Source organism: Desmodus rotundus, chromosome 2 (genome assembly GCF_022682495.2).
Source record: "Desmodus rotundus isolate HL8 chromosome 2, HLdesRot8A.1, whole genome shotgun sequence".
NCBI lineage: Eukaryota > Metazoa > Chordata > Mammalia > Chiroptera > Phyllostomidae > Desmodus > Desmodus rotundus.
The window spans coordinates 207,225,000-207,285,492 of NC_071388.1; the positions used below are offsets into that span (position 1 = coordinate 207,225,000).

At 61.1% G+C, this 60,493-nt stretch overlaps 3 protein-coding genes across 10 annotated transcripts; 2 read left to right on the forward strand and 1 right to left on the reverse strand.

Annotated features, from left to right (window-relative positions):
• Positions 1–237: 237 nt before the first annotated feature.
• On the forward strand, positions 238–36,513 carry MLPH (melanophilin). Of its 8 annotated transcripts, XM_053919254.1 has the most exons (17): positions 4,182–4,304; positions 4,665–4,918; positions 8,696–8,829; positions 19,502–19,720; positions 19,879–19,991; positions 21,348–21,386; positions 22,504–22,607; positions 23,647–23,781; positions 24,492–24,678; positions 26,233–26,372; positions 30,445–30,627; positions 30,897–31,052; positions 32,396–32,488; positions 33,266–33,343; positions 33,698–33,755; positions 34,217–34,317; positions 35,905–36,513. In XM_053919254.1, the coding sequence occupies exons 2-17, from the start codon at positions 4,856–4,858 to the stop codon at positions 35,929–35,931; spliced, it is 1,830 nt and encodes a 609-aa protein (XP_053775229.1). In that variant the 5' UTR covers positions 4,182–4,304; positions 4,665–4,855; the 3' UTR covers positions 35,932–36,513. The 8 variants fall into 8 exon arrangements, with proteins under 8 accessions (XP_053775231.1, XP_053775230.1, XP_053775233.1 ...); XM_053919251.2 differs by lacking the exons at positions 4,182–4,304; positions 4,665–4,918 and adding an exon at positions 241–375; XM_053919257.1 differs by lacking the exon at positions 4,665–4,918 and having other exon boundaries at positions 4,178–4,304.
• Positions 36,514–37,048: 535 nt separating this feature from the next.
• On the forward strand, positions 37,049–39,393 carry PRLH (prolactin releasing hormone). Its single transcript, XM_024564044.2, has 3 exons — positions 37,049–37,061; positions 38,456–38,614; positions 39,209–39,393. The coding sequence occupies exons 1-3, from the start codon at positions 37,049–37,051 to the stop codon at positions 39,391–39,393; spliced, it is 357 nt and encodes a 118-aa protein (XP_024419812.2).
• Positions 39,394–43,192: 3,799 nt separating this feature from the next.
• On the reverse strand, positions 43,193–51,184 carry RAB17 (RAB17, member RAS oncogene family). Its single transcript, XM_045198540.3, has 6 exons — positions 50,997–51,184; positions 48,186–48,318; positions 46,038–46,189; positions 45,362–45,487; positions 44,286–44,379; positions 43,193–44,017 (listed from the first exon to the last, which is right to left on the reverse strand). Exons 2-6 carry the CDS (start codon positions 48,313–48,315, stop codon positions 43,905–43,907), a joined length of 615 nt encoding a protein of 204 aa, XP_045054475.2. The 5' UTR covers positions 48,316–48,318; positions 50,997–51,184; the 3' UTR covers positions 43,193–43,904.
• Between the last annotated feature and the right edge of the window lie 9,309 nt (positions 51,185–60,493).

Sequence of the window (60,493 nt, forward strand, 5' to 3'; positions counted from 1 at the left end):
GGCCCCACAAACCGCAAAAACGCAGGGAGAGAATGGGGCCCTGGAAGAGGCGGAGTCCACGGCAGCCCCCTCCCAGCCCATGGGCCACTTCCCGCCAGGCCTCTGGCCCCAGGTCCCCGGGAGGCACTGTGAGCTCCGCCCCCTGGTGGGTGGAGAGCAGAGCTCTGTTTGGAAAATGCCCATCAGTCAAAGTTAAAGTCAGAGGCATTACCTAAATGCATGACTGTGATGGTGAACAATATTTATCCACAGTCACAAAGGCCGGCTGTGGGTCAGGCCGGCGGCCCTCAGAGCCCACGTCACAGTCCCCCTGCCGCCGGAGCTCCGTATGGGGGCCCAGACGCTGACAGGCAGGCCACCAGACAAAGCTGCCAGGTGAGCTAGGAGAACGGCCCACAGGAACGAGCAGGGAGTAACTGGGCCCCCAAGGGCGTGGAGGGCGGGCTGCCCAGAAGGGATCTATTGAGGGCAGAGCCAGCAGGGCGTCCCACCAGGCCAGGTAGGGACGCTCGTCATTCAGAAAAGGGAGGGGGGCACCGAGCAAGGGGGGTGACGGCAGACGGGTGCTGGGACAGGGTTCTGACCCCCTCGAGGAATGCAGCTCACTCGGGGTCAGCGCGGGTCCTTCCAGGGGCGGAGTCACGAGGCCCTGTGCCCTGTGAAGCAAGGTCAGGCGCCACCTCCGCCAAGCCTGGCTGTGATTCCCCGCCCAGCTGATCTGGCTTTTCTTTTCTTTTCTTTTTTTTGAGAATGCTTCCCAATATAGGACTTTTCTCAATTTTCCAGATCCATGAAATTTTTTTAATTCATTGGGTCAGATGAAAACATATTTCCTTGCAATTTACAGATGGCTTGCAGGACATGGCTGGGACTGAGGGCGATATTTTTTGTGGGTTCACCTTCCTGGCTGTCTATCTCAAAGACGCAGGTGCCGCAGTGGGCCCAGCGCTCAGCTGGCCCCGATGATTTAGGCGGGGGCCTGCGGGGGAGGACGCTAGGGCGCCTGGACCACAGTGGGCAGGGGACAGCAGGCCTCTAGCACTGATACTGGACTCTGCCACCTCCGAGGAAGCTGGTGCTTGCCGACGCTGTAGGGCACCCCCTGGTGGGCAGGGACCTCCTCTCCCCCGGGAGGCCCCTCTCTGTGAGCAGCACTCAGTGGGACTCACAGGAGAGCTCCCCAGCTGGGAAACTGGAGGCCCCTGCCCTCAGGCCTGCCTTCCACCGTGAGCTTCCCTCCAGCAAAGCGACCCTTGCTGTGCCCCTACACGCAGCCAAGGCCAGGACTCCAGACCACCCCCCCAAGACTAAGAGGTGGGGAGGACCCTCCACCGCCCCTGGTGTCCACCCACCAACTGGACTTCCCCAGGGTCCCTGATGGCCCATGAGAGAGGCTCCTGCTGGGGGTGCCAGTCGCCTCTAACTCACTGTGTGACCTTGGGCAACCGTCAGCCCCTCTCTGGGCATCAGTTTCTTCATCTGTAAGACACCAGATGGGGCCACGCGGTCTTGAGAAAGAGAAAGCCAGCCCCAAGCCGGTGAACAACGCAGGGCAGTCACAGGGCAAGGGCAGAAAGTGTGGGGGCCATACCACTGGGGGCACACTGGGAGCCCTGAGAAACAGGGGGCGGGGCAGAGGCTCAATTGTGAGGCCAAGAATGTCAGGGTGAGGGGGTACAACCAAACCCCACAATGCTGGCCAGCGGCCACCCAGCTCCTGGCTCACCTCTCCCCTCCTCTCTCGCTGCCCCTCCCAGTCCCCCCTGAATAGCTAAGAAATCAGATGTTCTGAACTAATCCTCTGACATAAAGGACATTACTGAGACAACTGGCAAAGCAACATTGTATCGTTTCGCACTTGGACTCCGCCTGGCAGCAGATTGTCGGTGTTTGTGAAGCATGTACACATCCGTCAGCAGCTCACTCACGGGCCGGGGGGGGGGGGGGGGGGGGGGGGGGGGGGGGGGGGGGGGGGGGGGGGGGAGGGCAGGTCTTCACATCACACTTGCAAATCGCTGTGATTTTGAGATTGTTTCAACAGTTTAACATTTTTTAATTCTAGAATTTTCTCTTTAAAACTCACATACATCCTTCGATGCAGTGATTTCAATTTCAGGGTTTATTCTACAGATATGTTGGTGTAAGTATATATGCACAATAATACGTATCAATATAAAAATGCCTATGTCGATATTATTATCCACCATATACATTTCTGGCAGGCATTTAAAATAGCAAGAAATCAATGGTTAACTGTTCCTCAGATAATTACAGTAAATGCTTACAATGGATACTCTGTGACCGCTGCAAAGAAGAGCTTGGGTCCACACGGAGGGCCGTTCCTACCTTCCCTGCGATCCCCACTGGCACCCCCCCCCCCTCCCCGGGGCTTCTCCAGCTTTCACTCAGAGCAACGCCAGGGTGCAGGTCCTCCCACCCCTCCCACCCCTCCCACCGTGCGGAAGAGAGAGCTGGGCGGAGCAGGGGGAGGGGGTCCAATGACACGTCCAGGATAACACAGCCAGGGGCTGGACCCCCGGCCTGGCGTCCAATTCTTGCAGCCGCTTGGCGAGCCCACTGGCCGGACCCCATACACGGGTCGGGGAAGGGTGCACAGACACCATTAATGATGATGGTCCTTGAGGAGAAGGAATAAGCAAGTTTGACTTTTCATTCTATACTATTTATATTCCTTACCACATATCTTTATCACATATTTTTGTACATTTTAAAACCTACTAATTTAAATAAATAATTACCGAAATTTAAAACTTGCTTTTAAGTCTTCCTTCAAGGAATTTACAGTCCCAATACCAACTTGGGGCGGGGGTGGGGGGTGGGGAGTATTAATTTGACAAGCAATTGAGAGGACACTCCCATGGGTTGTGGAAATTCGTCAGAGTGTAAGTTGCACGCACCTCCAGGGTTCGTGCGCACCAGGTGATGGTGCTTGGTGAGAGCCCCCATCCTAAGGTTGCCCAGGGACCTGAAATACCCAAATCAACCTCCAGCGCTTCCAGAGGCACACCTGCAACCCAACGCTCTCGCTCCGAGTAGCATTTTGTGGCTTTTGAAAGCTCCTTACAAATTCTCACAAGGATCCTATAAGGTTTCGTTTCCTCTATCGTAAAATGGAGGTAATAATGACTGTTCACCTAAAAGCATTGCTTATTTATGTATCTATTTATATTCCTATCCACATTGTGCAGACATGGAACTGAGCTTCAAAATTAGCTCCGGGGAAAGAATGTAGCGATCCTTTATTTTTAAGTGATGAGTAGGAGGGAGGAGGGGAGAGCGCTCTTGCGCGCCCACTTGCGGAGGAGAGAGGGCAGATGGGGATCGCGCGAAGGACAGGCGAGCGTGCGGGCTGGAGGTGGTGGCTGCGCCTGAGCGCGTGTGGGTCGGAGGCGCCCGAGCGAGGGCGCAGCTGAGAGGAGGGCGTTCCCGGCGCCCGCCCCGCGTCCCCCCGCTCGCCCCGCCTCGTCTGCGCGCAGATCCTGACTCCGCCCAGAGCCAAGGCGGCGTGACTCACCTGCAGGACTTTTCTTGGTGGGCGTACATTAGGCGCCCTCCCCGCGGCGGGGCTCCTGGCGCTGTGGGCTTCCCCGTTCGGGGCGTCCAGATGCCAGGCAGGACGGAGGGTGGTGAGGGGCACGAGAACTGCACGAGATCTGCACGAGGAAACCAGGGCTCAAAGTCCCGCTGCCCAGTTGGTGTCCCCACTTAGTGCGTGGCTTTGGCTAACTAAGGCTCTTTTCCAAGCCTGTTTCCCCATCTGTAAAGCCGGAGGAAAGAGCGTCCTCCCTGCAAAGTTGAGGTACGAATTTAACCAGGTACTGCGCCGCGGGAGCGTTCAGGCAAGCCGGTCCCATCCACCAAGGGCAGGACCGTCCCGCAGCGTCACTAGGCAAAGTCGCGCAACTCGCCAAGTGAGGGCGCGACTCGCCAGGTGAGGGCGCGACTCGCCAGGTGAGGGCTCAACCCACCCCTCCCCGCTGACGCCTTTCTCCCTGAAGCTGGCTCGGGGCGAGGGGCAGGGAGCTCCCTCCTGCACGGGCACCGGGCGCGCGGCCCTCCTCTTGGCCCAGCACCCGGAGGTGCCCGCGCTCCCGGAGCTGGGCGGGGCACAACCCATGTGACCCGGGCGGGCAGCACCACTGCCTCGCCTGTTGCTCTCCAGGCCGAGGCAGTCAGGAGCTCCTGCCCTGCGGCCTGTGCCCTGCACCCTGCTGCCCCAGTGCGCCCTGACCAGACGCCCAGCCTCCTCCGAAGCAGGGCCTGCACACCGAGGAAGAGAGTCTGTGAGTGCCGGGAGCAGGGGAATGGGTGGGGCACCTGTGGTGCCCAGGACAGGAGACTCAGGATCAGGGAGGGTTCATGGAGATGTGACCCCCCCTGGCTTGGCTCCAGGCTTGTGAGGCAATCCTGTCCCAGCCCCCAGAACCCCAAACCTCAGAGGTCACCTGGCTACTCTGACCAGACTGGTCCAGGTCCTCAGGCAGCCCATTTTCCAGGAAACCATGCTTTTAATGAGGAGCCCTGTCATGGGTCTGCGTGCAGACTGAGCGGAGGCCGCTGACCCGGAGCGTTCTCACTGGGCTGGCCGCCCGGAGCCCAAGGCTGTCGGGGTAATACCTCCTCCTGGGCTTCCTGCCCTGCAGATCTTGGGGACGGAGCCAGAGGATGTCCTGGCCTGGGAGGAGGCGCCCCTGCCTCCCTCTGGGCACCCAGAAGCTGCGGTTGCATTGGAAACCTCTTTTGTTTGCTGCCAGGCTCCCTCCTCACCCACCTGCCACGTTGTAGAGACGTGCGGAGGGTCTGTGGGCAGTGCCTGAGCTCAGCCTCCCTGTAAATGCCCCCGGGCTTCATAGGCTCGGGTTGTACCCAGACACGGAGAACCCCACTTCATCTTCAGGTGGGATGGGGCCTTTCTATCTTCTCTCTTTTTTATGGGGGTTTTTAATCTTATTTACACATTTCTTTCTGAGAGGTTGGGGTGACCACGGGGGCAGGTGAGGCCCGAGGCCCCAGGGGCCCACTAACCGCAAAGGCTGGCCCTGCCATGGGGAGAAGTCCAGGGAGAGGGCTAGAGCTTGCAGACCGCGGGCCGCTGAGCGGCGGCCTTGGCACACGGGCGAGGCAGTGCGGGTGCACAGATGAGCATCCGGGCTGAGAAGGCACCACCGGCGGAGTGGATCTGGTGGGGGGACTGGGGTGGAAAGCAGGCTGATGGGAAAGGGGACCCTGGTGGCCTTGGATAGCAGTGTGGTGACGGCGGCTCATGTGGTGGGGTCAGCCTTCAGGTCTGACTGTGCTAGTCTTTGCAGAGCGACCGCTGAAGGAAGAGTCCCTGCTCCTCCCCCCTTACAACCTCGCCCTTTATTCCAACCCCCAGCATCTTGCAGGGCTGGACAGGGCTGGGGCCCAATCACTGTCTGGCACAGGCGGGGAGGCTGAGACCCGGGGCGCCTGTCCCAGGTCACAGGGCCAGCTGGTGGTGGGAAGCCAGCTCCCGACTCTCAGCCCCACCCTCATCCTGCAGCCCCAGCCTGTGACCCGTCCTCTCGGTGGACGCTGGAACTGAGGCCTTTGTGGCAGGTGCAGGACGTGGGTCCGTGTGTGAACGAGGGACCTGGCCAGGCAGGGAGAATGGGCAGGTGGTGGGCTGGCTGCAGAGCGCCCACCCAGTGGTGCACCTGCAGGCGGAGGGGACTTCCGGTGGAAATGGGCTCCTCTTGCAGCGGATGGGGGTGGGGGCTTGGGGCTGGGCTCCTAGCCATGGCCAGCAGGCCCGGCTTTGGGGGCAGCATTTGGGAAACGCCGCGGGGGTGAGCTGGCGCCAGGCCTTCTCTCGGGGGTGTGCCTGCACCCTCATCGACAAGGACAGCCCCGCACACCTGGGTTCTGAGTCAGCGAGCATCCCGCCATGGCTAGCTGGGCCTTTAGTGACGGACTTCACTGGGATTCCTGGTTTTATTTGCTCTGGGGGTGACCGTCACCCACCCATCATCATCATTGTTCCGAGGCTCAGGGGCCAGCCCACCCGAGACGTGGTCAGGCCAGGTGAAGGAGGCCCCAGCCAGATTTCTCTGTGTTTTTTTTGAAGATTTTATTTATTTATTTTTAGAAAGAGGGGAAGGGAGGGAGAAAGAGAGGGAGAGAAACATCAATGTGTGGTTGCCCCTCCCACGCCCCCTACTGGGGATCTGGCCCATAACCCAGGCATGTGCTCTGACTGGGAATCGAACCAGCGACCCTTTGGTTCACAGGCCAGCACTCAATCCACTGAGCCACCCCAGCCAGGGCCCAGATTTCTCTTTAATTTGGCCAAAATATGAACTCAAATCTTTAACAATGAAGATGACACGCCAATGAATTTCAGCCACCTGGGCCCAGGGTATTCAGTTTATAAAACCGGCTCCACTGTCTCTCCCCACCCGGGCCCCTGCCAAGTCAGCCCCACGGGTCTCCGTTAGGACTCCTCGGGGACGGGGGAGGGCTGGCAGTCTCACAGATGGACGGCGTGATTACTAACTGAGCAGTGGGCCGGGCACAGAGTGGAACCGTTTGTTCAGGAACCTCGTGACTAGGAGTTATCTGCCCCGAATGGGCGGGGCAGACAGAGCCCGTGCGTGGAGTCTGCCCTCCCGATGCACACGCAGGCCAGGCCAGGCGCCCAAGCAGCCCTGCACCCTCGCTGGGCCGCCTGCCCTTGACTGCCGGGGAGGGGGGCCGGGTGGAGATGGGGCCTCGCTGAGCAAGGAAGCAGGGGTTGATGGGCCAGAGGTGATGGACTGAAAGGCTGTCCCCTCCCTGAGGCCACGTGGGTCCCATGGCACGGCTGTGCCTGGCAGAGGGGCCGGCCCTTCCAGCTGCTCCAGTGTTCCAGCCTGAGGCAAGCCAGACGGGATGCTAGCAACATGTCCCCAAAATGAACATGACTTTCGGAGCGTGCATTTTAAATGCTGAAGTCAAACATATTCTCATTCAGTTTAAGATTGTTTTTCTAAACATGGTGTTTAGAGAGGTGTGAGCGTCTGGTTCGTGCTCTAAGTGGGAGGGTTCGGTCACAGTAGTAGAGACCATGCTGTCCACCCCCACTACTGACCTAGGGACAGAGCCCCCGGGGAGCACCCCTCCTGCCGCCTGGCACAGCCAGCTCTGAGGTGGGGGTCGCTGCTCTCCCGCCTCTCCCTGCCCCTGCTGCTCAGCCCGGGGTTGGGCCGGAACTGAAGGAAGCACTTGAGTACAATGGTAACATCTGACCCATGAAGTGGACTCAGGCTTGCTTGAGCAGGGTGGGGTTTATGTTTCAAAACATACATTCCCTCGTCACCGGTTTTACTAAACCAAGCACAGGGGACATGTGTCACTTGCCACAAACCCAGGGCCATCGTGGGAGTGTGCAAGCTGGTACTGGTCCCCCATACCACGGTTCCTGGGTTCCTGGCAGGGTGGGGCATGGGGGGCTGTGCGTCTCGCTCTGGTCTCCCCACTCCCCGTCACATCTCAGCGTGGTTCTGGTTCCAGGCCGCCAGGAGCCAGCGTGGGCCTCATCCCCACAAGAGGGAAGGCCACACTCAGCTGACGGTCACGGCGCTTCTGTCTGCTCTGGAAATAGAATTTCAATGACTGCCCTTCTTAGGATACATTTTTTTTTTTCAAAAATGGTAAAAAAAAAAAAAAAAAAAAACCCTGAATAAATCCCAGTCATCCATCAAATAACTTTTTGTTCCAATTTTTTTAAACCCAGAAACTGTGTGCTCCGGGAGCATCAAAACCCATTTTGTTTTCGCGTTTCCCGTCCAGAATCCAAGTTCCGCTCGAGTGAGGCCGGGGTGGGGCGGGGTTTGGCCCAGGCGCTCGGGGCCCCTCCAGGTAAAGAGCTCACGGTCCCACTGCGTCCGAGGGTTGGGCCAAAAGTGTAAGTGATTGGCCACCAGGTGTGAGGCGCGAGCCTGGGAATGTTCTGGTTGACAGCCACGGTGTCTCTCTGGGGACTTCCAGTTCATGGTACCCGAGTGCCACTCAGAAAACGTCGCTTTTCATAATTAACCTCTTTCACACAAAACGGACGGGCGTTTCTGGCGCAGAGTTGGGGCAGTGGGTCTGCCAGCAGGGTCAGCTGCTCCCAGTGTGCGGGGTGCGCCCCCCCCCAGGAGCCTGGGTGAGTCCTGCCTTTGATTTGAAGGCTCCCCCGTGAGAGCAGGCAGATGGGACCCCTCCCCGGACGTTCGTGGGAAGACAGATTTCAGGCCCCAGTGAAGATCTCCTGAAGTCACAGGGCGGCTTTGTCACCCACAGCGAATGTCACGCAAACAGAATGGTGCCCCAGAACAGGCCTCTTCCCTCCGCCCTTGGGTGGAGCGTTTCTCCAGGGTCACAGCTGGGGGTTCCTGTCACAAAGCAGCACGCTATGGTCCTGACCTTGCCGTTATACAGACTTCTCCCTCGAAGGAAACAGAATAAGGGACCCGGTGCCTCTGAGTGTGAGGCCTGGGGGCAGGAAGTAGATCCCTTTAAATCCAGGGTGTGGGAATTCCACACACAGACCCATCTGTTTGCCTGTTTGGGGACCACGTCTAACCCAGGTGCAGACTTGCTGCCTGGGGATGCGGCGCTCTGGGTACAGCCTGGCACTTGGTGTGTTAGCGGCGTCCCAGGCCTCCCAGCTGATGCTGTGATCTCCCAGGTGGGACCCTGCCGAGGACCAGAGATGGGGAAGAAGCTGGACCTTTCCAAGCTCACGGACGAAGAGGCCCAGCACATCTGGGAAGTCATCCAGCGGGACTTCGAGCTCAGACGGAAAGAAGAGGAAAGACTGGAGTAAGTGTGTGGGACTGAGCCCACCTCACCGCGGGGCTCCCCGGGTGGGAGGAAGCCAGAGGCGGGAAATGTCCCCCCTGCTGGCCTCAGCCTCCTGGTGATGGATGGAAGCAAGGCGACCTGACTCTCAGGTGTTCCCTGAATGGTTTTATTTCAACTTGATCCACCCCCCCAGGGTGACTTCATCCCCAGGCTGGGGGAGGCTTGGGCCACAGCCCTGCAAGACTAGAAGGGCTGGAGGTGATAAAGGGTGAAGACATTCGGAACACTCCAAATGTGGCAACCGAGGGGTTTGGGATGAGGCTGGCTTTCCGTCTTCCTTCCCGGTAGCATGGGTGGCACCCTGTCCCCTCCCCACCAACGGAGCTGCCACCTGCCAGCAGTACTGACTCCCTTCTGCTATGCGCTCCTCCCCCACCGCCAGCGCTCGCTCCCACCGGGCTCCTAGTTCCCTTCCTGGGGGCCACTGTGGACTGCAGGCCTGTGGAGAGGGGGCATCTGAGCAGAGGCTCGAGGAGGCGAGAGCGGCGGCCAGGAGACGCCTGGCAGGGGTTCCAGGCAGAGCGGGGAGGGGCGGTCGCAGGCGGCATTGTGTGGTCCTGTAAGTACCACAGGACCTGGGCCTGTCTCTGAGCCCCTGCAGGGTGTGGGGTACTAATGAGGTCAGTTGTAGGCAGAGCCAGTGAGCTTGTCCACAGGTTGGGTGTGGGGTGGAGAAACTGGGAGGAGTCAAAGGTGACTCCGAGGTCATGGTCTGAACAGCTGAGAGATGGAGCTGTCCCCTCACCTGGGAAAGCACAGTTAGACCCGGCCCAGCCCGGGGGAAAGCGGGAAAGGTTGAGCCACGCCGGATGGGTTGGGCGGCCTGTCAGACCTCTCGTGGACCGACGGGCCCCACATGCTCCGGGCCAAAGCCGAGGGACGCGGCCGCGGGAGGCCCCACTGCACAGGCGAAAGCTGTGCTCCTGTCCCACGGCGGCTGCGGTCGCTGGACATTCAGTGACTTAAGCACACAGGCGCGCCTCGTGGCCCCAGAGGTTCAGGAGAGCTGAAAGCAAGGTGTGGGCGGGCTGTGTTCCTTCGGGGGGCGCTCAGGAGAAACCCGTTTCCCTGCCTTTCCCGCCTCTGGGAGCGCCCAGTGGCCTGGCCGGGCCCTTCCCCATCTCCAAGGCCGTTCTCAGCATAACATCCTTCACCGCCCTCTCTTCCCAACCCCCTGCCCCCCACCCTGTCGAAGAGTCTGTGATGACATTGGACCCACCCAGGTAAGCCGGGAGAGCCTCCTGTCTCAAGGCCAGTAACTCAATCACATCTGCAAAGTCCCCTTTCTGCCAAGTAAGGTGACGTACTCACAGGCCTGGGTAACCAGGACGTAGAGGTTTCTGGGTGAGGCGGGAGCATGACTCAGCTGACCCCTGTGTTTAAAGCCGGGGATTCACCTCAGTGGGTCCTGCGGGACTTGCTGTGTTTCTTGCACGTGGACGGCTCCCCCTGTCATCCCTGTCATTCACAATTCCTGGCCTTTATGGTCCTTCAGCCCCTTCACGTCGCAAAGAGAGACTGGCCCAGGCAGCCTCTGCGTGCTGTGGGGAAGGAGGTCTCGTGTGAGGGGTCCTCTGGTGGCACCCCCTGTGCTGTGAGCGACCTGGGACTCAGGCCACACCCCCAGGCCACTTGGTCATGGTCAGGGCCACGTCCTCATTCTGAAGTGGCCGGGCCTGTCTGCTCAGAATGGGCCAGTGGGGTTTGGGGGTGGGGGACAGGGGATTGGTCCACTCTCTGCATCTTCTCGGCCACCATGTGATGGGGGGTGGGCTTGCCTATCAGACGGGGAGAGGTTGTGGGGGACCACAGAGTGTTGGTTGGCCCCCCGGGAATGTGAGCAGCAGAGAGGCAGTGATGGGGAACATCCACCTCAAAGGACCGGTCAGTCAGGGCTGCTGAGGCCCAAAGAGCCTTCTCGTGCCTGGTTCTCATGGTGCGAACAGGTCCCTGGCTGGAGACACACGTGGGAAGGAAGGAATCTTGTAAACGGTGGAGGGTTAGGGAGGCCTTTTTTCTGTTTTTCATCATTTTGGATGCTGCTTCTCTGGTTCATGGTGCTGTTGGTTCAATAAGCAACAAAAGGCCAATCTGCCTCTGCCTGGGAAAGCCTTTCCCCGAGGGCCCCCCGCGACCTTCCCTCCAGGGCCCCCACCCCCGTGGCCCCGGCAGCCAGCAGCGCAGGGCCCGAGCATGCGGCCCCCGGGCACGAGGGCAAGCGTGCCCAGCAGGGCTGAAATGCGTGTAGAGTAGACTCTTGTCCTTGACAGTGAAGCCGGCTCTGCGGTGAGTTGGCTGGAATGCCGGCAGCCCGTTATGAAATTGAAGACAGCTTTTAAAGCATAAAGGCCCCGTCTTCCCGGTCTCTTCTCAGTGTTGACCGAGCACTTAACCAATTTCAACACAAATGATCGCCCACGTCTTGCCCCCGATGTCCCCTCCCCTGTAGCTTGTGTGGATTTCTCCACGCTGCTCCTGGGACAGCTTTCCATCGGCTCCCAGCTCCCGATGACGCATGGTCTGTGAATCGGTGGAGACCCCGGGCCTCAGGGGACGGTGCGGCAGGCGCCAGGACAGACCCGGCAGGTCAGGAGCTCTTGCAGCCTGTGCCCTGCCCTGACAGGGATGCCAAAGGGGCGGCCCAGCTGGACAGACCACCAATGTCGGGACAGAACACGGTTCAGGGGGAAACTGTCACACCAAGAAACAAGCACACTCAGCCTCGGAGAGTGTTAGGGGGATTCCTCCCCAGCAGGCGCGTCCCTCCACTGGGGAGGCTGTGGGGCAGATCTGGGGGAGGCCCGCCCCTCCCCCTGCACAGTCAGATGGGCCCGCCTCCCGCCTTCCCCGTCAGAGCCTGAGACAAATGAGCCTGCCCAGGTCCCTGACCTTCACAAGGGTGGGAGACCGGCTTCACAGCACCTGCCTGACCAGATGACCCCCAAGACACCAAAGCCTCTCACCCCTGGGCCAGGCCTCGGGCTCCCCCCACCCCCCAGGGCTGTGCTGAGGACACTCGGAGCCCCCCGGGAACCCAGAGGCATCTCCCTCTTGAGGCTGCAGAGGCAGAAGGCCTTGGCCCTTCTCCCCCGGGAGCCTCCCAGTGGCATTCCAGAGAGAGTGCGTGTTCGTTCCGGGGAACCGGGGTGCCAACCGCAGTGGCCTCCATGTGGCTTTCCTCTGAACAGGCGGGAAGGGGTTTCCCCTGGGGTCTGGCTCCCTGACGGCCTGGCAGGGCCCCCGGCAGGCCGCTGCTCCGGGACTTGCAGGAGAAGGGAGGCGGGGGCGGGGCATCCGGCCTTGGGCTTAGTGCAGGCGGACCTGAGTCTCTCCCCGCAGTTGGCGTGTGCGAGCAGGGCCCTGGCAGTACAGTGTTTACCACGCAGGGCGTGGTGTTATTCCTGGCTCCCCAGCAGCGTGCGGTGCCGGGTGCCAGCCACCAGGAAAGTGAAAGGTGCCCCGGATACGCCGCCGACAGCACCGGCATTGGCAGGCGCTTTCGGACGGAGGCGGGCGGGGCATTGCCAGGAGGACGTGGGTGTCGCTGTGGGTGAACTTGGAGCCTTGGAGCAGGGCGGACGGCTGTGCGAGAGAATGGGCGTCCTGGTCCCAACCTGCTGCCGGGTGCGGGGCTTGGGCTATGAGCCCGTGGGTGCAGCCACCCCTGGGTGTGAGGAGGGAGGGTGGACAGCAGAGGCTTTGCTCACAGGGGCTGCTCGGCTCCGACCGACGTCCTGCAGCATTGGCCTTCACTGTCCTCAGGGCTTCCTGGGATGGATGATGGGGTAGGCCAGTGGGAGGGGGACCAGGGGAGGCTCCTGGGAGGCAGTTCCAGCCGCAGGTACAAGAAGCCAGCTACCGAGACCTGAAAGGCCCTTGGGGAAGGCAACTGCTTCTTTCTGCTCATGTTCTCTCCCTTTGGGGTTTAGTTCTGGTGGAGAATATCAGCTAATCTGTGCACCAGGGGAGCTAAAAGAAATCTTGAGAAAAAGCGCAGTGGGAAGAAGCATGTGCCCCAATTTCAAACTATACTACAAAGCTACAATGATCAAAACAGCACAGTGCTGGCATGAAGACAGGTCCAGGGATGAACGGGCTGTCCCACGGAGAGCCCAGAGATAAACCCTCTCGTGTGGGGTCAGTCACCCTATGGCGGAGAAGGTGGGGCTGTGCAGGGGGAAATGACGATCCCCTCCGCGAGTGGTGCTGGAAAAACTGGACAGACACGGGAAAACCAGAAAAGGAAACCGGAGCAGCCTCTTGCACCACACACAAGAATAAACTCAGATGGTTAAAGACTTAAATGTAAGACCCGAGACCATAAAACTCCTAGAAGAAAGGGTAGGAAGCAAGTTCTTCGATTTTGGTCTAAGTCATATCTTTTTGGATGTGCCTCCTCGGACAAGGAAAAGAAAAGAAAAAAATAAACAAAAGGGATGACATTAAACTCAAAAAGTTTGCATAGCAAAGGAAAACATCGACGTTACAAAAATGTGTATAAGAAGTGGGAGAGGGTATTTGCCAATGATATATCTGCTAAGGGGTTAATATCTAAAATTCATGAAGAACGCATACAACTTATCACCACGTTAAACAAACAAACAAATAATCCAGTTAGAAAATGGGCAGAGGACCTGAATAGAAAGCTCTCCAAAGAGGACACACAGGTGGCCCATAGACATAAAGAAGGATGCTCAACATCACCAGTTGTCAGGGAGATGCAAATTAAAACCACAACAGATACCACCTCACACCTGTCAGAATTCTTATCACCAGTAAATCAACAAACAGCAAGTGCTGGCGAGGATGTGGAGAGAGGGGACCCTCGGGCACTGCGGTGGGGGTGCAGGCTGGTGCGGCCACGATGGGAAGCAGTGTGGAGTTTCCTCAGGAATAGAGTAGCTGTACAACCCAGGACTAACACTTCCAGGTATTTAGTCAGAGAACAAAAACACCCGCTCACAGAGGTATGTGCACTGCGGCCAAGACGGGAAGCAGCCGGCGTCCAAACAGGCGAGTGGACACTGTGGTTCGTACGGACGACGGAACACCACTCGCCGTGAAAAGAATGACGTGTCACCGTTCATGATAATACGGATGGGCCTAGAGGCTGTTGGGCCAAGTGAAATAAGAGAAAGACAAATGCCATATAATTTCAGTTATATGAAGAATTTTAAATAAAAACAAAGCAGATACTGAGAGCCATTGATGGCTGCCAAAGGGGAGGGCGGTGGGGGGTTGGGGAAAGAAAAACTAATCAATAAAAAATAAAACAGCCACCGCACCAGCACCACCGACACCTCATTCCACCTCCGACAGCCTCCCGATGTGACTCCTGCGCGGTCCCCAGTGGCCAACGAGGAAGGACGAGGCGGGTTTCCCCCACAGGGAAGACCACCCAGCAGGCAGCCTCTGGCCGTGGGAATGATGTGGGGGCAGGCGGGCGGCCTGGCCGAGGGCTGTTTCGTGTTCTTCATCAACCACGTGTCCCACGTTCATTCACGTTACTCATGTGTCAGAAAGGCTCTAAGTACAGACATGATAGTCCCGTGTCCTCGGCTCTTAATGTCACACAAACACTGAGGCGCACCAAATAACCCTTCCTGAAGGGACCCTCTGGTCCAGAGTCCCAGCTCCGTGACTCCCTCCCTCTGGAGGGGCTCAGAACTCCAAGGCAGCCAGCCCGCCTGGCTGAGGGACCTGCACCCAGTGTGGGGCAGGAGCGGCTGCCCCTGGCGTTGCTGGGCCCGGCCTCCTCTCTGCCCATCTGAAGTCCCCTCGGTCACTCTCCCTGCCTTATGGAGCTGCCTCTAAGCTGTGTTCGGGGTGGCATTGCTGGGCTTTCCTCAATCCAGAAAGTGACACCGCAGAGCCGGAGCTGGGGACCCGTGCCCCTGGGCAAGGACGGCAGCCTCTCTCAACAGACACCGCCCTGTTCCCGGCCCACAAGTCAAACATCGGCCCCGGAGTCTGCCTGACAAGGCAAACAGGGGCGATGGGCCGTCCTAACGCCTGCAAACAGACCCAGATTCCTGAGAAGCTGCGAAACGTTGCCCAGCGCCAGCCGCGGGACACGTGCGGCTTGCCTTAAAATACCAGAATAATAAACTTAAAAGTACTTTAAAAAGTTAAAATTAAAAAAAAGAAAAATCAGAATAATAACATGACAACAACAGTTAGAAGTCACCCCTAGGTGGCCCGTGGACACCAGGACGAGAACCAGCTGGAACAGGACGTCAGATGCCCGCAGGGCCTGGGGTTTCTCGGGTCCAAGGTCGCCCAGCAGGTGGGGGCAGCCTCTCCGGGCGCCTCGCCCCCACCCCCCACTCTTTCCTCTGGTCCTCCTGTGGTTATTCGCTTCAGAGGGCCTCAGAGAACCTCGGCTCGTTTCCGTCCCCCACTGTAAGTCCTGGCGTTCATTCAGCTGACTGGACTCCGGGTGCCCACAACTGCCCTCCAACAGCCTGGCATCGGGTTTGTCTCTTTGGCCACGACCTCTGACAGAGTTCGTTTGGCTGCCTGACTTTTGATAACACGGCTCTCCCCTCTGTGACTCCGCGTTCTCCAGCCGCTGCGGCCCCTCCCCGGGTCAGACTCGGCCCTCGGTTCCGGGCCGCTGGAGGGCGCACCCTCAGGCTGTTCTCAGGAGCGGCCCAGGGCACGGATTTTAATTTGGGAATCTCTGGGCTGGGGGGCGGCCTCACTTCCCTTCTCCTCAGGGTCTCGGCAGAATAATGAGCCCCCCCAAACACCCACATCCGGACCCCCAAACCTGTGAAAGTGTTAGGTTACGATGCAAAGGGGAATAAAGGTTGCAGTTGCCATTAAGGCCACTAATCAGCCGCCCTGGACGTGGGGAGGTGACCCTGGGGACCCCAGGTGGCCCGATGTCACCACAGGGGCCTGATAAGTGGGAGGAAGCAGGAGGCCGGAGCATGTGAGAGCCAGAGAGTCACTTGAGAAGGACTCAACCACCGGGGCCGCGCCCACACACGCACACAGGTGCCCCGGGAAGCTGGGAAAGACAGGGGACAGGTCTGCCCCAGAAAGGATGGCTGTCCTGCCGACACCTTGGTCCCAGCCCAGTGACACCCAGGCCGGACTTCTGACCTCCAGCACCAGGAGATATTAGCCGGAGTTGCTTTAAGCCCCTGGGTTGGTGGCCTGGCGGAGAAGCTGCAGGCAACCTCACCCTCACTGGTCTCCTGCTGGCTAGAACCTGCTGCCTGCCAGTAGCCCCTCTGGCGGCCGCCTGCCTGGGAGGGTGTGGCCTACAGTGACCTGAAGGTCTGCCCTTCTCTCTCCTGGCTGGGAGAGCGTTCCTTCCTGCAGGGTTAGGGGAGCACTGATCTGGGGCGTGGCTGGTCCTCACTCCCTCCTGGCCATGCTGGGCGAAGACAAGGAAGTTGCTTTCCTGTCCAGTCTCATCCCTGAGTCCCTGCCCCTCGCCCAGCAAGGACACACAAGTTCACAGGTCAAGTTCACAGGTGTCCGCATCCCAGGCTCCGCTCACTCACCTGATCTCTTCCCTCAGCTTGGTCTTCTCTTCCAGACTCCCCCATCCCCCACCCGCTGCTTTCCACCGCGTCAGCGCTGGGTGACAGGGAGGCACCCATGGCCCTCACAGAGACTCAGTTGATGCGGTCTTGACCCCCCACACTCTCCACCAGCCCCTGCTGGTCCCTGCTGCAGAGCGGAGGGGCAGGTCTGCTTCCAGGAGGGGGCCGTCGCTCGCATGCAAACGGTCACGGCTGGGCATTGAGAGCACAGGCACCCACGCTGAGACCCCTGACCCCACCATCTACCCCGCATGCGGGGGCCTCTTCGTGCCAGCCCCTGGACCCTGCCTGCCCCCTGGCCCTCTCAGCACTTCCTGCCGCCCTGCCGGGGTGTGGGCTCCAGGCGGGTTCACCCCCATACCCAACCCAAGTGCTAGAGAGCAGAGGCCTGGAGCTGCGGCCAGCACGCACGTGGTCCTCCCCAGCTCCGTCTGCAGCGGTGCCCCACCACCCCTGGTGTCTTGGGCTCCCAGGACTCTCGCAGGTTTCCACCCTGCAACCCACTGGGTTCCAGCCCGAGACGGGGAGCCCACTGGGGGGACAAGGGGCTGGGAGCTCTGCTCGCCCACTGGCCCCTTCTCCATCCACACCCGTCACCTCCCCCTTGGGTCAGGAAAGAGGTTTCCCCGCATCGAGTCTGGCTTGTCCTCAGAGGACCCTGCCCCCCTTCCCTCTCCACCTCCGGGCTGCTTCTTCGTCTCCTGCCCCTGTCTCTCACGCCCCAGTCAGCACGCCTGTCTCGAGTCTTCTTCCGGTTCTGAGAGACTCATGTTTGCAGTGTCTTCTGGTCCAAAGGTGGCCTGCACCTGCAGCTGCGTGTGGGCTCTTGCCTGCCCACGTCCCCGTGTGCAGTGGCATCTGGCCGACCACTGCTGGCCGTGGGTGGCTCTGGCCACTTACCCCACATGTGCAGCTCCAGGTTGGAGTGACATGCCCTGAGCTGCAGTCACCACTGGGGTCACTCTGCTGGGGCCTCCTCACGCGTGTGCATCCCGCGCGGGGCCTCCTCTCCCCTCCTTCCTGTTCCCGGGCTCCGGAGAAGGGAGGTTCCGCGTGAAGGGGTCTGAAGCGGAGCACAGTGCTCGTTCCCCCAGACCCTGCACTGGGGGCGTGTGTCCGTCTCCAGCCGCACACCCCCAGAGCTCTTATTTAAGAGGTGTTCCCACTCTGGGAACCCCGGGCTGCCGCTCTGCCTGGATGGAGAGTGAGGGGCACCCCTGAGACAGGCAGGCAAGGCCCCGTCCAGCACATGCCAGCCTCTAGGGGGCAGATGCAGCAAGGGCGGACATGGAGGAGCCCACGCCTTCCCACCCGGCTCCAGGCGCCTCGTGCTCCTGTGTTGGAGGCAAAGACTTGACCTTGTGCATGCAGCTTCACCGAGACCAGGGGCGTCCAGCCCACGGCCCACAGGCCACGTGCAGCCCAGGATGGCTATGAGTGCGGCCCAACACAAAATCGTACACTTACGTAAAACATGAATTTTTTTTTCTGTTTTCGTTGGTGTTTGTGTATTTAATGTGGAGCCCAAGACAGCTCTTCTTCTTCCGGTGTGGCCCAGAGACGCCACAAGATTGGACGTCCCTGCTGGACTGTGGCCCGTGGGTGACAATGTCCCCCCTACATTCCTCCTGGGTTTTTTGTTTGTTTGTTTGTTTTTTGGTGTTCTAAACTGAGGAGGCTCATTTTTGTGTCGAACTTTGTGAGATTTTCACACACAAAAATCTCAGCTAGGAGAGGAGCCGGCGCAGTGAGGACAGGGCCTGCTTTAACCCGCAGCTGCGCCACACCCTGGGGCCCGGCCGAGGCACAGGGGCAGTGTTCTCAGAAGACAAGGCGCCTGGTGTCTGTCCAATGTTGTCACTGAAAATGGATACGTTTGATCTCATCTCAACCAAAATGTTACGCCTGGCAGGTGTTCTCTGAGGTAGAACAAAGGCAGTGTGTTCACTCTCTGGGGACAGTTTTCCCAAGAGTCTGAGCGGGCGGCCTCCCCGGGAAGCTGTGTGGCTGAAAACCGGATGGTCCAGGACTGTGGGCCCCCTGGGACACCAGGTGCCGGGCGATTCCTGCCCTGGACCCCCCCCAAGCCAAGCTATGCTCTGCGGGGACAAAGGCGGGGAGTCTGCTCCCCTTGCTGCCCCGCCGGGAGGCCCCAAACCACTCGTAGAGGAAGTGCCACCTGGCTTTGGCCTCGAGACTCTGTGACCACTGTCAGGAGGGTACAGTGACCTGTCGGTTTTCTCAGCAGGGTGCCAGCCTGCCATCCACCTACTGGGTGCTGTCCTCAGCTCGGGGCTATTGACCCGCGTCAGGGTGGCAGAGCGGTCGGGACTGGCCGGGGCCCCACAGCAATCTGTGTCGGCCTAGACCGGAGTCTCAATGAGCCTTTTCCCTGTGTTCTCTGTGACCCGTGCTCTGCCCCCTCGTCCACCGCTTGGCTGTCCTCTCTTCTCTGACTGTCTCTTAAACACTCCCAATACTCCAGCGAGGGACAGATGGATCCAGAGAACCACGTGGCCTGACCGGACCTCCCGGCCCGATCCCTGCCAAGCTCACCCCCAGGCCCACCCCATCTGAGGCAGATTAGACACCTGATGCCAGTGACCTCGGGCCCACGCTCGCCCAGCTGGGCGGGATCCCTGCGCCCGTCGCCCAGCTTGCAGATCTGCGTCGAACAGCTCAGGGCTCCGGCGCAGAGCCGGAGGAGCACGGGGCCTGGAACCGCTGACCGTCCTCTGTGTGCTGCTGAGCTACGCCGGGTCGTGTGGGCAGCGGCGGGCAGTGCCCCAGCCTGTGATTCGGAATCCGTGTGGCTCGTGCCCCTCTGCCAGTGAGCACAAGTCACGCGTGTGCATCCCGGAAAAATGGGCCATTGCCAGCAGTCACGGGGGTGTTTGCACGCCTGTCATTTCTAATAAACATAAAGCACCTCAATTCCAAGGCCCTCAGTTGCACCCGCAGTCTGAACCCACGTGTCAGAACACGAGGGAGTTTCGTGGGTGCTCACACATGTAAAGCCTGTTGCAGAAGCAAGACGTCCAATTGCCCCTTGTTTCTGGTGTTTCCCCAAGGGGGCTGAAGGGCCAGATCAAGAAGGGGAGCCCCCAGAGGAAGCTGGTGTCCGATGTGGCCCTCCTGAACGAGACCCACTGTGCCCACTGCCTGCAGCCCTACCGGCTCCTCGCCGCCCCCAAAAGGCAATGCCTGGACTGCCGCCTCTTCACCTGCCAGGGCTGCAGCCATGCCCACCCGGAGGACGGCTGGCTCTGCCGCCCTTGCCACCTGGCCAGGTAAGCCAGGACTGGAGGTCCAGGGGTCCCGCTGGGTTGGGGGCCTGGCTCGTCCCTTCGGTGGGGCAGGCTGAAGAAGGGGTGGGCCCGTGTGTGGCTGCGGCACGGCTGTGTGCGGCCACGGCCGAGCCGCGGGCCTGAGCTCCGTCCCCCTGCAGAGTCGTGGAGAGGGGCTCCCTGGAGTGGTACTACGGGCACGTGCGGGCCCGCTTCAAGCGGTTCGGGAGCGCCAAAGTTGTCCGGTCCCTCTGCGCACGGCTGCCGGGTGCAGGTGAGGAGTGGGCAGAGGGGACAGTGGGGGTCGGGGATGGGGGAGCCTTTGTTCCCGGGCTGTTTTACTGTTTCAGGACCAAGTAGGTTTCTTTGGAATGTGTGTGAGCGCCTGTCTGTCGGTCCCAGGTTCTGGGGTTTTTTAAGAGGTTGGTGGCTTGCTGCGTGGGGTGCAGACATTTGCACCCCTGGCCCGGCCCGACCCCCTGGGAAGCCCTGCATGCCGACCTCCCGCGTCTCTGAGGTCACATGTGTCAGAGCTTCATAGCGAGTGGAGGACTCACAGCCCAGGCTCTCCAATTCGGCAGCTGATGGAGCAGCGGGGCCCAGGCTCTTGTCTGTGTCCCTAGGTCCTTCCTCCCTGGGTGGCAGGTTTGGGGTGACACAGAGAAATCCCCCAAGCCAGGACATTTGGAAGAGTAACAGTGGCCCTCCTGATAGCCACACTGGGACATCAGAGGACTGGGCCTGCCCCAGCAACATGGGGAGGGGCCTCACCCAGTTCTTGGGGGGCTCCTTCCCCTTCCGTCCCCAGGCTTCTTCTTGGAGGCTGACATCATTGTCTCTGGCTGGAGCCCAGAGAAATGTCACCTCCCCTGCCCATTCAGCCAGCCAGGAGCCAGCCAAGGGGTCTTCCTGTGGCAGAAGGAGCTCAGTCTGGCCCCCTCCACAGGGCTCAGGGATGGGAACCACAGCTAGCACTGGGAAAGCCACACCCCAGAGCACCCCAGAATCTCGACCCCAACATCAGCTGCTCACGGCGGGAAACCACATGCCGTACCAGAGCCCTGGGCACCCACTAGGAACCTGGGCGGGCCCAGGAATCTGGTCCAGAGCTCAGTTAGCCAGCGCTGCAGGGAGCCTGCCCATTTCAAAGCTGTCACCACCAAGAGCCAGGAGGTGGCGCTGTGGGGCAGCAGACACCCCGCTTCCCAGCCAGCCAGGACTCCGGGCGGCAGGGAGGCAGGTCAAAGGTCCCAGGAGTGGCGTCCCAGGGGCTGCATTCTCCCTGCGGGCGCCAGAGAGCACAAGTCATGGGAAGGGGCACTGAAGCTGAGGAAGTTGTGCCGCTCCAAATATTCAAACAAAGAAATGATTCAAGTTGGAGTTTTGAGACCTGGCCCAGCCAGGACCTGAAACAGACCTAATGAGTGTGCACAGCTGGTGGGCGGCGCCCAGGGTCTTGGGGTGCCCTTCAGAGTGGGGGGTGCATTTTCCCAAAGGCCCCACCACAGGACAGGCGGGCGCTGTGGGAAGAGCGTCTGGGATGCGGGGAGGAACCCCCTCCCTCCGGTCCTGGGGTTCGCCTGCCCCCACAGGGAGCCTCTCCTCCTCAGCGCCTTTTCTTGGGCTGCAGGTTTGTCTGACCGCGCACAGAGCTGGCCCAGCGTTCACAGTAAGTCCTTCTTGCTCAGACGCTGTGCCTTCATGTCCACCTCCCTGCCGAGAAATCTCTGCCCCGGCTGGTGTGGCTCAGGGGACTGAGCGTCAGACTGTGAACCAAGAGGTCGCTGGTTTGATTCCTGGGCAGGGCACAGGCCTGGGTTGTGGGCTGGGTCCCCAGTAGGGGGCGCTCGAGAGGCAACTACACATCAATGTTTCCCTTCTTCTCTTTCTCCCTCCCTCCCTTCCCCTCTATCTAAACATAAATAAAAATCTTTGAGAAAGAAAGGAGGAAGGAAGGAAGGAAAGAGAGAAAGAAACCTCTGCGACATCCAGAACATGGGAAACCCTTTGGTTTTCTTTCATCACGGCTCCATACGCAGGGAGGGGCTGCTATCGCTCCAGCCCTTGTCCCAGGTGCAGAGGGGCACGTGGAGATCCTGCTCCGACTCAGTCCCGGGGCAGGGACCCCACCCCGCGGTCACACGTGCCCCGGGCCTCTGTCAACCTGTGTCCACATTCCCTCGACACAGACAGAGTCCACCTCTCGAGGCCTCTGTCTGGCTGTTGCATGTGAGTGTCCTCAGAGCCACCACCGCCCAGAGAGAGTAAAAATAATCACCAGGTCTGTCCTCTGAGGAGGGGGCACCGGCTGGCTGGTGCTCACGTCCGGCGGCCGTGGGGGGCGGAACAAGGAGAGGAGAGGGCCCTGGGGCTGTGCCTGGGGCCGGGCTGGCAAGCAGGGGAATGAGACTGTGGGAGAAGCAGTTTCTTCAGGAAAACGGGACTTGGCCCTAGGCTTCCCCCACCCCCCACACCTCCAGTGTCTTCAAATGGTCTAAAGGGGTCAGTAAATGCCGGGTGGACACCGGCAGGTGTGGCCAGCGACCACATCGATGCAGAGCGCTAGTTTTCGGCCGGAATTAGGACCAGTTGTAACTGAGGCTCGGTAGGTCTGCGTAAGGCCTTGTCTGGATGTTTTGTGACGGGTGGATGGGTGGATGGACGGATGGATGAATTGGCAGGTGGGAGGGTGAGTGGATGAAAGGGTGGATTGAGGGGAAGGGGCGGATGGATAGACAAAGGGTTTGCCTCCAGCCTCTCTCTTTCTGAATGGACGTCTGTCGCAGGTGGGCCTGAGCCAAGCCCCAGAGTCAGAAGTGGGGACAGTGAGCAGACGGACACGGACGGAGAGCTGGACCCAGCGGCCCAGGCCCAGCCCCTGAGCAGCAAAGTGAGTCTTCCCCAGCCACCCCCGCGACTCCCCCAGCTGCAGCCTTGGGTTCTGATTTCCTGGAAATCTCAGTATTCGCCATGAGTCCCCAATGGCGTGAGCCCTAAGACTCCGCCTCCCTCTGCCCTGCCAGACAGTCTCTGAGGTCACCGTGAGAACCCCAGGGCCAGCTGTGGGGCGGGCAGATGCCTGCCGGGAAGGCTTCCTGGACCTCCCGACCCGCCCCCTGGCCGAGGGCACAAGTGTCCCTCCCGCTGGGGCAGCCTTTGCGTCTTGAGCGAAGCTAACCCCTCAGGCTCTCCTCTGGGAGCCGTTGTGTTTTTTTCTAGGGCCGAGAATGAGCCTTGTTTTCACTGGTGTTTGTTTCTGTTTTCACTTATTTCTACATTTATTTGGGGAGATAAAGACAAGCAAAGTGACCCCCAGGGTTTCTGGGAGGAATGCCAGTCAGATGGGGAGCGGGTTGGAGGGCAGGGGTGGGGCAAGCGATGGTAGGTGGAGAGTGACAGGGTCTGCCCACTGCTCCGCGGGGGACACAGGCGTCTGTGTGACAGAGGCGGGTCCGTGCCACTCACTGAGCCTCCAGAGTGCTCTGCGGTGTCTGCTCTCTTCCCTACACATCTGCAGGGGGAAAGCCGCCATGGGGGTGAGGCTCAGAACTGGCCTCTGCTCCTGCATCTAAAGCTCAGGGAGCTCTCCCTCCCACCTCTACCTCCCTAGGGGGGCCCCCTCCTCTGCCTGAAACCCCCAGGGTGGGCAGCACCAAGCAGCCCGGAAGAAGCCGGCCTGCCCCCCACGGCTGCAGCCTCCCAGGGCCTTGTCCTCGGGCACGGCACATTTGAGCGGCCGTGTGTCCGTCATCGGCTTCTGCTTATCGAAGCGAGGGTGCCGCGCGCACAGACCTGAGGAGCAGGGTGGGGGTGGGCTCTGAGTGGCCCCTCGGAGCTTGTCTGTTTGTTCCTAGCACCCTCCCTGTAGCCCATGGGGGAGGGGCGTCTGGCACCCCCCCTCTCCTGACCCTGCGTCCCCCCTGGCCCAGCCGGTGCCCTCCAGGGGAAAGCGTCTCCTCCCCATTCACAGCTGGGACTTCGAGGCCGACTCAGACGACTCTGCTGGGCCTGGCAGTCGCCCCCCGAGTCTGTCCTCAGCCCCAGAGGCCCTGGACAGCCTGCAGGTCAGTGGGCGCTTGTTTCTGCTCCCCACCCCCATGCCGGGGTAGCCTGATACACAGGTCAGGGGCAAGGTGCAGAAACTTCACACCCCCCAAGAACTAGAGTCTCCAGGGGGCTGAGCTGGCGGCGTGGACATGTGGGGTGCAGAGCAGGGAGTTAGGGGCCCAGGGTATTTGGGGTGGGTGCTTGTCCCAGAAAGAAGGCCCAGCCCGTGACTCACAAGGGCCTCCCTTCCTTGGGGTCCATGGCATGATGTAGGGAGCTCTCTACTGGCCCCAGGACAGGCGAAGGGCGGGTGTGGGGTTGCAGCCACCTCACCCCCACTCTTGCCTCTCTGGCCTTCAAGGATTACGAAGATGTACCCAGAACAATGCACCTCCCCCCAAAAAATAACTTCCCACCCTCTTTCCTTGGAGCTTTGGTCTCTGGGGGAGCTAAGCTGCTGGGCTGCTGAAAGTGTTTCTTCCACCCGTGAGACAGGTGGCCCTGTGTTCGGGGACTCAGCCTTCTCCCCAGGAGACAGGGGGCAGAATAGGCAATAAAGGCAGGATTTCTGAAACTAAAGGACCTGTGTATAAGGACGTGGAGGGGTAGGCGTCTAGTGCTCGGTCGGCCAGACGACGCCTGGAAACCGCAGGGTGTGGACTGGAAAGGCCCGCATGCCGGCGAGCTGTCCCCCAGTGTCCAGTGCAAAACCTCCTGTGGTTGGCAGGCCCGGCGGGCTCAGGCCCTCGCAGGTGAGCCCTGCCCGGAGGAGGCCGACGCCAGGGCTTCTGGACTCCACCCGCGTGCAGAAGTGCAGACAGACAGCCTCTCACCTGCCGGATGGGACGGCCCCACTGAGCTCTGCCCGCCGGGAGCGTCCTGTGCGGCAGCCCTGGGGACCGCTGCCACTCCTGGTAGGTACCTCAAATGGGCTCTGCATGGGGGTGGGGGGTTCTGGAAACCCTGGCCACCATTCCAGTTTGGGCAGACACACTGGCTGATTTCAAGTAGCACCCTCTTCCATGGGACTGATGGGCGAGGGCCGTCCTGGCAAACGCTGTGGACTCCTCCCTGCTCTCCCTGCGCTGGGCGCACCCCCAGCAACACTGGGGCAAACCAGCACGGACACCGGAACTGGCCATGTGGTACCCGGCCACCCCTCAGAGAGGACGTTGTTGCCGGGCAGGGATATGCGGGTTTTCCTGAAATGACTGAGACCAGTGGTCACCAGACCAGCTGGGGACAGGGCATCTCCAAAGCAGAGGACCAAGGGTGCCCCTGGGAACCGATGGCACGGGTCCCAGGGTGGGGCCACCTGCGCTGGTCCACCCTGGGCTCCCGGCTGTGAATCGGGAGGTCTGCAGGTGCTGGGAACCCAGATCTGCTTGTTGGATTTTGTCGCCAGACAGTTTGCTTTGTAATGAAATCCCAAGGTGCTGCCTTTTCTCGGGCCCCGAGGTAGTGTGTGTGCCGGACGGGCACCCCGGCTCCCCACGGATGCAGGAGCAAATCAGATCACAGAAGCCACACAGCCTTCCCACTAATGGGCTTTCGAGATGTTAAGATGCTGTCGGCCTGTCTCTGTTCTCCCTTCCCGTCCTATTATAAACCCTGATCTGATAAGCCACCGCCGTGAGGGTCCCAGGCGGCCAGTAAACGAGTCTGCATTGACCGAGCGTCCAGACCTGGACACGCTCATTTCCTCCCTAATCACCCATGTTGTGGGCTCAGTGGCGGTGTGACTGGTGGGGGGAGGCACAGAGGGACTGTACCACACCGAGAAATGTCACTTGGGGGTCCTGCAGTTCTGAGCTGCAAGCCCAACTCTGCTGACCAACCACTCTCTCTCGTTGATTCTCAGACCCATTTCTGCCCCCTCACTAACGTGCAGAGCCCGGCACTGCGGGGATGGTGAGAAAGGACTGTGTTGGGGTGTGGTTGGCAGGGTTATTGCCCCTGAGGCTCTTCCTTCCCTGCTGGGCCCCACCCCCCGTCTCCCGTGTGGCTGTGTGTATGCGTGGGTACTTTGTGGGGAGGACGTGGGGGTGGTGAGCTTTCCCCTCTGCGGCCCTGGGATAAGCATTTCTAGCCACACCGCAGGTGACTCCTGCCCCCCAAAGCCTGCCCCTCACCGTTCCGGCATCGAAACAGCCCGTAGTGACCGGTGTGGACAGGCTTCCTAAAGTCACCTCCACTCACAGGAACTTCCAGGAACTCCCACGTCAGCCACGCTCCACGGCTGGGCGCTCCGTGTGGTGCGATTACAGGACACTTGCTTTGCCCACGTGGCTTGCACGTCACCCAGGCCCGCGAGAGCGACAGGGCCAGGCCTGTGTCCCGCAGTCGGCGGTTCTCGGCCCAACATCAGGAACATACTCGTGTCTTTGATCTTTTTTCCATTGGAAAAACACGCCCACTGACTTTCAGTCTTTCACCCCAAGTGACCCGAGCTGACTCTCCCCCCACAGGGGTCCACACCGCCGGGAGTGAGCAGCCACCCTCCCAGTACCTGGTCGAGGCGGACACCTCCGACGAAGAGAGCGCCCGGGCCCTCGGGGCGGCCTCCTGCCATTCCCAACGTAGCAGCTGGGCTGCCTCCGAGAGCCAGGTACCCTGGCTGGGGAGGGCTCCTTCTGGTAGCTTCTACGAGGGGGGAGCCTTTTCACTTCAACACCCAGTCATAGCAGAGAAACCAGGCTTTCCGTATTTTAAAGCTACATGATCGCACAAGCCTACTTAACCGAGATGAGGATTGCCATCAAAACACACGTTTCCTGTCAGAGCGAAACCGCATGAGGGTTAGCCACCTTAAAGTGGACAGCTCAGTCGCATTTACTACATTCCCGATGCTGTGTGGTCCCCACCTCTGTGCGCCCCAAACACCCTCATCGGGTACTCCCAGGCCCCTCCCCAGCCTGGCAACCGCCGCCCCGCCCTCCGTCTCTGTGGGTGGCCCCGTTCTGGCTCTGTCACCGAATGGGACTCTGGAATCACACCATTTGTGACCTGTGACCAGCGTCTCACCCAGCATAAGGTTTCTGAGGCTTATGCACTTTGTAGCAGGGGTCAGCTCTTCATCCGTATCAGTGAAAACAGGCATTCGATACTCTGTCAGCCGTGTGTCTTTTACAACAGGGAGGAATGGCTTGTTATTTTACACCTGGAGCAGACTCTATGCAGGTTTTAAGAAAATTCGACTTAGCGTACGTGAGACCTGTTAACTCAGGGGGAACCGCTCACAGCGGAGGCTCTGATTCGTGACAAATCGCATCGCGAGGCACCTCTGGGCACCTCTGGGCTCTCTGCACTGAGCTGAAATCACGGCCCGTCCACAGACAACCGATTAGATCTGAGCACGGTTGTGTTTATGGGAGAACCTCGTGACCCCGAGGCCGAAACAGACTCAGCAGCCTCTGACGGGGCCCTGGCTCCTGTGCAGAAGAGAGTGGGGTTGGGCTGCTTTGTAACATGGCTCTTGGGGGCTCTGCTCTGGACAGAGAATCCCGAGCCACGGCTGTGCAGGCTGGCCTCCGGCACATTTGCGGGAGCCTGGGTTAGTGCTGCGCTGGCTTCCTCCACACACTGGCGCCAGGCACAGACCCCCACCCCGGGGCCCATCGTGGGAGAGTTGGAGGGATGCATTTGTTCGGCTCCCGTCCTGGGACCCAAGGCCGAGTTCTGGGCTGTCAGGTGGAGAGGCTTGCCTAAGGTGGAACAGGATAGAGACTCCCCACAGCATAGAGACCTCCCCGGGTTAGAGACCTCCCTGTGCAGCCCGACCACAGTGGTGGAGAAGTGCCCGGTGCCCTAGTCAGGAGACAATGGGAGGAAAACTAGAATTAAATTGTCAGCTTTCAGGAAGTTTCTACTTTAACCACTTTACTAACTTTCAGTTAAATATATATGCGGCTGATACTAATCCTCCCATATGCCTCCGCGAACTCTCTCCTTCGTGCTGGTGTCCTATCTCTGGAATTTTTTTTTCTTTTTTTATTTCTGTCTCCTCTATTTACTTCAATGAACATCTCACTGGGAACATGCCCCCTGCGTCTTTATGTTGGGGGACCGGGCAGGGTGAAGAGCTGCCCCAGTGCAGCGGTGTCCCCAGGCCACAGGGAAAACTGGGGCGAACCTTACAGGGCCTTGGTGGTGGGGCCGCTGTAGGCCTAGGGGTAGGGGAGCCCCCCACCTCTGCCCCCCCAGAGCAGGCTTCCAAGCCCAGAGTCCGGAACGCAATGTTGTGTTGGGGCGATCCGAAGGGTCCTCTTGTGGTCTGTTGCCTGCCCCTGCTTCTGTTCCCACGGTTGGACTTTCGGGGTGAGGCCTATTCAAAAAGACTTTCTCTACGTGATCGCCCAGGCCAAGGGGGGCCATAGATGGCACAGCGTGCCGCACGAAGGACCCTCCGTGGGGCTGAGATGGGGGGCAGGAAACGGAGCCCAGGCACATACCCCGCACCGTGGTGGGGAGTGAGCCCCCCGCTCCCGAAACCCAGCCCCCCAGGGACATTGATGCTGTGCTCGGGCCACAGACACTGGCTGGGTCTCCCCAGGGAAGCCTCGCCAGGGCCAAACTGCGCCTGTTCATTTCAACGCGCGGCCTGCCTGTGCTGTGCCTGTAGACTGTGAATGTTGGTTGGGTGCACGCACATTGAAAGCACCGGTTCGTCCTGAGTGTGACGGCCACAGTAGGTACATGTCTAGTGACACGATGACCCTGACGGCTGAGGCCTACACCGGGGACATGCGGCTTTGGGCAGAGGGCAGAGGCGCAGCCAGCTTCTCGGAGGCGGCCCCTGTGGACCGGTGCTGCCCCCAGACCCTGCCCACCCCCCCAACCCCAGGTGAGAATGGTCCAGGTTATCGATCTGCAAGTGACATTTCGCAGTGACACATCGGGCACTGGGTTGGGGGGGTGGGTCGGGCTCTTCCTTCCTGTCCAGGCCAAGGCGGCAGTCAAGGGTCCTGACTCCGCGGGGCACAAGGTTACCTGGGGCACAAGGTTACCTGCGGCCCCTGCCCCCGAGGGTGCTGACCACCGCCTCCTGAGACTCCGAGCGAGACCAGCCACAGTCTCAATCACTGACAGCCACGCGCACCAACGTGTGACGTTTCAGCCTCGCTCTTCTTCGGGCAGATCAGCCCGCTCAGAGCTCTCAGCGCCGTGAAGATCAAACCCATTACCTACCGAGCGAGGCAGAGGATCTCAGCCCCCAAAGGGCCATTGCCCGCTGCTGACGCCAGGTGGGCCGCGGGGACAAAGGCAGCTCAGAACAAGAATTGATTTTTCTCGTACTCCCGTCTGGGGGCTAATAGCTTCCGGTGCCTCAAGAGCCTGGTGACTCACGGGATGAGGAAGTCGAACTTTTAGCTCCTTCAGGTTGTCGCCTGGTGTGTCTTCTGGCCACAAGTGACCCAAGGCTCTTGCCAGACAACGGCTTCAGTTTGCTCAGCCCCCGTAGTTAATTGGCGCCTTCCTGTGCCGAGGAGGACAGCAGGCGCCCCGTGGTCAGACGCGTCACGTCACGGGCTTTCTGGTCCAGCGATCTGTCTCCCCAGCGTGCGCCCCCAGCTTTTGAGGGGCATTCCAGACCCCTTGGCACGAGACGATGGGAGTGACGGTCACCTGCTCCCGGTCATGGCCTGGCTGGTGGGGCCTTAGCCTTCCACCCACGTGGCCTGGGAAGGTGGTGCTTCCGAGGCGGTGGGAGCTCGGTCTCCCTGGTGGGAGTGGGCTGGGTCCCGGCCACCGCCTCTGCCCCTCTGCTGCGTAAGCGCACGTCAGCGGTGGAATGTCTGCCGGCCCACCCAGGGGCAGGCCCCAAAGCCCCTTTGTTAAAGCAGCTGGAGGTGCCAAAAAAAGCTCAAACTAAACAACTAAATGAGTGAAGAGTGTGAGCACCCCTTGTTCGCTGCAGCGTCAACACGCAGGCGGGCGAAGGAGATGGGTTCGCAGGCTCACACCCCGGAACATGACCCCGCCCCAGAGAGGGTGAAATCTCGCCATGTACGACAGCGTGGGTGGGCCTGGAGCGAATTACGCTGCGTGAAATAAGCCGGAGAGAGACAGTGCGACAGGGTTTCACTGAAACGGCAAAGCAAACGAACAAAATAAAACAGGAACAAACTCACAGATACAGAGGACAGAGAGAAGGTCGCCAAAGGGGAGGGGAGTGAGGGGCTGGGCAGGAAAGGGGAGGGATTAAGGTGCAGACTTGCGATCCTACAATGGTCAGGGGTGTGATCACGTACAGCGCAGGGGAGAGCCGTGCTTGGGGGAGGCGGGTGGGGCGCTACTGCCTTAGGGTGGAGATCACCCCTACCGTACAGAAGCGTTACATCAGTGTGTGGTACACTTGAAACCAGCGTCTTATTGGATGTCAACTGCCATCAGAAATAGACTTACAAATAAATAACTGGTGGTCTTAGACAGCCGTGGTGCCGTCGGGATCTCGGGAAGGGCCCGCCGGGCAGAGCCGGTTCTGGAGGCGAGGACCGGGCCCCACATGTGCACCCTGGGCAGGCTCCCGGCTCCCAGCCAGGATGGGGGAGACCACGGCTGCAGGAGGAGCCTGGGGTTGTGGGGGAGGGCTCGGGACGGGCCGCTGCACAGAGCCCCCCTCTGGGCGTGGTGCTCACAGAGGACCCCCGAATGCAGACCCACCCGTGTGTTCCCTTCAGTGTCCAGGTGCCCACGAGCCCACGGATGCTGACATGGAAGAGGAGACCCTAAAGAGGAAGCTGGAGGAGCTGACCAACAATGTCAGCGACCCAGGGGCCTCGTCGGAGGAGGAGGGGAAGGGCGAAGGGGCGGAGCCGGGCAGGAGCACTGCCTTGGAGCACCTCCCCAGGACGACACCGAAGGTACGGCCCCACCAGCAGTCTGGACAGGAGTGGGGCCCCAGCTCAACAGTTTGTGGCTAAGCCCCCAGGCCAGCCCAGGGCAGGCAGTTGACCCCTGGCGGTCCCTGAGGGGGTCCTTCAGTGGCCGCACAGGTGTCCAGCCCCCAGCTGACCACCTGCCAGCCCGCTCCAGCAGTGAAGAGAAAGGGGGTCGTAGGAAGGAGGCCTTTGCTGAGGGGAACCTGTGGTCTCTCCTGCCGGCGGTCACGTTCACTGCTTCCCTTTCCCAGGTGACCACGCCTGCAGGCCAAACGCATAGGTGGGAAAAGAGCCCCCCCGGCCCTCGGGACCCTGCCCAGACCGCCAGGACCCCAGACGAGGCGCTGTCAGAGCTGGAAGACAGGGTGGCCCTGAGCACTTCCAAGGTTCAGCAGGCGGAGAGTGAGGTGACCCCATGGCCCCAGGGGGCAGGTGGCTCCCCAAGATAGACAGTGGTGGGCCCCGCAGGTCTGACGACAGGGAAGCCACCCCCAACGGCTCACTCAGGGGAGCCCCTGTGGGCTCCAGACTTGGGGGGTCCCTGTGGGTGGTGCACTGTGCCACCCTGTGCCCCACCCGTCCTTCTCCCCTTTGCTGTAGTGAGGGACAGGCGGGGTTTGTAGGCACAGGAGGGAAATGCTGTCACTCACCATGCCCCACCCCGTGGGAGGGGCTTCTCTAGAAGCAGGCTTAGATTTTAGGACCACATTCTGGCCCGAGGAACAGGGGAGGGAGCATGGGCCCAGAGCTATGGTTTGGAGGTGGGGGTGCCAGGGGCTTACAAAGGTCAGAGGGCAGAGCCAGGCCTCCCAAGGACAGCCAACGCTCGGCCCTCCCCCGGGGGCCCACAGACAAGAGAGGGTCTGCCGGTAGGGCCATCCCCACTTCTCTGCTCACGGTGTCCTCAGTCCCCAGAAGCTCGGGGCAGGTCTCCAGAGCCCTGCTCGTTAGGGGAGCCAGCCAGCCCGAGCACTTCCACTCACTCCCGGTGCTGGGCAAACGATTTCCAAACCAGCAGCACTGTGCCCAACACAAAAGGCACAGCTGGGACCACCTGAGACCAAGCCCCTGCCTCCACGGGCCTTGGGCTGCAGTGGGCGGGGATAGACCATAGACCGGGAGCACTGTGCTCACAGGGAGTGAGGGGCGGGCCGAGGAGGCAAGGTGTCCGACTGGGCGTTTCAGGAATCAGCTGCGACACCGGAAATGGGCCATGGGGAGGGGTGGAGGTGGGGGCTCATCCAAGGGGAGGGAGACTGCAAGGGCCCTGAGGGCCACAGGGGAGGGTTTGGGAGCCACTGGAGGGACCTGACAGGGGTGATGGGCCAGGTTCCTGTCTCTTGACGTTTCCTCTGGCTGCTGTGGGAGGGCAGCCCGTGGGGGGTGAAGGGTGGGCGAGGGTGATGCTGAAGGGGCGGAAATGGTGCCCAGAAAGCACAGCGTCACTCCTTAGCACCCCGGCGCCCGTCTCCCCCAGTCACTGCCCCTCTCCACCCCTACTGGGAGCCAGACTGCCCGACACCCTCCCGAAGTGTCCAGAGTCCCTTGCTCCTGCCTGGGGGTGGCCCAGCCCCTCCCCTACAACCGTGCACCTGAACGGAATGGGGCCCCCAGGAAATGCAGCTGGGTGGGACCCCAATCTTAAGGGAAACACAGTACAGTTGGTGAATCGGGGTAGCTGCTCTTCCAGTGCCATGCCTCTGAGATGGGACATCTAGGTGACATCGGTCCGTTGTCGGCCATCCCCTAGGTTTCAGACATCGAGTCCAGGATCGCAGCCTTGAGGGCCGCGGGGCTCACGGTGAGGCCCGCAGGAAAGCCCCGGAGGAGGTCCAAGCTCCCGGTGAGTGGACACCACAGGGGCCCCGGGGGGTTGGTGCCTGGACACCCGGCCAGGAGCACAGCGTCACCCCAGAGCCTGAAACCGAGGGCCCTGGGCTGCCACCTCCCCTCTCCGTGAACTCGGTGTCCTAACAGCCATTGGTGACCTGTGCCCTGTGGGAGCTCTTTCTGTCTGTTATTCGCTGTCCTAACTGGGGAAAGTGCTTTCTGAGGGGCCCTCAGCTCCTACCCGAGGGTTTCAAACACACCCACATGCACACAGTTTGAAGTGCAAAGGGCTCGGCTTGAAAGACAGCACCTCGTGCTGACACGGGTGTGGCCAGGACAGGTGGGGGGAGGACCGGAGGGCCCCGCCACACCCTTCTCTCCCGGGCACGTTGGGCATGTCGGGCATGTCAGGAGCATGCAGACGAGATCGCCCCGGTGAGGGAATCCGGCTGAAATGAAAGATGCTCTGGGAGAGTCTCACCCAGGGGTGCCAGGCAGGAGCAAGCCGAAGTTCACGGAAACGGCCAGTCCTTCTCCAGTATAAGTGCATGCGTGCAGCACCAGGGACACTCACTGAGAGGGTTTGCTGTGTGTCTGGAGCTCTGAGCAAACTGGGCGTTCTGTACTTTGACCTGCTGAGCCGGCCACCTCATCCCCGAGCGCAGGGTGGTGTGAGGGGCAGGCGCTCCAAGCGAGAGTGTTGAGAGAGCACGTCCACCCTGCACCCGGCGCCCCCGGGGCTGGAGGTCCCTGGGCAGGAACCACGTGTGGCTGCTCCCTTGTCCTCCAGGTGCTCCTCCCCCGACGTGCTAGGACACCTGGCCTGAGCCCCACGCACCCACCTGCAGGCCCTGCGGACGAGGTCAAGGTGTGTGAGTCCCGTTGACTTCTAACGGCTGGACAACAAGTGGAAGTCCAGAAGCATGACAGGTCCCCGGGGTGGGGGAGAACTGGTTGGTGGCCTCGGAGACGCACTGAGCCGAGGGTGGACGTGTGTGGGACCCTCATAGCTCACGCCCCCCGAAGCTCCCCCAGAGCTAAGTGTCTCTTACATCCTGGCACTTGGTGCTCAACTGATCGATAACTTGCATTTTAACATTGAGAAAAGTTCTGATATTGCCCAAGGACAAAAGCCAGTCCACCTGATTATTTGGAATCTGGAAGAACGATAAGTCCTGGGATTTCTAAAAATTACAATTGAGAGACATCTTTTTCCTTCCAGGTCATGGCTGTGCCCTGCCTTCTGGGGAGGAAGTTCAGTAATTCCCCTGAAGGTCAAGGTAAGAGTCGCCTGCCTCCCTCACCCCATGGGCGTGGAAGGGGGGCTCTGATTTTCTGCGCAGCCAGTGGGTCCCAGCAGCTGATGCCCCTGCCCCTGAAGGACACTCCCGCCGTGACTGACCTCAGGTCAGAGTCCCGAGACCCCTCAAGCCCACTGTCGCGTCATGGAAGTAAAGGAAAGGGGGGGGTGCCCCCACACTAGTGCCGGCAGTGTTTCTGGGGCCCCAGGGCGGCAGGATGTCAGGCTGGCTCCAACGCCAAGGACAAGGGGGGACCAAGCTCTTCGTCTGCACAGCCGCTAACACGCGAGGGCTTTGTTGAAACTGCTTGGTGCTCTGGCAGCTTCTCGAAAGGACAGGCGCCCGTGTTGCTGCCTCTTTGTTCGTTTCTTGGGAGGCGAAGACTCTTGTTTGGGGTGAGTGTGTGACTAGTAAGCACGCCCCCTGTGTCTTCCCCAAAGGCGAAGACGGCGAGTCCTTCGATCGGAAATCAGTGTACGGCGGGTCCTTGATCCAGAGGAGCCCCAACGGCAGGAGGGGGGCCGCCCTCCACAGCTTCGCGGTAAGGTTCCCCCCGCTCCCCGAGCTGTCTGCGGTGTTCTGTGGCCGGTCAGGTTGCTCCTTGACAGTAAGTCGTCCGAGGAGAGAAAAGTGGGGTGAAGTGACGTGAAAAGGGAAACTGGCGGAAGACTTAGAGGAAAACAAAACATTTCTCAAAGGTACCAGATACGTCAATGATGAGCCTCTGCCGGCCCCGGGGCGGGTCTCAGCTCGGGGACAGCGACAGTCCGTGAGGCAGCGAGGACCCTGTCCCCACCCCCACTGGCCAGCCCAGTGTCGTAAAGGCCACTCAGCCAATGTCACATGCAGATGCTGGGGTCAGGGCTGCCCCCTGACTTTCGCGGGAGGGGGACGCTCTCCAGAGCTACTGCCCCAGGCCCCTCCCCAGCCTGGGCAGCATCGGGCTCTGTCCAGCAGGCTGGGCACCTCAGTTCCTGCGGAAGTGTGGCCTGAAGGCCCTTCTCTGACACCGAAGTCCCCGCATTTCCAGCAGCATGAGAGCCACTCCCCTCACAGGGCACTTCCTGCCTAAGGCAACCCCAGCCCTTTTGTAAGCAGCTGACCTCTGGGGCCGTGAGGTCACGCCCACAGCCCCGGGCTGCCATGATGACCCACAACCAAGGTCCAAACACCCCGGATCCCAGAGCGCCCCACACCCACGTCCCACTAGCACCTGGCCTTCAGGCCACACCGGCCCCCCCCCCCCATGAGTCAGGCCTCCCAGCAGCCCCATGTGTCTGAGCAGAGACTGGCTGCCCGGGAGGCGGAGCTAGCGCCCCCTGCTCCTCGGGGAGCCGCTTGTGAAAGGACGTCCAAGGGTCTCATCACAGAGACCCGCAAAAGCAGGGGCACATGCACGGCTGTGGTGGGCCTCGTCTTGGCAACAGGGAGGTGGGGAGCGCATCCTCAACGCGGCCACCGTCAGTCCACCCCACATGATGGGGCACACATGCGGGGAGGTGACCAAGGGCGGGGACTCCCTGCGTGGCCCGGCTTAGCCAGAAAAGAGGCCATGTGGACAGCGTCCAGAGCACGGCCACCCCCGCGGAGGCCCGAGGACAATAAGTAAGAAGTTGTCAGTGAGGACTTGAGGGAGGAAATGCTTCCAAGCGAGAATGTGTCTCCCACGTGCAGAGCTTTGAAAGGGCCAGACACTTTGTATCAGTTCACCCGCTGTGATGGGGGCTGGTGTGCCCACCAGATCTGCGGCCAGGGTGGGCCAGGGGGAGGGGGAGGGGGGCGGCGGTGAAACCCCAGCAGGCTGACTCTTGCCTTCTGACCAGCGTGTCTGTGTGTGTCACTGTGTGCACTCGTGTGCATGTGTGTGCTCACACCCATGTGCTTCTACATGCACACTCAGATGTCTAAGTTCCTGTCTTCCTCTGTGTACAGCCGTGTGTGTGTACACGTGTGTGCCTACTGCTCTGTGCACACTTACTGTGCACATGTGCATCTGTGCGAATACTCTGCACACTTATGTGTGTGCGTGGCACCTGTGTGCAGCCCTCTGTGCACATTGTTGTGCAGGTGTGCGTCTGTGTGCACACCTATGTGGCACCCTTACTGTGTGTGTGTCCGTGCTTTGCAGAAACCCGTAATGACCCACCAGCCCTGAGGGGCAGAGGGCCGTCCGGACGGTGCAGAGCAGCAGAGAGCCCGCCTTGCTCTCCGCCGTCCTCGACGGAGCCCCGCCTGCGGAAGGACAGCAGCGCTCCGACCCGCAGCTGCACACGCGTGTTCTTTGACCACTTCCCCAGCCACCCCGGCCAGCCCGCTCTGACTGCGAGAAACGTCGAGGCTCCGTCTGTCCTTTGGGACACTGTCGTTCAGACTCTGCAGGACACACAGAAGACGCATTCACTGTGACCTTTCACCCGTCCGCCGCGGCCTTTCTTACGTCGCTTTCCCGAGTGGGGCGGAAGGGGACGGCAGCCATGCACCGGCCGCTGGTGTGTGTGGCCGGGTGTCGGGGCAGGGATGGGGGTTCTGTGGGTGTGAGTGCAGAAGGGAACCAAGACCAGAGACTGAACTCACGGTCCGCTGAGAAGCGAGAGAGGACCAGAGGCCCGCCCCTCCCCACACGTACCTGTTCAGCTTTTGTGTTCTGTTTCTTTCCAAATGCATACACGTTGCTTTGATGATAAAAATCAACAAATTTGTTTCTGATAATAATAAACGTGTCTATTTTAAACGTTAATGATGAAGACTGATCTTAAGTTACAGAGACAGGATGAGAGCGGCTGGCCAGCGGCGTGGAAGGACGCTGCTGTGGGGCCCCTTGGGAGTGACAGACGGGCCTGACACAGGTCGCGGACGGGTGGGACCGTCGAGTCAGGCGTGGGCGACTTCTCCTTCAGCACAGGTTACAGGAGGGCAGAGGAGTGGCTGCACCGTGCGAGCCGCCCGAACTACGGGCGCCTGGCTGGCCGCCCCCCGAAGGCCAGCGTGAAGGAGGAAGGCTGATGTGTTTTAAACCCACTTGGCCCAAATGCAATTATGTAACCCAGGAAGGGACAGACCACACCGCTAATGAGAGTCTTAAAAAAAATGGAAGAAAACAGACAAAAGACTCTGACGCCGCCTGTGAGGGAGGCGGGGACAGGGTGGTGGGCAGAGGGGTGGGGGGTGGGGGTGTCTGGGGGGTCGGGCTGGCTGCTTCTTCCCGAGGCTATAAAAGGGGTGAGCTGGCTGCTGACCGAGTCACCACCGGGGACACCGGCAGCGCCGCCGTCATGGGGAACCGCGGTGAGTAGCACGGGAAGCCTGTTGCTCTGTACTCCGTCTGCACATGGGTCTTCTGGCAGCAGCAGCGAGGGACTGGCAGGGGCAGACAGGGACAGCCCCCCATGGTTCTGTGTCTGAGAGCCGCCCCTGCTGGCCCAGGGCTCCCCTCGCTCGAGCCCTGTCCAAGGTGGAGGCAGAGGATGAAGGCCACCTGCACCACCCCAGTGAGAATGCAGACGGGGGTCCCACGGCACCGACAGCAAACCCTCCACTCGGGGAAGCAAGCCCGTGGGGACTGACCAGGAGCCAGGCACCTTCCACCAGCCGAGTGCTGCCCTTGGGGACCGGGGAGCACAAACAGCCCGGCCCCTGTGCCCACATCTCTTCACATTCTGCTCCCCGTAGCACCCCCGTCACCTGAGCTGGGGTCCCCCACCCCACGTGTGACACCCCACTAGCTCTCTAAACAGGAAAGGGTGGGCATTTTAAATCACCAGACGGACAGCACCTTCCTTGTGGCTCAGGGACAGGCTGGAAAGTCAAGGTTGACAAGAGGCGTCAGCCCTGAGGCATGAGGGTTAGGGACTCCGGCTGGAGGGGCTGCCCGGTCTGCTGGGTGGGTGCGTCCGGCAGGTCACTGCCTCCCCCACAGCATGTCCCCTCCCCCCGACTGCCCAGCATGTCCAGCAGGTCCCACCTGCTGCAGGCTCATCTCGGACACTGCGGCTGGCCCTGGGGTCATGGGAGGGACATGCTCTTAGTGAGGTCAGAGGATGCTGACCTCCTACAGTGCCCAGCTCTGCCCACGTCCCCCCTCAAGCAGGGGTGAGGGAAAGACCCTGAGCCTGGTCCATCCCAGCCCCGCAGCCCCCCAGAACTGACTCAGGTTGCGGAAGTGCTCCCTCCCCCGCTGCAGCTCCTGGGGCTCCCGCAGGCAGCTCCCCACAGACCAGCTCACCTCTGCCCTCCCCGCCCCAGCCAGGGCGCTCCGCACACAGCCCTGCAGGGACCTCCCACCCCTCCTGGTCCCCTAGTGCAGACAGACTGACGGACCGAGCTGCTCCAGGACAGCCCACCGCTCTGCGTCCATGGCTCACACACCACCCGCTCCCTCTGATGGCAGAGCCTGGCAGAGGCTGACACACTCGGTCACCTCACTGAGTGCTCTCTGTGCAGAGGTCAGAATGGGCCGGGAGGGGCCCTTCCAGGGTAGCCCGCTGCCTCTGTGCTCACCCCCGCCCCCCGGACAGAGCCGGTAATGCACACACTCACACACACTCAAGCACACGCCTGCCAAACCCGCACACGAGTGCATGCACACACACTTGTGTGCACACACACAGTGCTCACGCTATCTAGGCCCCCAGCTCCGTGCCCTCCGAGAGCGTAACATGGCTCCTACCCCTCTGCCCCAGGCTGTGCCCTTCCATGTGGGGCCCCACCGCCAGCTGGGCCTCAGCGAGGAGCCAGGGGAGCAGAGCTGCTGAAGGCCTGGCTCCTGTGCCTGCTGCTGCTGGGCCTGGCCCTTCAGGGGGCTGCCAGCCGAGCCCACCAGCACTCCAAGGAGATCCGCAGTAAGTGCCCAGCCTGGGCTGGCCTCCTTCACCCTCCCCTCCGCACCCGGCCCTGCCTAGGGCCACCTCCTCACGTGGGGCACTGCCCTCGCTAAGTACCCCAGCTCTGGGGGGCCGGGGGCATTAGCCTGCTGTTCACCAGCCCGCAGCCCACATGGCCCTGCCCCCTGCTTCCCAGCATCCCTGCCCAGCACACCTTTGAGGGGTTCCCTTCCCACCACCAGGGTGGCCTGGGGCCAAGCAGGCTCTACCCACCCCCAGCACAGGAGTGGGGGCATCAGGAAGGGGCTTGGTCCTTGGTCTTGGTGTGAGTTTGGATTCCTATTTCCAGAAGTTACCCCACCACCCCGAATTGGCCCTCTGGGTGCCCCTCCTATGCTGGGCCCCAGCCTGGCCGGGGGCCTGGGCAGCGGTGAGCTCAGAGCCCTGTGGGCAGTGCTGAGTGTGTGTGCCGGGCCGGGCCACAGTCGGGCGGGAGCCCACACCACCACACGCAGGACCCCGGGCACCGGGGCGGGGGGGCGGGGCGGGATGCAGGCGGGACCCCGGGCACGCAGGGGACATGGGCACAACTGCTCTGCTCTCTCCTTCCAGCTCCAGACATCGACCCCGCCTGGTACACGGGCCGCAGAATCAGGCCTGTGGGCCGCTTCGGCCGCAGGACCGTGGCCCTGAGGACCATCCCTTGGCTGAGCCTGTGGCACCAGCGGGCAGCTTCCCCCTGGAAGGAGGCGCAGAGCCCCCCCAGGGTGGCTGACAGCCGAGCACAGGAGGAGTGACCCAGCAGCCTCCCCTCACCGGGTCTGCTTTCCCGTCAACCCTAATAAAATCGGCCTCACGCATGCGCGTCCGTGTGGTGACACAGCGGGGTCCCTCAGAGCCTGGCAGCCCAGTGGGTGCTCAGCAGGGGGCAGAGCAGCCCGATTGTCCTGGTCACCTGCAGCCAGCCTGCGCTCCACTGGGCCACTGGCAGGGTCGCTAGGGCTGTGCACCACAGGACCCCAGGTAGGACAGCCCCACCCTCAGCCCCAGCCCCCTCTCAGCCCAGTCCCCTCACCCCCCTGCTGGTCCTCAGAGGAGAAAAAGCATCCCGAGTGGCTTGTTTCCAACCAACATCAGGGAGACCAAACCTGGACCGACTCCTGCCCACACCGCGTGCCTTTGGTGCCTATTTCAAGCTGCGCGGTGGCATCTCTCTCCTGCCTCCATTCCCACATCCGAGCACCCGGGACAGCAACACCCACCCCGTTCGGAGCTCGGGGGGCACAAGGGCTCCTCACTGATGCAGATGGATGCTCTGTGAGTGCGAACCGCTCTCCCAGGCCCTACTCCCAGGCCAGGGCTGGGGAACAGGGTGAACACAAAGCTAGGGCTCGGCCCGCACCTGGCTGCAGGGCCTCCAGAGCCCACCCTGCCCGCAGGACTCCAATCACCCCAGCTCTGGAGGGGCCAGAGGCCAGGGGCCAGGGCCCAGAGCAGGCCTGCAGGACCCCAGGGTCTGGGGCTGTGGGTCCACAACTCATCAGCCAGCAAGAGGGGCCGAGCCGGCCCAGACCTCCCAGCTGGGAGGTACCAGGAGCTGCCCCATCCACAGGCGGCAGCTGTGGGGCCCTGCCTGTCAGATGGGACAGTGACGTGGTCACCCATGGAGACCTGCCCCCAGGGGTCCTTCCCAGGTTAATCAGAGGTGCCTGCTCTGCCTCTGGCCCGCCAGAAGGCGGCAGCACTCAGCACCTCCGGGCTCAGGGAGCGGGGAGGGCTGGACCCCAGACAGCTGCAGGCTCCCCTGCTGCCCTTGGCATGGGTCCCCAGAGTCCGTGGGGGGGAGTCGTAGGCCCAGGACCTCGTCATGTGCCCCTGCTTGGAAACAAGGGTTACTGCAGTGAATTAAGATGAGGTTGGGGGGCGCGGCAATCCAAAACAGTGGTGTCCCTGTAAAGGGGGAGCTGGGACACAAACCCACATGGGGAGCGGCCCCGTGAAGACGGAGGCGGAGGCGGCGATGTTCCCCACAGGAAGGATCCTGAGACAGCAGAGGCCGGGCAGCTTCCCTCCAGGCCCGCGGGAGCCAGCCCTGCCCCCACCTCCTCTCCCGCGTCCAGGCTCCAAAACATGGGGCGACACTGTGCTGTTGTTAGCGACACTTGGTCAGGGCAGCCGTGTCCCCAGAGATGGAGATGCGGACGATTTTGTTTTCTGCCACATCAGGAACGTCTTCAAACATGTGAGAACATGAGAACATTCCGACGTTATCAGCGAGCGCCACGTGCCCGCCAATAGCAATTACCGAGTCCACTTCCGCACGCCCTTTTCTCCCCGGCCTTGGGGAGGGAGCCTGGGACATCACAACATCCCCCCTGCATAGCTCAGCATGTTTTGCCCCCAAAAATAAGGACGGTCTCAGACACAACCACAGGATTATCAGCTGGCCTGAGTGTTTTTGAATAATTCCAACACGTCGTCCAGCGTCTAGTCCGTGAGCAAATACCTCCGCACCCCGCGGGAAGGTCGGAGGGGTCTTTTTTTTCAAGCCAGGCTCCACTCTACAGCCCCAGGTGCGGTTCCTTCTGTCCCTTTCCTTCCTGATCTTTTTATTGGGTTGCGACCTTGACTTTTACAGGAGCCCCAAGCGTCACTTGGTAGAATGGCCCGAGGATGGGATCGTCCCCTGTGGTGTGTGGCCCTGTTCTTCTGCCCGTGGTCCCTGTCCCTGGGGTGGGGACTCCGTCACCCCTGCGGGCACGGTGCGCGCCCGCTTTCTGCTGCATCGTGGCTGAGGGGCGCCCGGGCCACTCTGACGAATGCCGAGTCTGGCCATTATTGGAGGCGGACATCCCGGCAGTAAGGGTTTCCCACACAGTCTGCGGGGGGCCCGGGCCTCATTTCCCCTGACCTCCTTGCCGGGAGTGACGGTCACATCACGGGGGGACCTCCACGCAGATCAGCCGGCTTCTTCGAAAGGAGGTAGTTCTCTCTTTTTTTTCCTTTCCTTTCTCTCAACACCTTACAGGTAGTTTTCGATCCTCCAGTTGCCCTAGGTTTAGGTGGCAGATAAGTTTTATGAGAAGAATGGGTCCCTGAGTCACCCCTCCGGGCTAAGGGGGCCCTTCCCAGGGAGTCAGGGGAGACGTGGCCAACAGAAACAGAGGAGAGTGGGGGCTGCAGTCACGGCAGGCCAGCAGGGCCCCTCCGGGGAGCACCGTGTCCTGTCTGTGTGTCCTGTCCAGGTGTCCTGCTCTGACAAGGGCGCACACCCAGGCTGTGGGCGGGGCGCTGGGCTCACAGACCCGCCTCTCCCGGCCAGTGCAGTCCTGGAACGGGAAATCCTGGTATTGGGGTGAAGACTCCAGACGGAGGAGCAGGAGGATGGTCTTAATCAGGCGACTGTTGATCGCCACCTAGTGGCAGAGGAAGCATGGCAACCGGCAGCTTCCAGGGTGGGTCCCCCAGTTTGGTGCCACCGGGAGCCGGGGGAGTGACCACAGGAAAAAGTGTCTGCCTCCTCTCCAGCCAGAGACCACAGCACACAGGACAGCGCGCTCTCCCGTTTCGCCTCCAAAATCATCTCAGAGAAACCGGGGTGAAAACCAAGGCCAGGCCCTCCGGGAAGACATTACACGTCCTTTACCTGTCCCTTAGCTTCCCTCAGAGCTCGGGACCAGAAAGCCTCGAGAAATCTGCTCCGCTTCTGTCCGGAAGGGGCCCAGGTCACATGAGAACTATCTTTTAGAGCAACGCCATGAAAGTCTCACCTGGGGGACGACTGGGCGGTTCCCATCTCCCCAGAACAGACGCTGCCCCCACCGGGACCCCCACCCCGTCCCCCCAGGGCAACACTGCCCACGTACAGGGAGCCCATGAGGTGCAGGGAGGCTCAGGGCACCGGCCTGCTGGATGCAGGAGGGAGGCCCTGTGAGGGGGCCGTGACCTTGGTGGGGACGCAGCCAAGGATGATGTGACCTCATAGAGATGGAAACCAGACAAGGCCAGGCCTCCGTGTCCTGCTCAGCCCCTGCCAGGGCCCCTCACTGCCTGAGCCCACCGGGAGGTCATGTCTGGGGGCTGGGCCGATGTTCCCTTGCAGGGTGGTCATGTCTGGGGGCTGGGCCGATGTTCCCTTGCAGGGTGGACAAGAGCAGAGCGCAGACAGGCGGGCCCCCTGGAAATGCTAGCGCCCTTTGGATTCCAAGAAGTTCAAAGTCAGCAGGACTGGAGGCTTCCTGTTTGTTCCCCTGTCCGTCCCCTGTCAGTGCAGTGAAGCTGCCCTTTTCAGATGGTAACGACATCCATTTGACGTTTCAGGGACCTGCTTACCATGGTCCCGGAGGCCAGGGTGAACCCCTAGAGCAGCCCCCTTCGACACCTCGCCCTGCCCCTGGGCTCTCCTCCCAAAGCCGCCGCTGGGCTCTCGGTAAGGTGCACCAGCTGTGAGAATGCTCCGTGTCGCCATCGGAGAGATGTCCCAGGCCCCGCTTCGTCCTGGCCTGCCGCCCGGGCCTGCTCCTGACACGGCCACCATGAGTCCCCTTCAAATACGAGCAATGAGACCCCCACCTTACAAACTCACCAAAGACCAGGTCATAGAAAGCAGTTTAATTTTTGGAAAAAAGCCCCTAAGTAGTAGTTTCCACCTTGGACTAGCAGGGGCGTCCTCACCAGAGCCCACTGGGCACCAGGGTGGCCTCGGCAAGTTCCCAGCTGGGACAGAGCCCCCCGCGGCCCTCTGCCGCCGCCACCCCACCCGGGGGAACTTCTCTGAGGCCCAGTGAGCAAGGGCCCAGCCCTGTGATGGTCACTCCACCCCCCGGGCACGGCCACCTCATCCCGGGCCTGCTCCGTCCTCTCATCCTCCCAGCAGCAGGCAGGGCCGTGCCCAACCCCAGGGTGAGATGACCGTCCACCCATCACAGCGATCCGGGCCCTGTATTGTCCTGGTCCATGTTTCACTTGGGACCTGTTTTGTTCCTCTGAGCCTGGAGCAGCCGAGGGGACGACAGGCAAGCCGGGCAGGGGCAGCCGCGCCTGGCCTGGGCACTTGGGATTCAGTCTGCACCCGGGGGGTGGGAGCTGAAGCCATCGGATGCTGGTCCCCTCCTGAACGACTCCCACAGCTTTGGGAAGTGCTTGTGCTGAGGATGCCAGCTTCGGGCACCTCCAGGAACTAACCAGCCTCAACGGTGAAGCAGAATCAAGTGCCGCCATCCACACGGAGCTGGCAGTGGCTCACCCTGAGGACCAGCCGGGGCCAGGCCAGGGCATCCTCCCCGGGCCCCTCCCAGAGTGGCTGCTTCTAACGGGCACAGCACTTGGCCCACCCCGTGGGCCCCTGGTTCAAGGCCAGTCGGGCATCTCCCCTCGGAGTCTGGCACTGCTCCCTCTCTGCCCTCTGCAGCAGCTCCCGGGCTGGGGGCACAGAAGGAGAGGGGTGGTGGGGTGGACCGTCCCCCAGCATGGCGCTGCACACCCACATCGGCAGTCCGGGCCCCCACCCTCCCCTGCTTGTGCCTGCAGTGTGAAACTCAGACCCTGACTCTCCCGCTGTCCTTCCAGTCCCTGGTGACCTGCTGTCGGGCTCCGGATGCCAGACCAGACCAGCTGAGGCAGAGGCGGGATGACACCCCTCCCCCCCCCACCCCCCACCCCCGCAGGCTCTCCTGGGCCCCACACTCACCTACCGCGCTGAAGGCCTCGGTCACCTGGTGGTTGGCTCTGGCCGAGGTTTCCATGAACAGCAAGCGCTGGCTCTCGGCAAACTCCTGGCCTTCCTGAGGAAGATGCGGGGAAACCCCAGGGCACTTACAAAAGGAGCTCCCAGAGGACCCTCCGCAAAGGCCTTTTCTCTTCCAGGGTTCAGTGCCGCGTGCGGCTGGGTCGCCACTTCCGTCTCGGATTTGGTTTTGGCTCGTTTCCAGCCTGCTTGAGATCTAGCCGACCCACTGCCTCTTAACAGTGAGACCGGCACAGCAGCCCCTGGGGACCAACTTGTCCCCTCTTCATGGCCAAGTGCTACTTCTCGGGGATCCCGGCCGGGTGCGGCAGGGGGGTGGGGGAATTGAGTCTGGGGAGGCCACCTTCCCTGGCACCTGCGGGGCCCTTCCTCTGGGTCCTCTGCGTCTCCCACACAGGCCCGGCTTGTGTGAAGTGAGGAGGTCGCGGGGCACAGGGGACAGCACCAGGGCTGCACAGTGTGCCCCGAGGGGACAGGCGCCCAGGAAAGGCCGGCTGGGTCAAAGGGCCTCCCTGTCACATCAGCCCAGGGCAAGGACGGAGGCCCGGCTGCCCCGGCACCTCCACCCCAGAGCTGGACTGAGTCTCCAGGGCTCCTCCTGCCCATGTCCCTGGGGCCTGGCTCCTCACCCGGCCTCCCAGGGCCCTTTCGACATCAGTCCCCACCCCCAGGGACACATACCCTCCAAGGACTCACTGCGGCCCCAGAACAAGGGCCCCGTTCTCACCGCCACACACACGGGGCCCCAGCCTCCCAGCCCCAGGGCCTCCCCACCCCCTCCCTGGGCTCCTGGCTCCCACCCCACACCCCTGCACAGCCCCTGCAGCCCAGCCGCCTCCTGTCCCTCAGCCAGTCCCTCTCCTGCACCCCCTTCATGTTCCTTCCAAAGCCTTTCCTGAGATCCGCACACACGGACACCTCCCACACACACGCCGTGCACCGACACACACACTCCCGCAGATACACCATGCGCACACACACACAGATGCACACACACAATGTCCCGCCCCCAGTCCTACCTCCAACGTCACCTCCCGCTCCGCGCCGAGGTCCGTCTTGTTGCCGACCAGCATCACCACGACCTCTCCCGGGGAGAACTCCTTCTCCAGTTCCTGAAGCCACTGCTGAGCCTTGCGGAAGGATTCCTGAAAACGAGACATGAGTGAACCTCAGACAAGATGTGTGGGCCGTTTCATCAGCTGTCCCGGGAAAGAGAAGGCCACACTGTGCGATATGACCCCGCCGACCCTGTGACAGACAGCACCCCACCTCCGCCCCGCCGACCAGGGCTGGTTTGGTGGCTGTCCTGTCAGCCCTTCCCTCCTCCTGCTCTGGTGACACTCTGTATGGGATGTGCAGCCAGGGGCTGTGTCCACCCCATTTCTGTGACATGCCCTTATCAACTCGTTGGGCAATCAAGAGTCCTGAGAGACAATGACACAGGTGCAGGGTGTTCCTGGAGGACCACCAAGGGGCACAAACCCAGCCATCTAGAGAAGGGGTGGTCAGGGAGGGCTTCCTGCAGGAGGAGACCCACTCCCATCGACATGTCCCTGCTGGTTGTCATGATGCTGCCACGAAGCACCAGGATGGGCCAGTCCCATCGTGCCTTTGGGAGACAGCGCCCCGGTGCCCAGAGAGCACAGGCGGGTGCCTCGCAAAGGGGGGTGGCCACGTGCCCGAGGGGAGCCTTACCTTGCTGGTGATGTCATACACCAGAAGCGCAGCGTTGGCGCCCCGGAAGTAAAGGTGGCAGACACTGTGGTACTTCTCCTGGCCCGCTGTGTCCCAGATCTCGAACTTCGCAGATGCAGCACCCAGATCCACCACCTTGGTGAAGAACGCACCTGGAACACAGAGGCCCAGAGGCGGCTTGCCCTTCCCCCGCGCCCAGGCTGGGCCGCCTCCAGCCCTGGGCTCAGCAAAGGGGCAGAGGCAGGTGCTTCCTGCCGCCCACAGCTGGGGAGGCTGAGCAACACGTGTTCTGGAAGGAGGCGGCTTCCATCAAAAGCCAGGTGTCGCGAGTGGTGTGCGGCAGACCCTCTGTCCGGCAAGCAGGGGCTTTGAGTGGGAAGAGGAACTCTCAGGACCCTAACTCAGGGCGCCTGCCAAGGTGGCATCGTTTCCAAACAGCGGTGTGCTAGCACTGAGGGGCCCCGCCCTCGTCGTGGCGGGGTGAGTGGTACTCAGAAACTTTGACTTGAATTCGGCTCGCATACGTAAGCCTTCTTGAGGCGTTCACCTCTTTTATAACAACCACGGACCGATTCCTGGTTGGAGGGGACGCAAAGTGGGTAACGTCTCAGCGCACAGCGCTTCAGCCAGGTTCTCCGTGTTGGAGGGGCGGGAGGTGGTGGCAGAAGGGACTGGCCCTTCCCGCACAGGTCTGTCGTCTGGGATTCCCTGTGGCTCCCTCTGGCGAGTGCTCACACAAGCACTAGGTGTCACTATCCCCCCAAAGATGTCCCTGCGAACGTGCGGCAGGGAACAGGCCAGCGCTCCCCTGCTGTGGCCCGAGGTTCCAGCACAAGGCTCCCCTGCCAGCCCCTCTCCTGCAGGGGCCCGAAGCCCTCGTGGTCCCCGGGGGCTGCCGGGAGCCCCAGAGCTTTGCAGTCTCCAGCCAGCAGGCTGAGCCCCCGGGGGCTGCACTCACTTGGGGCTCCCACTCTGGCTCAGCTCCATGTCTGTCTGTCTGCTGCCACTATTCCAGCTCCCCCTCCTCTTCCTCTACATGGGCGGGGCCTTGCCCTGGAATGGCTGGTGCACCGCCCAGCCCGTGACCTGCTCGGCACAGCCAAGCCCTGTGCTCAGGCACCCCCCACTGCAGGGCCACCCCACACACTCGCCCCCCGGTCCAGACCCTCAGAGGGGGACCAGGGACTCCTGATCTTCCTGAAAGCTGGGGCATCCTAGAGCTGGCCTGCCCGGAAGCTGGTACCAGCAAGGGCCTGCCACACTTGGTCCCACCCTGCTCTTGGGAGTATGGGGTGGGCATCTGAGGAAGGGCGCAGCACCCAAGGGTGTCGAGCTCACATCCACAACTGAAGACGTCCTAAGTCAGGCTTCCCAGGGAACCTGCCACAGGGGACACTCCCATCCCGTGTCCCCCGGGGAAGCAGGGAGGCAGGGCCACTTGGTCATCAGCTCCTGTTTACTGAGCTCCCCTGCAGCTGAGCCCTCAGCCCTCCACCTGTGCGCTCCCAGCTGCCCCTGCAGGAAGCCAGCACCCTGTCGCCCTGGGGCTTTGCTCCTCTGCTCGCCCCCGCCCCCCACGAACAGACGCAAGGTTTTGTTCACGAAACCAGCGCACGCTTGAGAAAGACACCAAGTGCCCGCCTTGGTGGGCGCTTGTTTAGCACAGACTGCGTCCGCAGACGCTAAGGATCGTCGGAAACGTGGCACCGTCCGCGTTCAGTCCTGGCAAGGGCGTGAGAACTAAGATGACATAGGAGACCTGGTGAAATCGTGTGACTGGTGTATTGTGATCGTAATAGAAGGTGCGATTTATGTCCTCGCCGATAAGGTAATAATCACAGTGCCCCCCTAAAGGCTGCCCAGCCCTGGTGTGCGGTGAGTGCCGCAGACGCGGAGGCAGCAGTGGGCCCCTGGTTCCCGTGGGGCTTAGCTGCTGGAAGCGAAGGACGGCTTCCTCAGCTCGGCGTCCCCAACCCCCGGCGCAGTTACTGCCACAAAGAGGGTGCTCGGCGAGTCAGTGCTGGCCCCGTGGACTGGCATCTCATCAAATCAAGAAGGACTGCTAAACTCAGCTGCGCCCCCGGTGCCCCCACGACCCCTGGCGTCTCCCCTGGGAGAGGAAGACAGGGCAGCCGGTCTGTCACTCACAGCCCACGGTTGGCAGGGTGCTCCTGAAGTCATTCCTCACGTAGCGGAGAGCCAGGCTGGACTTGCCCACAGAGCCGCTCCCCAGCAGCACCAGCTTGAACACGCGGGGCTGCCCGGCCACCTGCGCCATGCCCTGTGGAGACACACACGGCTGCAGGCGGCCCGAAGTCTGCCACTGAACAACCGCAACGCGTTCACCCCACAGCACTGCCTCCCCGCAGAGGGACGGGCGGATGGACGGACGGACGGACAGGACAGACAGACAGAGAGAACTCTGAGTCGGAGGCCTGGGGGCAGCACCCCTGCTCCGCTCTGCACCCCACGTCCCCACGAGGAAAGCGGGGACCAGAGCTGTGTTTGAGGGGTGCCATGCAGCTGTGAGTGGAAAGCGTGGCGCTGGTGCCGGAAGGGGCGGGTGCACAACGAACAGCCCAGCCCTGAGCTACGACCACGACGGGCCGGTCACCCTGTGGGCCAGTTGTCCTCGCTCCACTGACCCTCCCTTTTCCAATCTACCACTTCTTCCAGCAAGTGTCGGAAACACCTGGGAGGGCAAGTGCTCGAGCTGTTTGGGATTCATGGATAAAAGTTCTCCTCTCAAAGAGCGAGCTACCGCCCTGGCTGGTGTGGCTCAGTGGATTGCGTGCCGGTCTGTGAACCGAGGGGTTGCTGGTTCAATTCCCCAGTCAGCCATGTGCCTGTGTCACAGGCCACGTCCCCAGTAATGGGGGCTGCAATGGGCAACTGCACGTTGGTGCCTCTCTCCCCCTCCCTTCCCCTCTCTCTGGAAAATAAATAGGAAAAAAAAAATTCTTTTAAAGCAGTCTACCCGGAAATCTTGGTGTTTCAAAAATCTCTGTCTAAAGCAAAGGTTGGTGTTCCAAGGAAGGAAGGAAGGGAAACACAGGGAGAGGCAAATGACCCATCAAAGCATCAATGTTCTGAGGTATCAGCCTGAGTGGAGGACCATGTCTGGGAGCCTGAGGCAGAGGAGCGGTGACTTGGGACGGAGCAGGGTCTCAGCGGGGGATTTGCAGAGAGCAGGCTCTATAAGACGACGTGGTCCAGGCCTGCCTGGCCCTGTGGGGGTGTGGGGGCGCCCTGGACTCCTACATTTCACAGACCGCCGCCACCCACGGAGGGTCCTGGCGGGGCCGGTCTGCTCTCCGAGAGCCCACCCCCCATCCCCAGGCAGGATCTCAGAGCAATTCATTCCACAGATTTCTGACCCAAGGGTAGAAAGCTCAACTCAAAGGCAAGTGAAATAAAATAAACAACAGGAGCCGATGGAAAAGCCCCTGAAGAGGCCGCTGGCTGCCCAGGAATAAAATTTACAGCCCCGGTGATTCACCGAGTCCAGAACTCGGAGAGAAGCCCCGGAAGAGATAACTCGATGCCGCCTCCGAGTCAGAGGCGGCCGGAGATTATGTACCAGCTCCACCGTCCGAGAAACTGGGTGCTGGCCCCCGGAAGAGGAGCGCTCAGTCTGCTCCTTTCTCTCTGCTCCCAGGTGACACAAATCCCCCTGGGGCTGCAGCCCCCTCTCTGGTCCCCAGCTGCCGTCCCTGCCCCAAGCAGCTGCCCAGCCCCATGAATAACAGTCAATAAAATAGAGGTCGGGGGCCTACAGTGCCCCTTCCTCTTCTCCACTGAAATTATCTCCGTTTTTAACTCTAATTTCATTTGCCTAACTATTTTGAAATGACCTGTCCCTCCTGCTGGTCTGTGGCCTCTGCAACGTCTTCGTCACTAGGAACCCTACGCGTGACTCACCGCCCCGTCCCCTCAGAACAACCAGGCATAGCAGTTGCCTGCTTTCTTCAAGGTTGGATTTTAAATGAATCTTAAAAACAAACAAACCAAAACCCATGGTTGTACCATACACTTTCGTGTCCCACCTTTGAAAACACAGCAACCTGCACCGAAGGCAGTTTCACACGTTGCTCCGTAGGTTCCACCTGCTTCGTGTGACATTCCCACAACCGCCCCGGTTTGCTGCACCATTACCCTCCGACTACGTCTCCACTGGTTTTAGCTCTTTTCCCAGTGGGAGATCAGACCCTCTGCGCTCTGTCCTACACCCTTTTCCGTGTGATTGCGGCGGCGAGCGTTCACGACGAGAGGCGGAAGCCCTCTGTCGGGGCGGAAGCTGGAGCCGTGAGGCCTGGCCCTGCCCGCAGGCGTCCTTAGGAGGGTCTCAGGGGGCCTTTCTGGCACGGAGAGGCTCCCCAGAGCACGGTGCTGGGGAACAGGGCCCAGACACGCCCTCCTGACCCCTTCTGTTTCCTGCAAGCCCGTCTCCTGTCCCCCGAAGGGAAGGTAGGAACAAAACCCCTAACTAGTCTTTCTGGGGGGAGGCCATTGCAGGAATTCTGGTTAGCTAGGTCTCTTGTCAGGCGTCCCTCGTGGGTGTGGCCCTTCCCAGCGTGTAAGGAACCCGGGGTCCCCCTGAGCACCTGGGGCCCCCTCCACACAGCCCTTCACCGTGAGGCCTGTCACTGAGCTTGAAGCAGGGGTCTCCTCCCAGGACCCCGCCGCCCACCCAGGTCCAAACACATGCGGCAGCCCTCAGCAGAACGCACTCCTTCCCTCGATGTGCCCTCTGCATTATTCACGAGTGGGAACACGCACAGACACGCGCGCACACAGAGAGACACAGACACACACAGAGAGACACATGGACACCCACAGACACACACACACACTCTGCCCAGTGCACAGCACTCAAAACGACGGCTCACGGGTCCTCAGGCCTGGTCAGTTCCAGGAAGCCTGACAGCTCTTCACCCCCAGGCCCTGCAGGGCCCCTACCTGTCTCTCTCTGTCCAGGGGAGGGGTCGGCTTCCTGAACCAGGCTGCCAGGCAGCAGCCGGGGCAGCTGGGGAGGGGTGGGCAGGCTGGGCTGCACAGACCGGGTGGAAGCAGCAGTCTCTGCCCGAGGCAGTGCCTAGCCCCCTGACCCCTGCCGGGCCCCACCTCAGGCCACTTCCTCCTGCCCGGCTCCCAGGGCAAGGTCCTCCAGTCATGTGGTCACCTGGGATAGGGGCAGGGCGGGAGGCTGGACCTTACAGCCGGTGCCGGGAGCACCTGGGCGCCCAGCCGGAAGTGAGCCTCCTGTCAGGGGTTTGCTGCCACCCAGCAGCCGAGCTCCCAGGCCTGGCGGGGGCTTCTATCAGCAGCGCGCCTCCCTGCTCCCCCCTCCGGGCTGCTTTCAGCCCAGAAGAGGAGGGGCGTCTCGGGCAGGTGAGCACAGCCCTTCCACAGACGGCTGCGAGCCAGCTCCTGGGGGCCTGCTGCAGGGACACGGTGGGTGGGTCCAGGGGCCGCCTGGGGCCGGGGGCTCTGTAGTGCCATCTGCCAGCTTGGGGACCCTCCAACCTGACTGTGCTCTTCTGTGGAGCTGTCACAGCCAGGCAGGACCCTGGGAGCTGCCGCAGAATCCTGCCCCTGCCGGGGTCTGAGCCAAAGCACACAGGGTGGGCAGGCCATCCGGCGACACGCCCCCCGGTGACATGCCGCCCAGTGACATGCAGTGAAACCACCCCTGGGGCCTCAGGCCAACCCCAAACAACTAATGACCCTCCCACCTGGAGGGGCCCAGGGGCCCTGGGGAGGCTGAACTGGGGCTCGTCACTGCTATGGTCCTGGGGGCACCCTGCCCAGCCTGTGATCGGGGTGGGTCTTCTCCCCAAACTCTGCAGGGTCCTCACCAGCCAGCCCCTCTATCTCCTCACCTCCCGGGCGAGGGCGTCGGCCCAGCCTCCCCACCTTCCTTCACCCCTGGCCGCTGTGCCCTGACCCCGGCCCACAGAGAGCCACCTGCCAGGAGGGAGACCCGGAGGCCCTCACGCTTCAGTCAGAAGGCCCCGTCCGTCGTGGAGGTGAGGGCCAGGCTCAGGCCAAATACACGGCCGGCGGGGAGATGAACGCTGACCACAGATGGCCGGTCAGAACCCCGCCGGCCCGCAGCCGGGTGCACACCAGTTAGGCAAAAGTAACACACGAGCCGTTCACTTGGGTGACCACGGCTCGCACTCCTTGTCCGTGGCTGTGCCAACTTCAGACTTTCTCTCTGGGCATTCGAGTCCCCTGTGTCAGCGCTGACGGGGACGGTTCCTGCTGAGCCCCCGCCCAGGCCGCGGCAGCTCACTCTCTGCCATGTTCCCCTTTGGAAAGAAACGCATGGCCGCAGGGTCCTGGAGCCACCAGGGCCCCTGGGGCTGGTCTGGGCTGAGCGCCAGCCCTGGGTCTGAGGGATCTCTGCCGTGGCAGCAACGGGCTCTTCAGCCTCTGCTCCCAGGGGACAGGGACTTGTCGCCCCGAGGCAGCCAGGCACCCGGTTCCTCTCCTGCAGATCAGCCTTCAATAACTTCCCACCCACCCCCAACCTGCGCTCATTTGGCTGGGCCCGTGCTCGCTCCGTGAACATTTCTGAGGTTTGGAAGCACTTCTCGGGGCCGGTGGCATGCCCCTCGCCCACACCCGTGGCCCCTCTCCTGTGAGGAGACCCTGGTGTGGCCCAGGCGGGTGACACGTCTCCGCTCTGTGGATCTGTGCAGAAGCAGGGGCTCCCCTTCCTCCATGGGGCCCGCAGGCAGAGCAGGGGTGAAGGGTCACTATCTGTGGCACAGACCTTCCAGAAGGCTTTTATCTCCCCAGGCAGGAATGGTCGCCGCCTGGACCAAAACCTTCACCCTCGCTTATCTCAACGGAAAATTCCAGCAGGGATTCCTGAACTGAAGTGAAATTCCTCCGCTCAGCAGTCAGCTTGGTGCTTGGCTGCCGGCCAGGCTGGGCAGCGGGGGCAGAGACAAGCCAAGCCCTGCCTCGGGACGCCCAGGGCCAGTGGCCACAGGACAGAGCCCTCACGGAGGTGGCCTCTCTGGGTCACACAAGGACACAAGGTCCTAAGGAGCAGAGGGCACCTGCATGCAGAAGCGGAAGGGTCAGGGGAGACTCTGCCCAGGAGGAGATGTGGGTGGAGGAGAAGCTTTCTGAGCCCAGAGTCAATGTGAGCACGGCATGCGGGCCTGGAGCAGGGCACCGGGGCCGCTGGGGGACACTGTCACCAAGTGCGGGGTCTGGGGTGGGTGGCCAGAGTGCTGAGGGTGGGCGGCCTTGTCCAATTCCACGAAGACTAGAAACTACCAGCCCCCTGTATTGAGCACCTGCTGTGTGCTGGGCACTGTGTTAAGTCCTGGACCCAGAACATCTGACTTCGTCTCCTCCCTTCCAGCCAGGCCACCCCTTGGGCCAGGCCTGAGGGCCCCCGCTGGCCCTTCCCAGCCGCACCCCTCCCTCTGGGTGAGGCCTTCAGCCCCCACTCCCATTTCTGCACCATCTCCTGAGACCCCCAGGGCAAAGAGGGCCAGCATGCTTTCCCCGCACGCCGAGTCTCAGCCCGTCGGTGTCTTCCTGCTGGACGTGCGTCCCTGCAAATGGCACACGGAGCTGAGCGCGGGCTTCCACCCCGTCTGATTCTCACGTGGGGCGTCTGGTACGCTTGCATGTAGCGCAGCTACTGACAGGCTCTGCTCGCGTCTCCCTGTTCCCTCTGTCCTCCGTCCCCGTTCCCCTCCCTTCTCCTCTGGGTTCCCCCCCACCTCCTCCGGTGGTTTCTCAAGTGTACAAGTGTTTTCCGCGCCGTGTTTTCCATGGGCTCTTGTTTAGAATTCCTAAGTCTCCTGAAACTCGCCGCTTCTCGGCATATTAACGCACGTTTCCCCGCAGAACTGTCACCGTATTTGTCGTATTTGTCGTGGTGCGTTACGCCCCCCATCTGCATCCCCACCATCCGGTTACGTGGGGCTGACTCCTCAGATTGGTGTTTCGTGGTTTCCTTGACCGCGGGTCACGTCTCCCTGTTCCCACTGCTGTGTGGGGACTGTCATCGAGTATTGAATACCGTGCTTGGTGTTTTGGCAAAGGTTCACGGCACCCACAGTTTGGCCAGAGAGGGGGCTCGCTGGCAGAAACCCCTCCTGAGCGAGCAGGCTGCACATTTCTGGAGGACAAGCTGGGACCGTGTGCCCACGGGCTCAGGGGCACAGCCACCTTTGACTCCGCTGTGGTCCCACAGGAAGGACACCAGGACCGGAGGGCAGAGTCGAGGAAGTGACTCACGTCTTTAGGTCATCGGCTGCTTTTAGCTACCCACGGCGCTGACAGTGGAATTACTCACCCTCTCGCTCCCAGCCAGCCGCGCCCAGGGACACTTGTGGGAACCAAAGCAGAGGGACCCGGGGCAGTGGGGGGAGGGGGGGCAGGGAGTTCGGCTCTGAGTAGATAAACATCGGAGACCTGACAGACGTGCTCTAGTCTCAGGGTCATCTGGCCTCCAAGCTGTGGGATTCCCTCTGCGTTCCCTTGTTACGGCTCCGCCCTCCCCACATTTCCGGACCCACCAGCCTCCCTAGGAAAGAGGCTCTGGAGCAGATCCCCACAGCGCCCAGCCCCCAGGAGGGGCCCACTTCCACTCCTGGGCAGCTGTGGGTGGCGTGACCCACAGCAGAGGCTGCAGGCTGCTGCACCCACGGTCTCCCGGAGGGCGAGTGTGCGGGAGACACAAGGCAGACTCTGCGAACATACTCGCAGCCACGTTCAGAGGGAGCCAGGCTGGAGCAGAGGAAGACGCAGACGTAGGGACAGCCCGGTCCCATAAAAAGTGGGGGCACTTTGCGACAGCAGTCTGCTTGCCCCCTCCCACTCTCATCCTTCCTCCCCAGGCTGGCATGGAGGACTCTTCTCCCTCCCTCCTGTGGCCCAAGGAGCGGCTCCCCTGACCCCCAGAACAAGCAGGGAGCAGAGACGCCTCCCCAGGAGCAGAGCGGGGAGCCATGGCCTCAGCAGGAGGCTCCTCCCTGCAGGAACGGGCACCACAGGAGAGCCCAACAAGTGCCAGAGACTGGGCGCCCACAGGTGCGCCGGGAGCGGTTCTGCTTCCCCTTGGTCTCAGCGGAAGGAGGGCCCCACTCGCCTCGTTCTCAGAGGGCGCCCAGTGAATCTGTCCCACGAACTGGCATGTGGACGAGTGAGTGGTGGGCGGGCCAATGAGAGGGACAGAGACAAAAAGTCGGGCTCCCCCCACACACCGGAGCACAGCCAAACGCAGCATTAAAGGACCACCTGAAGGAAGGAGTGCGTCTAGGCGCTTAAGTAACTGGAATACGCTGCACTTCGGGGGTCCCCCACAATCCGTCATCAAACCCCCAGAGAGACGGAAGCAAGTTCCCGCCCAGACTGGGGAGCGGGAGGTTGATGGCGGATCCCACACACACGTGCGCACCAGACACACAGACACGAACACACACAGCCGTACCCTGGGGCCTGCCACGGGCCTCGTCTGTTCTTCACTCTCCTCTCTGTCGGGCACCCACTCGTCTCTGTCCCCTTATCTGGGCCTGACCTGCAGGGCCGTCCCTCCTTCCTGGCATCAGCCCTGGCCCGTCCCTCAGCCCTGTCCCTCCCGTCCCACCCCCACACTGCTCCCCAAGGCCACAGGCCCTCCTCCTTCTTTGGAGGTGTGTTTCATCTCGTCCCCAACAGGGCAGCCAGGGGATTCGGTCAACAGCTAAGTCTGGTGCCAAGCAAGGATCCGGGGTCCCCTTCTCAGAGTGACGGGGCTGGAGTCCACGGACAGGGCACAGAGGTGGTTGTAGGGAGAGAACAGAATTGTCCCTCTCCCCTTCTGAGTTCTGGGCTGAGGTCCCCGCAATAAAAGCCAGAGTGATAAGAGAAAAACCAAAGTTTATTAATACGTATAACTGGTGTACACCTGGGAGACACTGAGGGGACATGAGCCCCTCCCCCAGCTGCCTAAGCCACCCGCTAAAACTCCATCCTCAGCTAAAGACAGCAGACAGCAAGAGCCCAGGTGAGGGGAGGTGGCAGCAAGGGCACAGGAGGCGGGCAGCCCTGTCCTCGGACCTGTGCGCCTTCTCTGCAGATAGTGCAGGGCGGCTCAGCCATCTCCTCTCCCGGGCTCAGAGCGGGGACCCCTTCGCATGTGGAGACACCCCACATTCTTGGGCGCTACACTTATAAAAGGGCGACCTCTGCTGTTTCCTGAGCTTCTCCTGTGTTTGCTGTTTCTCAGAACAATCAGCTCAGACCGTGCCAAAGAGGTCTGTTTCGGCGTGGCCGGCCCGTGGTCTAACACTCGCCCTGCAGGCCGTGAGGTCGAAGCCCGAGGCCACGTGTAGGGGTCTGACAGCGCTGCTTCCTCCTGACATCCCAGCAAGACACTCCGTGACTTTGTACCCGACTCATCGCTCCGTCTGCGGCCTGGAGACCCGCTGAAGGCAGGGGCAGCGCCTTGCTCCTCCCAGCCTCCCCGGCCACACTTGGCACACGCCACGGGCACCCTGCTTCGCTTTTACACGGCGCGGCCTGCTGCCCGGGGCTGTGGTTTCATGCGGTCCTCCCAACACTCCCATCTTGCATTGGGATTACATTTTACTGTGGGAAAAATGTTTCATAGGGAGAAAACCATATAATTTTTGTTCCGCTTGAGGCAAAGCTGAGTTTTATGAACTGCCTGTAGCAAATTTTTATAAACTGTTCTTTGTCTGGGGGTGTGGAGCACAGGAAGCGAGTGAGTAAGTAGCAAACTATTTTTCTATTATGTTCCTAAAATAGATCGCGGGCTGGCAGGGAGCACTGCATCTTGGCCCAGACCCCTGAGCCCGGTGTGGCAGAGGGCAGAGCCGGGCAAAGCTGAGGCCGCTGCTTCCAATGGTTTGGTTTTGTCTCAATGTCGAGAAAGAAATCCCCAGATTTTTTTCTTCTCAGGAGAACGTCTTCAGAGCATTACTCAGCACGACAAAAACTTGGTGAAATGTTTCTCCTATTTAAAAAGCGGCAAATCGAGGACACAGAGTGCTCTTTAAGGCCACTGTCCCGAATGTGACAAGCATCTTCCTGTGAAGTGTGGAAGCCATCTGAACCGCTGGGCTCCGTCTGCGCTGGGGTGGCGGGGGGCTGAGCAACTGATAAGGGTGCTGGACTCATCAGCGAGGTGGCCTCTGCAGGGGAGAAGCCGCCTCCACTCACCGGTCCCTGTAGGTGGCAGAGGAGCACCCGTCCCCTCCTGTGCCTCCCCAGGTGCTCCAGTCTACCAAAGTTCTGGCCACAAGGGAACCTGCCGGCGACCAAGGTCACCTGTGCGCTACCAGTGGGAACAGGCAAATCCCAACACAGCCCAGAAGACCCAGCTGTGCGATCAGGGTTGTAGACACCCAAGGGCCAGGAGCACAGAGAAGCTCTCAGGGAGAAACAAGCTTCACGACCCCTTTCAGAGCCGGCACAAGGAGCCCGTCTGGACTCCTTGAAGAGGTGGGCCGGTCACCCCTTCACCTTCGGGTCCTCACGTTCCCGGGTCCTTCTGCAGGCAAATGGCGTGCAGTGAGGACCCAGCAGACAGGTGCCCAACTCACCGACCCCCAAATGTCCCTCCGGCATCTGTTTGCCCCGAGTGTCCGCGTCCTGGAGGAAGTGGTGTGTGTGGTCAGTGTGTGCTAGGAGGCCCCTCAGGCTGTGGTCCTCCCAAAGCTGCCGCGGTAACACGGTGAGTTTGATGGGGCGCCTGAAGGCCAGAGTTCTCTTCTGCTGCCCGCCTGTTTTCGTTGGTTTGGCTGTTTTTCCATTATTTTAAATTGTTTTATTTATTGATTTTTTTTTTAAGAGAAAAAGAGAGAGAAACATCAATTTGTTGTTCCACTCATTTATGCATCCACAGCTGGGCTCTTGCATGTGCCCTGACTGGGGATCGAACCCACAACCTTGTTGTATCAGGACGATGTTCTAACCAACTGAGCTCCTTGGCCAGGGCCATTCTTCTTTAAAACACTTTTTAATGATGTGTGATTTACACATAACCAGATGCACAGATCCAAGTGTGCCGAAATTCTGCGAGTGCTAACAGATAGGGGCGTGCTCCTAACACAGGGCGGCCACTGACCCGACTTTCCTGGAACTGTCCCTGTTTCGAACCCTAAAGCCCCCCACCTCAGGGAGCCCCTTATCCCCAGGTCAGCCTGGACGGTTGGCCACCCGACACAGCAACCCCCTCACGGAGGACACAGAACATTCCCGTCACCCTCCCCTCAGGGTCCATCCGCCCGTCGCTCACAGGCAGCCCCTGTTCCGACTGCAACACCTTCGCTCGTGAGGCCTGCTCTCGAGTGTCCTGTCAGTGGGACCGTTCCACGCTCTGCTTCGAGTCTGGCTTCCCTCACACGAACCAACGCTCTGGAGACCCACCCGCGTGGTAGCCTGTCCCCGGGGGACGACGGTCTTTACGCTTGAGTGGTGTTACGTTTCCGAGTAGTTCTCTCTCAGCACACCCTGGGGACTGGACTCTGTCCCCTGGGGAAGGAGACGTCCTCGTGCAAAGGCCGCGTCCACCCCATTCTGACCTGCCCTTGGTTACTTTCCTGAGCCTGCACACGGTCACTCTTTGTGGCTTATTTGACATTTATGATTGTATTGGCCGGAAGGTTACTTTGCTATGAGTGTCATCTCTGTTCCTAGAAGCTAAAAGCCCTCCTGTCACCTCTTTTGAAAAACAACATAATTGCTCGTTAGCGGTACCCAGGCCCGGAAAACACCGTCCCATCGCTGGTGTATAAACAGTGTAGCACTTCTCTTCCACGAGTAAAAGGAGCATCGGGCTTCCCGTCCCATTTACCCTGGCACCACACGAAGGGCTCCACTCAGACAGGCCACGCAAAGTCCCTAGGTGCCTGTGGCTCCATTGCCCTGAACGAGACTCTCTGGGGAAGAGAAGGCCACCTTGGTCCTGCGTCAGGAACGCCATTCTGGGGGCCTGGCTGAGGAGCTGGCACACAGGAGGACAGCCACCCGGAGCTTTTCTCCCCAGGGACACGTGTGGCATGGGGTTATCCCCAGTGTGACACCCTCCCACCAATGCCCCTTGTTTGTGCAAAATTCCTGCCAGGGGGCAGCCCTCAGGAAGGATGAAATTATCTGGGTAATGACAGGCGTGAGTGACCTCGCACACCTCAGCATTTTAACCCTGCCTCGTCACACGTGCCTAGGGGCACGTCCCCCACCTGTCTGGGCTCCCGGGACGGCTGCAGCAGCACCGTGGAGCCCCTCTGCCGTCTGGAGCGGGCGTGTGATAGCGTGTGTTTGAAAGGCTGTCCTGGCTTTGGGAGGTGAAGGGCCGAACGGGGACAGTCGGAATGGGAGTCAGAGGCCCTGGCGGGACTCCAAACCAGCACCCTGCAAAGCCACACTCGACCGTCCTGCTCACAGGACCTATTTTTCTCCTGGGCCGGGCGGGACCCGGCTTTCAGCAGACCCTCGAAGACGTTCAAAGATCCCTGCGAATTAGAGTATCGCTGGCCTGGAACCCAGGCTTTCTCTCTACACCACGGACCCTCCCCACGCGTTTTTAAATAGCCCCCGACACTGACGATTTAGTTATGTGTGAACTGTGTCAGCAGCAGCAGTTACTGTATCAAGTCCCGGCGGCCACTGAAACGAGGTTAGTCAGCGACGACAGGCTTTCGGGCCCAGCCGCTCCCGAGGAGGACTAGTCGCTCTCACCTCTAACAGCCTCCCCTCCGGCCAGGCCGACCCAGGGCTCCTCCCAGGAAGAAGAGGCACAGCGCGGTGTCCTGTCTGTGACCTGGGGGGACAGCTGCTCAAGAATCTTTTCAATCCTTTGCGGCCATTTTTCTACTCTTTTTGAGTTTTAGCTAAAAGTAGGTTATGTTTTCCACAAATCCATTTAACCTGGTTCAAATACATCTAAATATTGTGGGAATGCTCTAGTGGGAGAGAAGCCACTGCCGCCCACAGGGACGCTGCGTATCACTGGCCTGTGGCGGGCAGCCCCTTAAAGTGAGGTTCTGCCTGAAACGTTAATATTTGCTACATAACGGTCTTATTTTTAATGTAAAATACATATTCATGGAAGTTCCAGTATGTTCTTCCTCTACCCGGGTGGACAGGAAGGCGATGGCTTGGTAAACTTCACCGGACTCTCGGTTTTATTTTCAAATCCACCTTTAGAGCGTGGAAGGTAAACCAGGCAAATTCATTCCTTTTTCAACAACTATTTGGAGCAGCTGCTGTGTCAGGCCTTTTCCCAGAAGCTGGGGACACAGGAGCGAAGGGACGAGTCACAAAGGACAGGCAGATTACGCAGGAGCTGCATCCATCCACACGCGGATTCTGACCTCGCCTCAGGCCCGGGGGCTGGCCAAGGTCACAGGGCCTGGAAGCTGCAGACTCGTCCGCCGGGACCCGGCCTGCCCCGCTCCCGCCCGATCGGTGCCACT

Bases quoted from the DNA above. Each gene is read 5' to 3' on its own strand.
- MLPH (XM_053919254.1), top strand. From the start codon at position 4,856: ATGCCCCCGGGCTTCATAGGCTCGGGTTGTACCCAGACACGGAGAACC. The intron at 4,919-8,695 runs GTGGGATGGGGC...GTGATCTCCCAG, and splicing joins GAACCCCACTTCATCTTCAG to GTGGGACCCTGCCGAGGACC. The intron at 30,628-30,896 runs GTACGGCCCCAC...TCCCTTTCCCAG, and splicing joins TCCCCAGGACGACACCGAAG to GTGACCACGCCTGCAGGCCA.
- PRLH (XM_024564044.2), top strand. The intron at 38,615-39,208 runs GTAAGTGCCCAG...CTCTCCTTCCAG, and splicing joins GCACTCCAAGGAGATCCGCA to CTCCAGACATCGACCCCGCC.
- RAB17 (XM_045198540.3), bottom strand. From the start codon at position 48,315: ATGGCGCAGGTGGCCGGGCAGCCCCGCGTGTTCAAGCTGGTGCTGCTG. The intron at 44,380-45,361 runs GTAGGACTGGGG...CATCTTCCTCAG, and splicing joins AGCGGGAGGTGACGTTGGAG to GAAGGCCAGGAGTTTGCCGA. The intron at 44,018-44,285 runs GTGAGTGTGGGG...CTGTGCCCCCAG, and splicing joins CGAGGCCTTCAGCGCGGTAG to CCCGGGAGCTGCTGCAGAGG.